Source organism: Staurois parvus, unplaced genomic scaffold, assembly GCF_062004578.1.
Source record: "Staurois parvus isolate SC_StPar_1 unplaced genomic scaffold, SC_StPar_1.0 ptg000129l, whole genome shotgun sequence".
NCBI classification, from domain to species: domain Eukaryota; kingdom Metazoa; phylum Chordata; class Amphibia; order Anura; family Ranidae; genus Staurois; species Staurois parvus.
In genome coordinates this window covers 1,318,576-1,390,664 of record NW_028317925.1, presented here as the reverse complement: position 1 = coordinate 1,390,664, position 72,089 = coordinate 1,318,576, and the positions used below count along the sequence as shown (strand labels likewise).

General features: G+C 40.7%; 2 pseudogenes; both read left to right on the top strand.

Annotated features, from left to right (window-relative positions):
* The first annotated feature begins 23,618 nt into the window (after window positions 1-23,618).
* LOC149466443 (U2 spliceosomal RNA) lies at window positions 23,619-23,768 on the top strand (annotated as a pseudogene).
* A 14,585-nt stretch (window positions 23,769-38,353) lies between these two features.
* Window positions 38,354-51,113, top strand: LOC149466442 (uncharacterized; annotated as a pseudogene).
* The last annotated feature ends 20,976 nt before the right edge of the window (window positions 51,114-72,089 follow it).

Below are 72,089 nucleotides of genomic sequence, written 5' to 3'. Positions count from 1 at the left end.
GTGTTAAAAATTATTTTAAAGTAAATTCACTACCATTCCAGAGTAAAAAAATATCATCTATATACCTCCTATAAAAAGTCAGTTCTGGCTAATCTCTGGATTAAATTATGTCCTCCTCCCAATAAGACATAAATAGGTTGGCCAGGCTGGGTGCGAACTTCGCACCCATAGCAACTCCCATAGTTTGCAAATAATAGATATTATTAAACCAAAAATAGTTGTGGGTCATTGCAAAGTTCAATAATTCTAAAATAAATTACTTTTGTCGTTGGGGAATGTCATCCGCCTTATCTAGATAAAATTTAACAGCTATCATATCATCATTATGTTTAATGTTACTGTACAAGGACAAAACGTCCGCTGTTACCAGAAAAGTAGATGTATCAGTAGTAGCATCCTTCAGGTCTGTTGATACCTGCTTGGTATCTTTCAAGTAGGCTGGGGTGGAGGTAACAATAAACTGGAGAAAGAAATCTATATATTCACCTATGTGTGAACAAAAAGAGCCAATTTCGCTGACAATTGGTCTACCAGGGAGGTGTACAGGATCTTTGTGGACCTTGGGCAGACAATATAACACTGGAAGCTTAGGGGCTGCTGGACAAAGGAAATCCCTTTCCTTATTATTAATAATGTCATTATCATATCCTCTCTTGATCAAACCCTTCAGATCGTTTTTATAAGGCAATAACGGGTTTTTTGACAATTGTTTGTAAGTGTTTTCATCGTCCAGAATATCTTGCACCTGTTTCATATAAGTATCTTTGTCAAGTACTAAAACCCCTCCCCCTTTGTCGGCAGGACATATTACCAAATCTTTGTTTTCAAGCAAAGTTTTAAAACCTTTGTTTAAATTGTGTTGCTTATGCCAATTTTTAAATTTAAGAGCATCCAGATCCTTAATCATCATATTTTTAAAAATATTGATATGCGAATGTGAGGGAGGATTAAAAAGGGAGGCATTCTTAAGATGTGAGGATTTTATTTCATTGAGACGGGTATTATCCCTAGTAATTGGGTTATTGATGAAATGTCTTTTAATAGCTAATTTCCTGGTAAATTTATGTACATCTATAAAAGTCTGAAATTTTTTTAATTTAGACTTGGGAGCATATTTGAGACCTTTGTTTAATAGGATAAGTTCTTTATCCGTCAATCTTGCCATTGTTATTTATGTTCTCCTTTTCTTGGGGTCTATTAGTTCTCTTTCCCCCTCATTTTCCTCTGGTCCTATGTTTCTTTTTTTGAGATTTGCCTCCTCCTAAAAAATGGTAATGTTGATTGTTACGGTCATCCTCATAGTTATTATAGTTATGGGATTGGTTAGTAGGATAATAATGATACGGTCTAGAATAGTTTACTTGTGGGCGAGGAGAGTAGTAAGAATCATTATTATAGTAAGGCTTATTCATCCCCCTATTATCAGGATTCTATCATGAAGAATGGTGTAGCTGACCATTGTTCCTTGACCCTTTCCACAAAGTAATTTGTGGCCTACCTTGTTCTGGGTATCCAGTGTAGTTGGGTCTTGGTCTATTAGGTCTGAAGAGTTGTTTATTATTGTTCTGTCGGTATACGGAATCTTGGGGGTGAATCCTCATGTCTCTTTCTCCAATATCTGAATCATTAAAATTATTAAAGACTTCATATCTATTCTTAATGGGAACATTAAATCTCATATTATCATTTCTAGGGGGAGTCTGCTAGTGTTTAATCGGTGTGTGATAACTTCTTTGGGGTATATTTCGAGGAGGCTGTGCGTTATGTTGGACCATATCAGACCTCTTAAGATTGTTAGTTACCCCCACAGACGGTTGATGGGAAGGATTAATATTAGAAGAGTTGGGTGGAGGGTTCTGTTTAGCAATCTGTCATTTAAAGACTGCATTGTTTTTGTAATCATTGAGATCACGAGAAAACTTCTTTCTCTTCTTAATTTTTTGCTCCTTATCCGTATTCTCCATATGGAGCTTAAGTTTGTCTGATTCAGACTTATATTCCTCCCTTCCCATGTATGGAACCAGTTTCTCCCTTGTTTTATTTATCTCAGTGTCAAGGTATATGAGTTTTTTCTAATAATCAAAAATTTCAATAAATCTAACCCCATATTATTAAAAAATGTATACCATTCGGTGTGACTACTGATATCACCCGTTTCCGGTGGGATATCGCATCTTAATAATCTAGGAACCATTACTTCCTTACCATATTTTTCTAGGAATGAGATATCCCAAAGGGTTCTAATCTCTGAAGTGGTATGATTGGATAAATGGATAAAGAGACCATGCAAATTATCCAACTCTTCCTCATAAGTAAAAACTTCCTCCGAAATAGTGGACCTTTTGGATCTCCTTTGCCCTCCTAAGGACTTACCCCCTTCCTGACCAGGCCATTTTTTTGCGTTACAGCACTGCGTTACTTTAACTGACAATTGTCATGCAATGCTGCACCAAATGAAATTCATGTCCTTTTTTTTCCCAGAAATGGAGCTTTCTTTTGGTGGTATTTGATCGCCTCTGCGTATTTTATTTTTGGCACTATAAAAAAAAGACCGACAATTTTGAGAAAAAAAAAACACAATATTTTTGACATTTTGCTATTAAACATGTCCAGTTAAAAAATTTTAAAAATCAAATTTTGTCATGAATTTAGGCCAAAATGTATTCTGCTACATGTCTTTACTAAAAAAAATCCAAATACATGTAAATGAATTGGTTTACGTGACAGTTATAGCGTTTACAAATGGCAGTATATATACTGGGATTTTTTTTTATCTTTTATTTTTACTAGTAATGGCGGCGCACAGCCATCCAAAGCAGTGTGCAGGAGCTGAGAGGGAGGAGAACTGTCGGAGATGTTCGGCAATCACCGGGCGCCAGTGAGTAATCACTGGGTGGGACCCAGTGATTGACAGCTGTGGTCGCAAATGGTGGCCCGGGTAGGTCGTGCGCCTGCCCCCTACCCGGAAATGCAAAATCACGTGTATATATATATATATATATATATATATATATATATATATATATGTGTGATTTTGCGCACCCGTGCCATCCTGTAGCAGTATTTCTGATATAGGGCGGTTGGGAAGCGGATACTTGTATCCAGTATATTTCATTTAAATTCTAGATCACTAATATCCACAGGATTTCAGAAGTTTACATATTTGTTTTTACGCCTTGCATTGTTTTCTTTTTTACCACTTTCTCCTAAATACAGACCACTGAGCTTATCTGAACTAAACATTGATCCTAGCAGAAGTAACAGGTAAACATACATTATCTCCTATGTACACAACAAATGGTAACGTGGACCTGTAATTCTGATGTTAGCGATAAGACACTATCAATAATCAATCCCTAAGTCCAAGGAAGTTGTCTACATTTTCACAGGGACCTTGGAAGTGAGAAGGACATATTTTAATATACACACTTTTACTAGGCAATGTCCTTTTTTAACAATATCAGCATAGCATATGTGCATTTGTCCCACATTTCAGTTATTTACTGAACAGCTTTTTTATGTGGTCTGGCCTAGCTTTAGCTAAGAAGATTAATTTACCCTTTGAGCACACCAATAAGCACATCTAAAGGTTTCTCTGTTTATACAGCAAGATGTCCAAAATCCTATGTAAATGTGAAGGAGCAAGCTAATTTGTGCAAAACAGCAGTCATTTACTTCACTGCAGTGTGTAAAGTCACCCAGGGACACTGCCTCATTTACTTCCAATCTGAATAAAACTGCTCACAGTGGGAGGGTATCATCAGCATCATTTATCTGTGATGTGCAATCTTTTCCATACACTACAACTCCCATGACATCTTGAGCTACTTAAGTGAATATAGAAGACAAAAGATGACACCAATGGCTCTATATGTAAAGCTTTCCTTGCACAGATGTCAGAAACAATCCTGCAAACTGAACTAAATGTCACTGTATTTTTTTGATCAGCAGCTCCATCTAGTGACAAAAATATAATATGTTTTCTCATTGAGGTATTTTAGAAAACTGTACTGCATCTTGGCCAATCGATGGAGCTGATGATACAGGAGTTAACTCCATCCTGCTGCCTCCCAGTCCTTTTACAGGTTCTAAATGCCAGGAGATGGAGGCAGGCATTCTGATCATGTGACTATTGTGATTGGCAGTCACAGCGTGCAAGTGTACAGTCCAAATCAGGGGCGGACTGACAACTCATGGGGCCCCCGGGCAATAGGGGATCATGGGGCCCCTGTGTCCTTGCCCAAACTCAAAAAAGCCTATGAAAAAGGTACCAGGGGCATCTCGTGGGGCCCCTTACTGACCCCGGGCCCTCGGGCAGTGCCCGAGTTTCCAAATGGTCAGTCAACCCCTGGTCCAAATGCACACGTTCCTGTGTTTTAAATGGCTGTGTGTATAAGTGGGTGCTGCAGCGACCGTCGGCTGGAACCAAACAGAATCAGCAAGGGAGAATGTCACCAGCACACCGTTGATCACCAATATGCGTTCAAAGGATTTAATAAACTCCTGATGAAGGGGTCCTGCGAGACTCCTAAATGTTGCCTTGCTGCAGGGGCAGACTGACTATTTGGGCATTGCCCAAGGGTCCGGGGTAGGATCCAAGTATGTGGTAGGATCCCGCACAGCATTTTTTAAAAAAAAGTTTGAATTCGCAAAAAAACGCTACTAAAATACCGCATGAGTAATTTTATCAAGTCGTGGTATTTTAGTAGTGAAAACCATATGTCAATGTTTCAGATGAATGTAAAAGAAAGAATTGCCGACAATTAAAAAAATTATTTTAAAAAAATGGCGTGGGGTCCCCCTCCTTCCATACCAAGCCCTTTGGGTCTGGTATGGATTTTGAAGAGAACCCCCACACCAAAATTACTAAAATCCATACCAGAACCTTATCTGAGCATGCAGCCCGGCAGGTCAGAAAAGGGGGGAGACGAGTGAGCATTCCTCCTCCTGAACCATACCAGGCCACATGCCCTCACCATGGGGGGATGCTTTGGGATGGGGGGCTCCCCCCAAAGCACCTTGTCACCATGCTAGAGGGGACAAGGGCCTCTTCCCCACAACCCTGGCCGGTGGTTGTGGGGGTCTGCGGGTGGGGGGCTTGTCAGAATCTGGAAGCCCCCTTTAGGAAAGGGGCCCCCAGATACCGCCCCCCCATGCGAATGAGTATGGGGTACATGGTACCGCTACCCATTCACCCATACCCCCCCAAAGCACCCCCCCCCATGTTGAGGGCATGTGGCTTTGTATGGTTCAGGAGGGGGGAACCCGCCACTTGCCCCCTCCCTTTCCTGACCTGCCGGACTGCATGCTTGGATAAGGATCTGGTAAGGATCTTGGGGGGGACCCCACACCATTTTTTTTTTTATTTTGGCATGGGGGTTCCCCTCAAAACCCATACCAGACCTGAAGGGCTTGGTATGAATGGAGGAGGGACCCCATGACATTGTTTTATTGGTATTTAAATTATTTTGAATGCCCTTTCTATGCAGCTGAGCTGCAATATGTAGGTGGGGTGTTGTGTGGGTGTGGCTTGAGAGTAGACAGAGACACAGGGGACCCCATTATCTCTTATTGCTCGGGGGCCCCATGAGTTGTCAGTCTGCCCCTGCCTTGTTGTAACTATGTGATCGGTCATTAAAACTTTTGGAACCATATTGGTGATCCTCGGTGTGCTGGTGACTTTGTCCCTGGCAGTCACAGTGGTCACATGATCAGGAAGCTCCCGAAGTATGCATCGGGAGCTTTCCGGTATTCACAGATTACTGTGCACAGAAGTGTTTACATTGGAATGCAATATGCATATACCCACGTCAAAGCCCACCCGCCAAAACACCACATATATGAGTACTTCCAGCGCGAAGTGGTTAATCTGTTCAAAAACATTGTGTGAAATTTAGTTCAGCTTGCAAGAATGTTTTATATATAGACCCCTAGGTGTAGCCAACTGATGATTGACAAGCTACAAGCTTATGAATCAACAGTGCCAAAACTGATAACCACACTCCCTGCTACATAACCAAGTCTAGCTACAGTTGTGTCCAAAATTATTCAACCCCCACTGAAATTGAGTGTTTTGGCCAGTTTGACATTGCTTTTGATCATTCAGTCATCTTGCTTACATTTACATTAAAGAGGCACTTGTAGGTCAGACAAATATAACATAACAGTTATAATGAAATAACCACAAATGTCTTTTCTGTGCTCACAGCATTATCAGTTTTATTCAACCCCCAAGTGACATTCAATCTTAGTACTTAGTACAGCATCCTTTTACAGTTATAACAGCTTTTAAACGTGAAGCATAGCTTGACACAAGTGTCTTGCAGCGATCTACGGGTATCTTCGCCCATTCTTCATGGGCAAAGGCCTCCAGTTCAGTCACATTCTTAGGCTTGCGCACTGCAACTGCTTTCTTTAAGTCCCACCAGAGGTTCTCAATCGGATTTAAGTCTGGTGACTGCGATGGCCACTCCAAAATGTTCCAGCCTTTCCTCTGCAACCATGCTCTAGTGGACTTGGAGGTATGCTTGGGATCATTGTCCTGTTGAAAGGTCCAACGTCTCCCAAGCCTCAGGTGTGTGACGGACTGCATCACGTTTCCATCCAATATCTCCTGGTACTGAAGAGAATTCATGGTACCTTGCACACGCTGAAGCTTCCCTGTACCTGCAGAAGCAAAACAGCCCCAAAGCATGATTGACCCTCCACCATGCTTCACAGTAGGCAAGGTGTTCTTTTCATCATAGGCCTTGTTCTTCCTCCTCCAAACATAGCGTTGATCCATGGGCCCAAACAGTTCTAATTTTGTTTCATCAGTCCACAGAACACTATCCCACAACTTTTGTGGTTTGTCCACATGGCTTTTGGCATACTGCAGTCGACTCTTCTTATTCTTTGGAGACAGCAAGGGGGTACGCCTGGGAGTTCTGGCACGGAGGCCTTCATTACGCAGTGTGCGTCTTATTGTCTGGGCTGAAACTTCTGTACCCACATCTGACAAATCTTTTCTCAGTTCCTCAGCAGTCACACGGGGACTTCTCTCCACTCTACGCTTCAGGTAGCGCACAGCAGTCGAAGTCAGCATCTTCTTTCTGCCACGACCAGGTAGCGTTTCAACAGTGCCCTTTGCCTTGAATTTGCGAATGATGCTTCCTAAGGTGTCTCTTGGTATGTTTAACATCTTTGCAATCTTCTTATAGCCATTGCCCTTCCTGTGAAGAGAAATCACCTCTTCTCTTGTCTTCCTGGACCATTCTCTTGCCTTCACCATGTTTGTAACCACACCAGTAAATGTCTAGAAGGAGCTGAGTATCACAGTCATTTTAAAGCTGCCTAATTGGTGCTTATTATGCTTGATTGCTGCTCGGTGACATCCACAGGTGTTTTCAATACCTGATGGAAAGCACCTGTATGAACCTCTGTTCTTCAGAGTGGTAGTCTTTAAGGGGTTGAATAATTGTGGCAATGAAGAAACCACATAAGAACCATTTACTACTGTATTACATAAACAATTGATGTCATTTTAGTTGCATTTGGGTAGTTACAACGTCCTTGTAGGATTTGATTCTGAATACAATTCCAAATGTACACTATAGTCCCTAAACCCCTTTACAGCATTGGGGGTTGAATAATTTTGGACACAACTGTATAGTACAAGCGGGTACAGTTGCCTCGTTGGTGGCAACTCTGCCTGAAATTTAGAAGCTGTGAGAAAAAGTTGTCATGCCCTAGAAAGTAGCAGAATGTAACCTTCACTGGCACAATTGACCAGTTATTTGGGGACAAAATCAACAGATGCACTTTTATTGTTTTGCCACATAACATATATTTCTTCCTGTGACCATAGGTCTACTATGAAAGAGTAGTAATCTGAGGACAAGCCCTAGTGTGCTGTAAAACTTCCTTAAATGAGTTTTTATCCTTGTGATTGTCCTGTGGATTAGTTTTAAAGAGCTGCCTAGACAGTTCTTAATAAAAAAAGTTCAATTGCTGGATAAATCAGATAGGCACTCTGCCAGTTGTATTCATTCTCTCTGTCACTTTGTGTGCTAACATCAGACTTTAACTTTTATTTTTGTACATATAGGTCAACAAGAACTTCCATGAAAATATATTTAAATGTTGGCATTTAGAAGATTAGAATTTTCCCTTTGAGATAACCCATGCTAATGATTTCAAAATGTGACTATGAGACTTGCATTTTTCCTGGCATACCATTTAAACATAGTTTGCCTGATAAGGCATGAACACAAAGAAATACTATTTGACTCTATGGATTGTAGTCTGAGAAGAGAAATACAACAATGGAATTCATACCATTAAGATGCAGCTCAAGCACAATGACCCCTCACGCTGGTTGTCTCATGCTGATAATAAATGTTAGCTTCTGAAGTGAGAATTGGGTTCTGCAGGCTTCCACAGGAATACCAATGTCCCAGGAATGATTCCCTAAAAGGGACAAGATGGGATAAAGATGGAATAAATAGCAAAATAATTATATCCCCCCCCCAGGGGTCAGCAGGGGGGACACAATCGTAGTGGTGCCACTTTCAGAAGATAATGAACCTAGTGATTCTTCTTTAACTAAGTAGTGTTTGGCAACAAGGCAGGAGAGGCAATTAGTTATTTCGAGCTTTGAAGGTAGACTTTTTGAAGGTACGTTTCTCTTTCATCTTTGATCTTTAAAATACATGCAAACCCTACTGCTAAACTCTCCCAGAAGCTTTAGTTTGGTAATGAAATTTCAAAAGTAATTTGTAATAGTTTTAAACCTGTAGCATCATCAAACTAGGGTGCTTTAATTGGTAATAACATGACATCATGTGTGTGACCCTGCCCCCTTTTGACATATCAACCGGGGCATGCTGGGTCGATGATGTCGCAAGGGATGGGGTTGCATAAGTGACATCACTGGGTGGCCCCGCCCGTACATATTTAAGAACTGTCAAGCCAACGGAGCAGTCAGATTGGGGGAACCAACATTGGGGCGGAGCCTTTTTTTTCTTTTTCTAGGTAGCAGCAGCAGCAGGCATCATGATTGATGTTGGATCTACTTCGGGGGACACTCTTTTATTTTTCTTCTTTTAATAAAGGACTTGTCAAATACTGTCTCCTCTGTTTGTTCACTCCGCTGACAGCTGATGACTAATAAGTTGCTAAGGACTCCGCGGCACCCCATTCCTTAACAACCCATGACAGTACTGACAGATATGTATTGACATACCAATGTGCTCCAAGATGGCGACCGGAGCTACACGATAGCTTAGAGATCCGTCGCCCCAGTGCCTAATCCGCTGCCATCCGGGCAGCAGCGGACTCTACAGGGGCCCCGGAGCACCTGCGGCCCCTGATGAGCACCCAGGGAGGGGTGCCGAGCAGTCTGGGCCCCCTCCGAAGCTTCCGGAAATCACGGCCTACTGTGGCCCAAGGGACATCAACCCTGCAACTCCCACCCATCCCTCTCCTCCTCAAGCCAACCCTCATCCTACAACCTGGAACCTTCACCTGGACCCTGAACCCTGCCAAGCAAGTCTTCGCAAGAGCATGCACATCCTCCCGCAAGAAACAGCCACACAACGCTCCTGATCCGACCACCCAGACACCACTCACGCGGACCCCAACCCAGCTTGACCCAAAGGACAAGAATCAGCCGCACAATGCTCCAGATCCGACCACCCAGAGACCACTCACGCCGAACCCAGCCCAGCTTAACCCAAAAGACTAGAACTCTAGCTGAAAGATACTACAACAAGAAACCCCACTGCACGCTAGACAATCTCCAATCAAGTGCCCCTGGAAACCATCTCTCCACACCCGATCCCCACTCCCTACACCCTTCACCCTTAAACTCTAGCTACCGGAAGACACAGCGACGAGATACGCCACTGCACGCTGGACTATCTGCAACCAAGCCTCCCACCATACCTATCCGCCACCCTGTGTACCTCCCTAAAATGCCTCTTCCACTCCTCCTCCTCATATTCCTCTCCTCCGTTCCCAAAATCTCTTCTCTATATCCCTCTGCTCCTCCCAAACAACTGTATATTGTGCCCTCACGGCTTCCTTCGCCCCTCTACGGCACCCAGCACCTCCTCCTAATACTCCACTCTCCCACTGACCTGAACACCTCCACTGGTAGACTTACACGCTCCTGCACATCCCGCTCCCATGCCACCTTTCTCACCCTTCTTCTCCTCCTAACCGCGGGGGACATCTCCCCGAATCCTGGCCCTCCACCACCTCGCTCACCCACACGGCACCCTCCCACTTCTACGTCCTGCCGCAACCCCCTCAACCTAGTTTCGTGTGCACTCCTGAACGCCCGATCGGTGTGCAACAAGCTCACCGCCATCCACGGCCTCTTTGTTTCCCGCTCCCTCAACCTCCTAGCGATCACGGAAACGTGGATCCAAGCCACTGACTCTACCTCCCCTGCAGCACTCTCCTGTGGAGGTCTCATCTGGACCCACTCACCCAGAACCAACGGTCGTAAAGGTGGTGGGGTTGGTTTGCTCCTGTCACCACAGAGCACCCTCCGAGTCTTCCCAAACCCGCCTCTCTATCCTTCTCCTCCTTCGAGGCCCACTACATCCGACTATTCTCCCCAACCCCCCTGAGGATTGCTGTAATCTACCGGCCTCCTGGGCCTGTATCTCGCTTCCTTGATGACTTTTCCGCCTGGCTACCCTTCTTTCTCTCCTCCGAGCTACCCACCATCATCCTTGGAGATTTCAACATCCCTATCAACATCAACAACCCGGCCACATCCCAACTCGTCCACCTAACCTCCTCTTTTGCACTCGCACAGTGCATACAATCCACCACCCACTCTGACGGGAACATCCTGGACCTTGTCTTCTCCCATCTCTGTGCTCCCCACAACCCCACAAACACCCCCTTCCCTCTCTCTGACCACAACCTTATTACCTTCTCTGTCTCCTCGTCCTTAAACGCCTACCCCTCCAAATGTCATACTATTACCAGCCGAAACCTCCGAAACCTAAACCCTGCCCGCTCCACTCTGCAGCTGATCAACATTACGACAGCATCCTTCCCCTGTCCTGCCCTGACCTGGCCACAACTGCCTATAACAACTCTCTTGACTCGCTAGTGCCTTTAACTACACAAAACATCAGACCCCAACCGCTCCAGCCCTATGTCAAGGTCCTACCTTTTCCCAGAGGTTATGTTACTCCATGTGCTAGCATCCATCTTGGATTTCTGCTGAGCATGATGGGAATCTTTTATGCCTTCAGGTCTCTGAGGTCCATCCCCCAGAGGGGTGTGGCTGAGTACATATAAGCCTGGGATCTGCACATGCTCTTTGCACTTGTGTCTTGTGTCTTTGTCTTGCTACAGCTCTGTGTATACGCTCGTGACTCTTCTGGTATTCTGACTCGGCTTGTGACTAAGACCATTCTCTGCGTTTCCCTTTGATCTGACCTTCTGTTGCTGAACCCGGCCCGTGACCTGTGATTCTCTGTCTACTGTTCTGTACTGTTTTGTCCCGTTGTTATTGACCCGGCTTGTCTGACTACGCTATTGTCATTCTCACCAACTACACGCCATTGGCGGCGGCCATTACCGCAGCTGGGGTGTCTCGGGGGCCGCGACCTGGTCCCTGGTTGCGTCAAGTCCATCCCCACCATCAGGGGCCCTGGTGAAGGGCAGCCTGGGACTTAGACTCCGCGCCCTGAGGGACTTCAGTCTGTTGGTGGTGGTTGTCGTCAGCCAGTGCGTTACCCTGCCACTAGGCCTACCTGTCCGTTCCACAGCCCTGCCCTGACACCCTAGCAGACTGATCACACCGAAACTCTCAAACGATGCAGTCGTGCACTGGAGCGACTATGGCGCAAAACCAGATCCCAACTAGCGTTCTCCCGCTATAAATCTGCCTTCCACATCTACACCTCCTCCCTCCATGCTGCCAAACAGGCCTACTTTGAGGAGGTCACCAAGGTCTTCTCTGAAGCCCGCCTCACCACCTGCCCCCTTGACCCTGTCCCCTCACAACTCCTACGACCTCCCTCCTCCTCCATCATACGCTCCCTCACCCACATCTTTAATCTCTCCCTCTCTTCCGGCGCATTCCCCTCCACTCTGCAGCGCGCGAACATCACTCCCATACTTAAAAAGCCCTCCCTGGACCCTACTGACCCGAACAACCGTAGACCCATCTCCCTGCTGCCATTTACATCCAAACTCCTCGAGCGCTTAGTCTACAATCGCCTAAGCTCCCACTTCAACAACAACAACCTCCTTGATCCCCTACAGTCCGGCTTCTGTCCCCTACACTCCACCGAAACTGCCTTACTCAAACTCTCCAACGACCTGCTAACCGCCAAAGCTAACGGCCACTATTCAGTGTTCCTTCTCCTTGACCTCTCCGCGGCTTTTGACACAGTCGACCACCCCCTCCTCCTCAAAAAACTACACTCCCTTGGCATCAGAGACTCTGCTCTCTCCTGGCTCTCGTTCTACCTATCACAACGCTCCTTCAGCGTTACCTATAATGCTACCACCTACCCCTCACTCCCCCTCTCTGTTGGGGTCCCTCAAGGCTCTGTCTTCGGGCCCCTTCTCTTCTCCATCTACACCTCCTCCCTTGGCCAACTCATACACTCTCACAGCTTCAACTACCACCTCTATGCCGACGACGCGCAAATCCATCTCTTGACCCTTTGCCTCACCCCTTCAGTCTCTGATCGAATCACAAGCCTACTGAACGACATATCAGATTGGATGTCGCTCCACTTCCTTAAACTGAACTTCTCTAAAACTGAGCTCCTAGTCTTCCCCCAGCCCGCACACCACCCCCTACTGACTTCTCCATCACGGCCAACAATGCCACCATCAGGCCCACCCCGCAGGCCAGAGTACTTGGTGTCATTCTTGACTCCAATCTATCCTTCCAGCCCCAAGTCCAATCACTAACAAACTCATGCAGACTCCACCTCCGCAACATTGCCAAAATACGCACGTTCCTAACCCCAGAAACCACTAAGTAGCTCATCCACTCCCTCATCATATCACGACTCGATTACTGCAACTCCCTACTCACTGACCTGCCTCGCCACAGTCGATCCTGAATACGGCAGCCAGACTCATCCACCTTACCAACCGCTCTGTTTCCGCCACCCCCCTCTGCCAATCCCTCCACTGGCTTCCGATTGCCCAAAGGATCAAATTCAAAATCCTAACACTGGCGTACAAACCTGTCCATCATACTGCCCCAAATTACATCACTGACCTAATACCCAAATACCACCCAAAATGCACTCTCCGCTCCTCACAAGACCTTCTTCGCTCTAGTTCCCTGGTCTCCTCCTCCCATGCCCACCTCCAGGACTTCTCCAGGGCATCACCCATCCTCTGGAACTCCCTACCCCAATCCATCAGACTGTCACCTACTCTCCTCTCATTTAGGCGCACCCTGAAAACCCATCTCTTCAGAGAAGCCTACCCCACCCCTGCTAATTGCCGACCTCCTCCACTCTTCCTACCACTCCATCCCCCACAGCTTTTCCTTCTGTACCACTATACCCTCGCTGCTAGATTGTAAGCTCCGAGGAGCAGGGCCCTCTAACCCCTCGTGTATCGCATTGTATTGTTATTGTACTGTCGCATATATTGTCTTCCATTGTAATGTACAGCGCTGAACGAACTATTGGCGCTTTATAAATACTGTATAATAATAATACCGCAAGCCTGGACCACTGCTTAATTACTGCATGCATTTAATTATTTATTTCCTTTTATGAATTGACTTTAAGGTCTTTTTATGCGGTATTTGGGGTGTTTTTTCTATTTTCGGTAAATACCTCATACTAGCAATAGTTAATTTACATTTTCAGTATCGCATGCGATATGTGGTCATGTGACTGACTTAACTCATGCGATAAGCTTTAGTGAATTGTGCTCAATGTCTCAATACTTTACCATAAAAGTTTAAAAAATGTGCAGAGCTCAAAAACTTTACAATAACATTTCCAGACCAACTCAAGTGTATGCAAATCAATATGTGATAATACACATAGATTAACATTAAATGAAGAACTTTCAGGGTCCATTTACATTTGTTTGATGTGCTGGTGCACACATGTTAAGCGGCACATTAATATATGTAGCATTAAGTCAGCCCATTGATACTAATGGACTTCCAATGCAAAACGTTCTGACTATTGGGCGTCAAATAATTTTTTTATGCAATGCACTATGGTGCGTTACCATGCATCGCAGTTCATTGCAATTTGCTTTTGATACTCTTGACCATCCCCTCCTCAAAAAACTCCACTCTCTTGGCCTCCGAGACTCTGCTCTCTCCTGGTTCTCCTCCTACCTATCACAGCGTTCCTCTCTGTCTGCTCCTCCCCACTTCCTCTTTCTGTAGGGGTCCCGCGACCCCTTCTCTTCTCCATCTACACCTCCTCCCTTGGTCACTTGATAAACTCCCATGACTTTAAGTACCACCTCTATCCTGAAGCCTGATATTCCCTGTGTCAGTCCACACATCTCTGGTCATATCCGGATTACTGACACATTGTATCCTCCAAAGGTTGACGCGTTTTGCTTGCTAGCTTCTTCAGGACCCAAAAATTGGAGGCGAAGAGATCAAACGCCTTAAATATCGACATAGACGGTGATGCGGGGCATCAACACCCACACTGGAAGTCAACAGAATGATCTCGAGTGAGCATCCTGATCCAACGCCCCTCCCAATGTGCCAAATCAAATGGTATCTTAATCAGGAGCCAAGTAAAGGATATGTTCATATGTAGATTAATCCATGCAGGGTATATTCCATAGATGCGTTCATAGATATAATCTAACACTCCTACCAATAAGGCAAGAGAAGGTGCAAATAAAGGTCCAATGTCCAGCTTCAATATTTTGTGAACCTGCTCCTTTAGGTGACTACATATATCAATACAAGATATCTTCTTTATCAGTGGCTCCTCTAGATCACTCCATGACATAATCCGCCCACTGTATGTGCTTTCTAATGGCGCAAGGTAAGTATTTAGAGAGGAGAGGGGAGGAACAGCTACTGGAAGGTTTATTTACCCTAATTCATAGAATGCATTAATTTAAAAACTTTTTGACTTTAGAACAATTTTAAATAATGTAAGGAGATATGCAGGTGAGACCACTAAGGGCTGATATCCTAAAAGTGGAGAGTGCAACTCTGCAAGGTAGCTAATCAGCTTCTAACTTCAGTTTGTTCAATTAAGCTTTGGCAATAAAACCTGGAAGCTGACTGGTTTCTTTGCAGAGCTGCACCAGATTTTGCACTCTCTAGTTTTATTAAATCAACCCCAGTAAGTCCAGCTGTCCACAAAGCACAGAGTGTTATGAAGCATATATGTCAACTTTGAAGCTGTGTGCTGCTGGGCTTAAACAAAAAAAGAGAAAAGGAATATAAGAAAAAACATAAAGATACAACTATCTCCTAGAATTTACTGTAGATAAGAGAGGAATATGACTTCATATTACAAGGCACAGACAAACATTAGCTGTCGTATGCACCTAAGAATTCTAGAGGTCTCCATTTTTTAATACAAACCTGCGATCTTCGGTCTGATATCACCAGTCTGATATGACTAAATAGATTGAATATTAATACATCACGCAATGAACAGTTTCAAATCTTAAAAGTGCAATGCCTGAAAAAGTACATTTCCAGTACAACGTAAAAAAAAAAAAAAACTAGCCCTAGTGACTATCATATGTACTAATGGTTAATAGATCATTTTCTCTCAATCTTTAAAACATATCTATATCTCAAACCAAAAATTTTATATTTTGCAGGTTACCCATCCTCAGATGTAGTAATTACATTAGGTGACTGGACTAAGTGTCTTTTCCACCTTTATTTTCACCTGATTATCCTGCAAATAATACATTTCCTGTCCTTGGGATGTTACACTTGCTCATTTTCACTGTATCTATGGGGGGAGCCATTGTTGTCACTGGCTAGAATTCAGCTATGTATACCTTCGTTCATCTCTATTACTTGTGGGGTGGGGAGTTTAGTAATATAAAGGAGGAATATAAATTGTATAAGGACCCACTCACACTTCCTGCACACTAAATCAGAGCAGTTTAGTGTGCAGGCAGCTGTCCATTCCTATGGTAGTGAGTTGGCGGTAGGGGACAGTGTGATACCACATCACACAGCTCCCTTTATTGTTTTTTTATTTATTTATTGTGTTGTGCTGCTGTACAGTGACATGTGATTCTGTCCTGTATGCTGATTGCATGTCTGCATGTTATTGCAGCTTACTGAATTGCAGCTCCGCACTGCATTGCAGTGCAAACAGGGCACAAGTAAAAAAGTGTTTTCTGTGTGTCCTAGCTGTGACTGGCATTCTTCCAGTGTGTGAACAGGCACTGATGGAAGTAACACCACCACTGCATTTCTGGTAAGATCAACAGGTATTTTCTGTACTTGCTGAAAATCTTCTGAAAAAGAAAAGGTGGGCATTACATTGCCGAACTGCCAAAACCATGTATCCTGATGTAGGTTTTCTATCTCATTCAGTTATTAAATGTTAGAATATAAATTTAACAATGCTGAGACAGTTTGTTTGAGAGGGTTCTGATATAGATACCTATTAAACTGAACTGGTATTTTTCATAAGACCTTATATACCCAATAGTTATCTGAACACAGATGATCTCAGCTAATTAATCAAAAAGTACTCGGCTCTCTTCCAGAAGTTACTGGGCTTTAGAGATGCATATCACTAAACACACCTATATAATATATGATATAATTAGCATTGAATGTAGAGATGGTTACCTGGCAATCTGACACCGATGAAAACTGCACAGAAATATATTTACAAGCAGGTTTTCATTTTTCTCATCCAAAGAAAAGGGTAAAAGCTTATCTAAACCCCTGTAATTTATTGCAGTTTACAATCCCTAATCCTAATCTAAACCAGAAAACACTATTTTTTTTATATTACAGCTTACTAATACTTAAAGTATTACTAAACACGCAACAGTAAAATCAGTCTGTATATGCAGTAAAGCATGCCTGATATACTCACTGTGGTATTTAAGGGGTTAATCCTCTGCATTGTGTAAAAATTATTTTTGATCCTGACTTCTCTGATCCTCCCCTTCTTTCAGTGTCCCCCTCTTATCTCTTGATAAGACATATCAAGTAGAGTCACTCTGCACATGCTCAGTGTGGTGTCTATTGCTAGAGATGGGTTTTTTTTTCTTGGGAGAGTACATGCAATCAGCACAGGGTCAATCAGCACTGTCCAGACAGGGGTTCTGCATCCTCCTAGAGCAGTAGGAAAACTCCTTCTACAAGCTTTAACCAGTGCTCTGCTGGACACTGATAGAAGTCACAAGACTGCTCCTAATGATGATGAGTAAAGGTAATTAGCAGTTTATATTTACTAAAATAATTGCACTTCCATGTTCTGTGTACTGTGTGAGATTAGAAACCGTGAATGCAGGGTCCTGAGTTTAGTAACACTTAAAATGTGGTTGCTGCATTAGTTTTTAAGGCTTTTTTTTATTTCTACCAGTTGACCTGGCCAATAAGTCTTTTGTATTCAACATTCTTTAACAGACCAAGCTGTTTAGCAAAAGTGGCAGTTAGAGCACTGAGTTTGAGAAACCATTTAACACTGACAGGCGTGCTTACAACAATCAGCTTTTATTCATTTATTATCCCAAAAGAAAAAAAAACCTGCTTAAAAGGGTTTTAGCTGGAATCCAGCTTTAATTTGTCAAGTTCATCTAAATCTATTAGTACATCTAACACTACCCTCTCAATTCTGCTGTCCAGTGGTGTTTCCAGCTGGCTGGATCACCAGTTGAAAATTAAGGGGGAAAAAAAGTCGAAAATAATAGCTAATGCAGCCACCACATTTGAGGATTTGTAAGCTGCAATGTATAATATTATTGTTTCTTTGGTTTAGATGCTCTTTTTATTATTATTATTATTATTATTACAATACAGGATTTATATAGTGCCAACAGTTTGCACAGCACTTAATGCAAAGGGAGACAATGCAATTAAAAACAAGAGGATTAAGAGGGCCCTGCTAATAAAAGCTTCCAATCTAATAGGCTGGGGGCAAGTGGTACAAAAGGTTATAACTGTGGGGGATGAACTGATGGAAGTGATAAATGTCTAGTTGGAGGTGTGATAGGCTTCCCTGAAGAAATGAGTTTTCCTAAAGGCAGCCAGAGTAGGTGATAGCTGGACAGATTGATGTGGAGTGTACAGATGTTGGGAGAGGCTCTGGCAAAGTCCTGAGGATGAGCATGGGAGGAGGTCTCCTCCTCCAAGGGAGCTGGAGAGCAGGAGGTCGTGGGAGAAGCAGAGAGGACAGTTTGGGTGATATTTCAAGACAAGTTTGGTGATGTAGCTCAGGGCAGAGTTGTGAATAGCTTTGTATTTTTTTGTTGTTAGTATTTTGAATTAAATTCACTGTTCAATCAGAAGCCAGTGAAGGGATTGGTAGAGAGGGGTGCCAGACACTGAGTGGTTGGTAAGGCAGATGATTCTGGCAGCAGCATTCATGATACACTAAAGAGGGTATAGCCTACGAAAGGTAGGTCTATGAGAAGGGAGTTGCAATAGTCAAGGCGAGAGATAACAAGGGAGTGAATGAGTAGCTTGGTGGTTTCATTAGTTAAACAGGGGTGAGTTTTAGAGATGTTATGGAGGTGTAGTCTACAATCTTTTGACAGCGATTGGATTTGGGGATGAAAGGATAGGTCAGAGTCTAGGATTACACCTAGCACCCTGGCATGAGGGGAGGGACTGATAGTTGCATTATTGATGGAATAGTCATACCAGAGGGCATGAACAGAGGGGAATATTGTCAGCTTGCTTTTAGAGAGATTTAGTTTAAGGAAGTGGTGCGACATCCATGCTGATAAGTCAGTTATTAAGTTAGTAATGCGTGAGGAGACTGAAGGAATGAGGTGAGGAGTAGGGAGATAGATTTGGATGTGATATTGGAAGTAGAGGTGGTATTTGAAGCCAGGGGAGGTTATCAGGTGACCAAGAGAGAAGTTGTAGATAGAGAAGAGAAGAGGTACAGCATTGGGGGACCCCTACAGAAACAGGTAGTGGAGAGGAGGAGACAGAGTTATAGGTAACACTGAAGGAGCACTGTGACAGGTAGGAAGAGAACCAGGAAAGAGCTGAATTTAGGAGACCAAGGCAGTGTAGTTTATTGAGAAAGAGCAGGTGGTCAACAGTATCAAAGGCTGCAGAGACGTCTAGTAGGAGGAGTATGGAGTAGTGGCAATTAGTTTCAATAGTTATTAAATCATTACGGCAGTGTCTGTTGAGTGCTACGAGTGAAAGCCAGACTGTAAGGGGTCAAGAAGGTTGTTTTCAGTGAGGTAGGAGCTAAGACAGTTGTAGACTAAGCGTTCTAAAAGTTTAGAGATGAATGGGAGCAAAGAGAGTTTTTTAGGTTGGTAGGGTCCATTGAGGGCTTTTTAAGTATGTGAGTGATCTGTGCATGCTTTAGAGGGAGGGGAAAGTGCCAGTAGATAGGGAGTGATTGAAGATGTGAGTGAGAGACCATAGGATAAAAGCAGAGGGTGTGTCAGGAATGGACTCAGCACTGGTGGTGGGACTCACCTGCCGTGTGGGCTGCAGTACCAGGGCTGACCAGCGGGTCCTCTCAGCAACCAGAAGCTCACTCCTGCAGTCAGCCATCAGCTGAAGCTGATTGCAGGAGGTGTATTTAAGTAGGACCAGGCCTGTGATCAGGGCCTTGGTGTATGTTTCCCATGAGCCCCTGTACCTGGTATCCTGTGTTCCTTCCTATCTGCCTAATTGCTGACTCTGCTTTGATCCTGACCTCTGCTGACCGTCTCCCGTTGTACCCCTGGCTTGCCTGACCATCCTTCTGCCTGATCCTCTGTACCGCGCTGCCCATGAGTTACTGAACCCGGCTTGTGACCCTGACTATTCTCTGCCTGCTCCTTTGGTACCTCGCTGCCCGCACGTTGCTGACCTGGCCTGCCTGACTACGCCTTACGCTACCCAGACGATCCATCCATCCTGCACGGATCCAGCCATCCCTGCTCACACCTTCTGCCTCTTCACATCAGGCTTTCCCGCGGTACATACCCTCGGCGGACCCCTCTACCACAGTTGGGTGCACTCAGGGGCCGCGACCTGGTCTCAGTCCTGCGCCAAGTCCATCCCCACCATCAGGGGCTCTGGTGAAAAGGCAGACTGGGGCTTAGACTCCACACCCTGGGGAATCGTGTTCTGTGGGTCACTAGAGATCCCGCCGGGCGGTGCCTAACGGTACCTTACGGCCCGCCTGACCATTCCACCTCTCCAGCCCTGACTACGCCTGTGTTCCTGAAGCCTGCTACTTCCCTGTGTCAGTCCACACACCTCTGGTCATACCCGGATCCCTAACAGGGTGACTGTAGTAGTTGTGAGGCAACAGGGGACAGTTGGTTAGGTGAACATCTGAGAAAAGTTTGGTAACCTCTTCAGTAGTAGTCAGTCCAAAAGAGGAAAGTGTTGACTGTGCTGTTAGACAAGGTATGTTAAATGGGGAAGATATCTGTATAGTGGATGTGTCCTCAAGTATTGTATCAATCTTGTCTTTGAAATGATTGGCAATCTCTTGAGCAGTGAGTGCGTTAGTGGGTAAAGTAGGTGGGGGAAAAAGGCAGCGAAGAGACGATGAGGACTGTATGACAAGGTATTAATAAGAGTGACAAAGTAGCTTAGTTTCGCAGCATGGATTCAGGAATTGTATTTTAGGAGAGCAGACTTAATAGGGTGAAGTCCTGCAGGGATTTGGTTTTACACCACAGTCTTTCAAGAGCATGACAATGTCTCCTGAGATTTCTGGCGTTGTCAGTTTGCCAAGGTTGTAACGGTCGGGGCCTGATTCTTCCCACAGTTAAAGGAGCGAGTGTGTCCAGTGAGGATGAGAGTGAACTGTTGTAGATAGAGGTGGTCAGGTTAGGACAGGAAAGAGATTTTGTCATAGATGTAGTCAGTAGCAGAATAGAGAAGAAAAGGGTTAAAGTGGCAACTGTTTCTACAAGTAATCGTTTGCTGCTTAGAGGGATAGGTGGTTGGAGACAAGGATACTGTGAAAGTGATGAGGTTGCGATCAGAGAGAGGAAAGGAGGTGTTGGTGTGGTTGCTAGGAGTGTAGAAATGGCAGAATACTAGGTCAAGGGTATTACCATTGGGGTGAGTTGAAGTGTGTGTCCATTGTCAAAAGATGTGTGTGTACATCAAAAGATGAGGTTAAGTTGAGAAGCTGAGCTGTAGCCAGGCTGTTAACATTAACAGGGATGTTAAAGTCACCAAGAATGATAGTGTGTATTTCAGAGGAGAGAAAGTAGGGTAGTCAGGCAGATAAATCATCAAAAAAGCGTTATAATGGCCCAGGGGGCCGACACCCTTTAATAACAATAGGCTTTCCTCAATGAGGTACATCAAATAGGCACATCATGTAGGTACCTTCTTTCCCAATATTTGTATTTTATCACTAAACACATTTGAAATTCTATTTTGGATATCATAAGTGATTATATAGCCAAACAGTCCCAGCCCATTTAGCTGTTAGGCCTCATAACAGTGGAATATTTTTATGATGTTATGATGGTCATAATTAAACATATTGGGGGGGGGGGTTACTAAAGCTGGAGTGTGCAAGATCTGGTACAGCTCTGCATAGAAACCAAACAACCCCCAGGGTTTATTGACAAAGCTCAACTGAACAAGCTGAAGTTAGAAGCCGATTGGCTCCCATGCACAGCTTTACCAGATTCAGAGTGCTCCAGTTTTAGTAAATCTCCCCCATTACATAAGATTATTGATAAATGTTAATAAAAATAATGTATTATATAGTTACCTAATTTTTCACTTTGGCATGTTGGTAATAATTGCAATGTCTTCACCATTAATATAAGTACTATTAATATTATAATTATTAACATTCTATATGCCTACAGTTTAGAGTATCTCAGCACAAATGCATTATGTGATATTTTGTAAGAAGTGGTAGAAATCTTTTGAAAGAATACTTCCAACACCTAGAAATCTACCCCAATAAAAGTAAAGCTGTACTTTAAGTTTAAACTATAAGGAAATAGTATTTGACAGCAGAAAGAAGATGGAGTAGAATAACATATAAAAGGAGTCTACCATTTTCAGGCATAAATGGAAAATCCCTTTTGTATTCCCCAGATCAACTACATGTTTCTAATTGACAAAGTTCCTTTGCTTGGAATCACAGCAAATCAGCTACTTTAACAGCACTGCTGAACAGCTCCAATGCTGCAACCATTGAAAAATATTGCGTTTCTGAGGTCAGCCCGAACTAAAGAAATATGTGTAGCTTCAATTGGTGGGAGCTTTGGAAATACTGCTATAAAATCTGATAAGAGAGATTTCTTTCAAATAGAAGTGGAGGAGCATGTCAGTATTACCTCTCTACAATCACTATCAATAGTCCATTTGTCAGGGTTAATACCTGAAATCTTTAGTGAGAAACTTGACAATGTAGAAGGATACATTAACCTAGAATCAGACAAGGGATGGTAACAACAAGTCTGTGGTATGTATAATGCACAAGCAGGAGTTAACCTAGATGTCATGCAAGTGGCAGTAAGACTACGGCAGTCCCTGGATAACATATATTAATGCAACTGCATAGCAAAATTGTGATTTTTGCATGTCAGAATGTTAACATTAATCCTTTGTCTGTTTTGTGACCAAAGCCATGGCTTTAATTTTGTGCGCACGTGTAACTAAATAGCGACTGTCTATTTTCTCAACTCTGCTGCAACTGAAAGCACTCATTTGGCAAAGTAATTAAAACATCAAACATCTGTCAAAGAATTAGTAGTGCTCAGGAACACTTTTCAAACACATGCAGATATGTTCATTTTCATAACAGCTAATTTATAAGGCAAAATGCGTACATAAACAAATTCCGTCACTAACTTAACTCCATTAAAAACAAAAGAAGCACAAACAATAAGACAGTATTAATATATTTCCCCCAGCATTTACAATTTGATGGGCAACAAGCTTAAACCAGATATCAAGCGGATGCCAGTAACTATTTATTTTTAAAATTAGTTATAGCTCAATATAATATGGTTTTCGATGCAGTTCTGTATCTGAAACCAGAATAAACATAGTCATAATGTGATCAATAAAACATTAGTTAATAAACTGTTCAACTGACAACCATAGTCAAGTAACACTAATTAACATAAATATTGTAGAGTACTCATAATTTATTTCTTCCACATTTCAGCTTGTAAAAAAAGGTTTAATGCAATCAACGTTATTGCAGTATCTATAGAAAAAACAATACTATTGAAAGCAATCACAATTCACCCTGGAGTGGCTTATATCATATCCAGCATGGGTGTCCCAGCCCAACAAGGAGAGAAAAATGTTTTTCTATTCGTGTCATGTTTCCTTTAGCGATAATAAAAAAAAAATCTTCAACAGCAATCTCCACCACTGAATTTTATTTCTCCCTCTTGTTCCTTCTCTGTTGGGTCCCTGTTCCTATTATATTGCTCTTCTCCTGTCTTCATACTTCTAATGCTGCTTCTGTAATATCCCATTCATCGCTTCTTGGCCTTTTGGCTAAGATCAAGAGTAGTATCTGTAATATCCCATTCTGCACTGTGCTGCACTTTAGGGTCTTATTTTTGCATCAAAATGATTTTACTTAACATGACTTTATTCATTTAACTAAGACAATATTATTATTTGCATCCAAACGTATATTAACAGGTAATAAATAGCTGAACTACCCTTTTCAGAAACAAATATTCCCATATATTACCTTGCTAAGGAGAAGCAGATAAATGATCTAGCTAGCTAACATTACTGGCAATTCAAATAACAGAAAATGACTGTTCACAGTGCATGCAAAGTTTTGAAGTGGGGATACAATTATGAATGAGCTCCAAATATTGAAAGACTGGAGAAAATAAAGTTTACTTTATTTTAAAAAGTTTTTTCTTAGTTTTTAACAGTATTTTAAAATAACACAAATCAAAAGTTTTGGTAATTTAAAGTGGTTATAAACCTGAAACATTTTTTAGTTAAAAAATGTCTAGGCATCAGTATCCCCCCCTCACCCCTTTTTTGCTTACCCGAGTCATCATTTGATCCAGTGCTGTGCTCGTTTGCAGGTCTTTCGCCCCCTCACTTCCTGATCTCATTGGCTTTGCTGAGGCAGCAGGAGCAATAGGCTCCTGCAGCTGTCAAACAAAGCCAGTGATGAAGGATTGGGGGTGTTGGTGCAGAGGCCTGTTGTCTATGTCAATAGATGCAGACTGCAAGGCTCGGGAGCAAGCCTGCATGAGTGCCCCCATAGAAAGTGGCTTTCTATGGGGGCACTCGCCAAAGGGAAGGAGCCAGAAGTGCTAGCAGGGGACCTGAGAAGAGGAGGTTCAGGACCACTCTGTGCAATTTTATTGCAAAGAGCAAGTAAGTATAAGTCCTCATGCACACTGGACGTTTTGATAACGCTGGTAACATTAGCTGTGTATAGTCACGTTAAAAAAAAAAAGAGTTTTTCAGCTTTATTTAGCGTTTTTGCATTAGCGTTTAGTGGAGCTTTGCAGCATTCAGCGTTTTTCTGCGTTTTCCTGCTTTTGCGTTTTTCACATTTTTTTGAGCAAAAAAAAAATTGGGGGGGGTAAAAAAAATCCAATAAGGTTAGTTTGCGGAGTTTTACCGCATTGTTCAGCGTTAGAGCATTTTTACAATTAAAAAACTCCTCTAGAAACCCACAAGTCCTGGATTTTTTTTCCAGCCAAAAAACGTTGATTACAGTCTATGTGTGCATGGACACATAGGATAACATGCTGGGGAGTTTACTGGCTGTAGAAAAAGTGTCAAAACCCAAAAACAGCCGCTGTAAAAACGTCCAGTGTGCATGAGGACTAAACCTGTCTGTTATTTTGTTTAAAACATAATTTTAAGAAGTCTTTTTATATAAAAGCTGAAAATATGCAAAACATGATTTCATCATTATCATGCTAATTTGCAATGAAATTAGGCTGTTTTGAGTTTCTGTAGTTTCTGTGCGTCTGTGTGTATGCCCAGGATCTGTAGAAGGATCCTGAGCAAACACATGGAATCGAGCACTACTTTAGGTTTAATCTTTTACATAGTGATCCTCTGGATCAACTGTGGGTATAGGATTATAACTTTTTTTTTTTTTTTTTATGGTTGAACTGGATAAACTTTTGTCTTTTTTCAGCCAGAATAACTATGTAACTATAGTCATAGCCAGTGTTTATTTTGAAAATCCAATCATGTGGAAAATGACTCCCCCCCTCATCTTCGTAACATGGGGGGACGAATTATGTAGTACACAGAGGACTAATAACACTGTTTGATATTTTAGTTGAGTGCACAGAAAATTACTAGTACTGGGAAGCTGCAATATACTTAGTTTCAGTTCTTGGGTTAAAGATCCTTAAGGATTATATGAAATGATATAGTACAGTGAAAAACATATACATTCTCAGGGAGTACACTGTACACACATTTACCCGTGGTTTTTTGTTTTGTTTTATTTTTCTGAAGGTTAACTATGCTAAACTAGGAATTCAAGTATTCCAACACTTTAGATATAAAAAATGTATGTACTTGCAGATGCTGTTTGTTGGAAGGCTTACAGAATCGATTCATATACAGATGTGTAGCACAGCCTGGGGTCTTTGAAAGTTGCACCTTGGTTGTTATCTGAGTGGAACAGAAAAAAACTAGCTCCATTTTTCACACAAAGATTCTAATAACCTGTCACCTTGAAAATAAAAAGACCCTGGACAGAGATGGAATGTAGAGATAGTACACAGTAGCCTTGCTCAGCGTAGATAGGCTGGCGATGCAGAATACTTGGATAGCTTGATCTTTAAAATGGTATATTTTGTTGCTATTCTTTGGAAAATAACAGTACATTATTACTGACTCTTTATCATCCTCCCAGCTGTGACAACTTTATTCCCCCCAAGACCAAAGCATGCACCATTATTACAATATAGCCTCTTGGCATGACAAATATTGTGGGAGCTTCTGTATGTGTGTGTGCTTGTCTTATTACTGAATACAGAATGAGGTTTACCGAATACAACAAATGAAGTGTCAACTTAAAGTCAAAGAAAGTCTGTACTTACCTTAAAGAGGAACTGAACTCTGGGAGCTGTGCCCAGAAAAGCAGGCAAAGGGCAAATGACTAATCCCCAGCTTTTCCATGTGGTCTCTTTTCCCAATTAGTGACTTTCTATAACTTTTTCTGTGCTGTGTCTCTGTAGAGGGGAGTGGGGGTGGCCATCTTGGCAGGGGCTCACAGTACAGTAGTTACTGTATTTGAAGTTATTTGTACATATCTGTAAGTAATTGATCTGGCATACATTTGGAAATTCATCAAACCTTAAAATAAGGTCATGTCAAATCTCCTGATATTATTAGTCACAGTGAGCAGTGACTTAGATCTCATACTGCAGATATACGGCTATGAGGCTGGGGACACATGGGAGACTAGGCCCAATCACATACTAGGAAGTAAAATGCTATTTTTTAAGAAGCATTTCTGGACAAAAGGTCAATGTTTCAGAGTACTACTTAGGCACAATTAACATTTTTAAATATTCCCTATAACATAGTAAATCTTCACTTTTGAGTGCAAGTACACTTTAAAGTGTTACTAAACTCAGGACCCTGCATTCATTATATCTGGTCCCCTACAGCGCACAGAACATGAAAATGAATATATTTGAATAAATATAAACAGCTAAATACCTTTTCTCATCAGCAGTATTTAGCAGTCTTGTGACTTCAATTAATGTCCAGTTGAGCACTGGTTAAAGCTCGTAGGAGGAGTTTAATTCTCCCGATTGACCTATGGCGCTGCATGACCCCTAACCCTCTGTCGGGACAGTGCTGAGTATAAGGTTCTCCTAGGTGGGGGGCAGGGGTGTTGTTGGTCAATGTCAGGCTCTCTCCGTGGGAGGAGGAAAGGGGGGGGGGTTCGTCGGTGTTCGTGGGGGCAGACGTTTTTTGTGTTGCCTAGGGCAGCACAAGACCTAAATACACCACTCACCCCAAGACGCTATCAACAGATGAATTAAGGACAGTAGAAGAAGGGGAGGATCAGAGAAGACAGGATCAAACAGCCTTTTTACACAATGCGGAGGATTAACCCCTTAGGTTCCACAGTGAATATAACAAGCATGCTTTACTGCAGAACTGATTTTACTGTTGTGGGTTTATTAACACTTTAAAGTTAGTAAGCTACCATCTTGATGCAGCATCAGCATGTATATACATAGCTTCAGCTTTCTTCCACGTCTCTCTGTGAGCTCTGAAACCTAGGTGGGGGAATGATACCAAGCTCTGTGACACCCCTTTCTGCCTACCATGACTCACTCTATGTCTCTAAATAGACAAGCTCATTGACTAAGAGGAGGGATTGGACCAGATCTCATCATTCCAAGCTAAGGTTGTATAATCCATCACAAGGCCCCCAGGGTGTACTGTTAAAAAGCTGAAGTTCCCTGTAGACACCTATAGGTAGCTGATCTGGCATCCGTATGGAAATTCACTAAATCGTAAAATAAGGTCACCTATGCTTTCAAGGGGATCTGTCACCTATAAAAGTAGAAAACTGCTAGCAGGCATAAAGTGATGGAGATGTCTGTACATACCTTCAGAAGCTTTCTTTGTCTTCTGCTATGCCCAAATACTGAACAGCTCTAAATGTTCCAAGAAGTAGAGTTTCTCTCTTCTTAACTGCTATTATTCTCTGTGGCAGTTTCCCATCTTCAACCCAGTGCATGCACTAGAATATCTATTCACAACTTATTTTTTTTCAACTGGGACTGAGTGTTTTGTGAATGGACTGGAGGAGAGGGGGCAGACACAACCACAGCACTGGGAACTAGGATACTTGCAGTGCTTGCATTCCAGTGGCCTGGACGTACAGCCGGAGCTGTACAAATCCAAGCATGTAAATGGGAAGATATGACAGATACAGAGTTTAACTGCTTTAACACTGGTGAGGTTAGTATGCCCAGAGTTGGGCTTTGAGTAGAAAGTAGGTTGTCTAAGTTTAGGTCTTTTTTTTTTTAAAGAATTAGCAAAAAGGACAGTACTTACATTCAATGAGATGCATCCTTTGTGTTGATGCTGGCTGCCCTGGTTGAAATTCGAAGACCTCTGCCACCCCTCCCGATACCCCACACCCTTAATCTTCCAGTGCTGTGGGGGGCTAATATGAGCACGGGACCAGTCAAGGGTGCTGGCTATGCCCCTCTTTCCAGCCCCTGCCTCTATTCATAGGAATTGTATTATAGCTTCTACAGATAAAAAGTGCTCTATAAATGAAGGAGGCAGACCTTTTAGTCATCCACCCATCCTCCATACATAGAGCTCTTTTCATTCATGGAACCTATAGTACAGCTTCTGTGAATGGTGGAGGGATATGGAAGGGCATGCATAGTCAAGTGCTAAGGACCTGTCCAGTGGCGTCACCTGGTGCAGTAAAAACATGGTGTTACCCCCCCAGGCTTGACATAGTATGTACCATATCAGTATTTGGGAAGGGAGGTGATGAATGGAATTTATCATGTTAGTATGCGGGGGGTGGGGGGGTTGATTGATGGAATGTACTATGTCAGTATGTTGGGGGTGGTTGATGAAATATACCTTGTCAGTTTGTAGGACGGTGCTCACTATGCGTACTTGGTTTGGAGAGCACTGCCAATTCATAGAGCACAAATGTGACAAACACAGTGCCCCCCATCATTTCTCTCAACTACATGGTGGCAGCGCCAAGGGCCTAGATTAAATCTATATGTTTCTTCCAGAGGATGAGAGTTTTTTTTAGATTGTGTATGAGGGAGAGATTTTGGATTTTTACCCTCGGTACCATGTCTCCCGAGGGACTTAACAAAGAACTAGAAATACATTAATATAACGCCACTATTATTTGAGTGTCATTTTTATGCTAATAATTTTGGCATAGACAAATGTAGTAGGATTTAGTATGACAACCTATCAGCCAAGGTCTAGGGACATACGTTACTATTACTATTATTAATCCTCATCATATGCAGTAATTTGGGATACACATACTACATCAGTAGAAGATATAATATATGATATATAATAAATAATATAGAATATAGTACTTTGTTGGGAAAATACCTTAGAGGTTATCTGTCAAATTAAAAATTGTAACGGGATAGTGCAAGCAGTCTATACGTAGTTTACAATTTATATCCTCTACTAGTTTTTTCCTGCAATAGACCTATATACACTATACTGCCAAAAGTATTGGGACACTCCTCCAAATCATTAGATTCATGTGTTCCAATCACCTCCATGGCCACAGGTGTATAAAATCAAGCACCAAGGCATGCAGACCGCCAAATGTCTGCAGAGTCAATAGCTAAAGACGTCCAAACTTCATGTGACCTTCAGATTAGCAAAAGAGCAGTGTGTAAAGAGCTTCATGGAGTAGGTTTCCATGGCCAAGCAGCTGCATCCAAGCCTTAAATCACCAAGTGCAATGCAATGCGTCGGATGCAGTGGTGTAAAGCACGCCGCCACTGGACTCTAGAGCAGTGGAGACATGTTCTCTAGAGGGATGAATCACACTTCTCTGTCTGGCAATCTGATGGATGTGTCTGGGTTTGGCGGTTGCCAGGAGCATGGTACTTGCCTGCCTGCATTGTGCCAAGTGTAAAGTTTGGTGGAGGGGGGATTATGGTGTGGGGTTGTTTTCAGGGGTTGGGCTTGGCCCCTTAGTTCCAGTGAAGGGAACTCTTAAGGCGTCAGCATACCAAGACATTTTGGACAATATCATGCTCCCAACTTTGTGGGAACAATTTGGGGATGGCCCCTTCCTGTTCCAACATCTTGAGTTATATTCCTGTTCCAACATCACTGCGCACCAGTGCACAAATCAAGGTCCATAAAGACATGGATGAGCGAGTTTGGGGTAGAGGAACTTGACTGGCCTGCACAGAGTCCTGACCTCAACCCGATAGAACACCTTTGGGATGAATTAAAATGGAGACAACGAGCCAGGCCTTCTCGTCTGACATCAGTGTCTGACCTCACAAATGCGCTTCTGGAAGAATGGTCAAACATTCCCATAGACACACTCCTAAACCTTGTGGACAGCCTTCCCAGAAGAGTTGAAGCTGTTATAGCTGCAAAGCATGGTCCAACTCAATATTGTACCCTACGGACTAAGACATTATTATTATATATTATTATTATACAGGATTTATATAGCACAAACAGTTTGCTCAGCGCTTTACAATATAACGGAAGACAATATAGCAACAATACAGTTCAATACAAGAGGGTTAGGAGGGCCCTGCTCCTCAGAGCTAACAGTCTAAGAGGACATTAGAATTAATATAAAGGCAGGCATCCCAATACTTTTGGCAATATAGTGTATATATATGTACTGTATATACCCAGTATGAGCTCCATATACTCTTGTGTACCAAACACTTTTTAATAACCTTTTTTTATAGAAGTTTCTTAATTTAGAGCATTTTATCCTGTGCTTATGATACAACATATATCTCCATTGTAATTGTTGTTTTTATTGTTATGTCAGTGGTTGCTACCGTCCCTTACCCATGGATTAACATAGGCTAACTGCCCTTGGTGTGGTCCCTTTAAGATCTGTAAAGGGAGCTGTTTTTAAGTTCTTATATAAAGCAGCATGTAATCTATGTGGGCGTGGCTTGATAAAGGAGGCCACAGTTTTGAAACGCATCGTCATAGCAACCTTGTCTGTCAGCTTCGCCTCCCCCAGTTCTCCCAGTGTCATCAAATCTTCCCATGGTGTGCAATGCTGGCAGGTCCGCGCGCATGCGCAATAGATTGGGCATGCTACAGCTTATCGATGGCGTCCTGTTGGAGCTGGGAATTTCAGCTTTCCTGTTATACACCCAGTGCTAAGATCTTACAGTGGCGATCCAGGAGCAGTGGCCGAGACCACTTTAATGTTGACACCATTTCTACTAAAAGTGAGTGGAATGATTGATGTTTTAATTCAGATTTTTAATAAACGGTATTACACTAGGGTTGTTGTGCACTCTCTTCTCTCCCCTGCTGTAAAGTATCATTAAGTGTTCTTGCATGGCAAGACCACTTACTGTTATCTCACATATATATTCTTATTATTATAGCCAAATTTACCACCCTAACTCCTCCCACAGTTTTTACACTACATAGACAGTAATATACCAAAACATGCGGATTGTTCCGATTGGTGTGCTATTACTTTGTGGAACATTTCGCAGAATGGTTCACGAAATATCGGCGTATTTGTGGTGAAATTGGTCCCATAGGAATGAATGGCGGAATGTTCAAAACTAGAGTGGGAGCTGACAAAAGCTAGAGTGTGAGCTGAAAAATCAGGGCATGATTTCTAAACTGCCATCACTCCCTCATTTTCAAGCCCACCTACACAAATCTTATATCAAAACGTTCAGCTATCCTTGCTGCCACTACAAATGTCCACGGTTAAGCCATAGTCTTGATAGTTTTCACAATATTACCATTTGTTTGCAACTCACACCTCCCATTGACATTCATTGAAACTTCACTCTAGCCACCTCAAATTTAAAGGGCAATTTCTAAACATTTTTAATATTTCAGAGACATACTATGCATCAAAATGTAGGTCTGGGTCTTGTGATTCTCACAATATAAAGTTCTTCAGTGTAGGATTTAAAATTTTTAAACTAAAACCGTTTGAAGATGGCAACCACCAGTGAAGTGAGCAAGTTGGAGCAGTTTGGTTTTAACCGCTCTTCTCTGCCCTTGCTGTAGAGTGAGTTGCCATAGGAACCCAGGTGTATGAGCAGGCAGCAGAGTGACAAGCCACTCCACCCAGTTACTCCGCCCATTCCAGTTGTAGACTACTGGTGGAGGCAAGAACACTTCACACAATTTCCCCAGAAATTGTAGCTTTTCTAGTTATTATTATTAGTAGTATAACATACCCAAAATGGCTATGGACAGTGCCTTTGACAGAAGCTTTACTTTTAACAAAAAACATTACGGGATCAATTTACTAAAATTGGAGAGTGCAAAATCTGGTGCAGATGTGCATAGAAAACAATCAGCTTCCAGGTTTTTTTGTCAAAGCTTAATTTAACAAGCAAAATTTAGAAGCTGATTTGCTGCACCAGATTTTGCAGTCTCTAGTTTTAGTAAATAAACCCCTATGCATTTTTAGTAGCAGACTATGTCCATCCTATGTTATATGATCAAAAACTGTAAATAGAAAAAAAATATTTTTTAACAGTGAGGGCTGATCGTGTTCACATGCATGTCACAATGATTCTAGACTTTCTTTATACATTGTGTTAAAAAAACTGAATGTCATCCATTTCTGTGTAAAGTGCTAAAACACATAGCGGCATTTCCCTGCACTCAAGAAGCCTGCCAGCACAAATAAGTCATTTAAAATACACACGAATAAAAAAAGTTGTTTCCCAATAGGCTGCATTTTGTAAATCCATTTGTGCTTGAACGTTCCACCACTACTTCACGTCCAGAGGGGATTGAGAGGAGTTTCTTGCCCATCTGCCGACAACATAGCGAATGTGTAAGGCCCAAGGCATTCAAGAAATTCTAATGAATAATTAGCTACATGCAATCTCTTCCCAGACCTTGAAAGATATAACAATGTACGGGACACTTTGCGTCTGTTAGTCAGCTGTAGAAAAAGTACACTTGATGCCCTGCCAGTTTAAATGAGCTCTTCCACTCAGCTGTGTAGAGATCTGCATAGCTGAGCCTCAAGGTGCAAAGAGAAAGCCAGCATATGCGGAGTGTAATTAACATTTTCCGCAGGATGGCAAATGCAGGGATGCACAAAATGCTCATTCATCCCCGTGTGTTTTCAGCATTATACATAACGGGCTGGGAATTGGTTAAAAAAGAACTCCAGGCAAATGTACAAATCTCCACTAGTCCATGCTTATAGTCACTGAAAAATGTCACAAATGTTTTCAACTGAGCTTCAACCATGTAGTCAGCCGTAATTTTTCTTTAGATTCAAATTCAGTGTTCTTCTGCACACTACCTGACATTTCAAATCAAGTTGAGTTGACAGTGGGAGTGTCTGCATGGGCTGCTTAAATGAGCGAAAAGGTGCCAAATAGAGGTGATTGGCATAGATTAAAACCTGCAGATTCTCCTTTCTGCAGTGAAAATGGTATTGCATTTCACAGTAAGGATCCCAACAAGTAAAAGACTTTCTGCGCTCTCCATAGGACTGAATCTCCATGTTTAAATCGAATGTCTGCAGTATACAGAGAAAAACAAACATTTTTGAGGAGCGGTACCTATTTTTTCAGATGTAGTATCAATACCTTGAGGTAAGCATATTCGTTTCAGGTCTGTGACTCAGAGAGTAATAAAGCAGAACACTAGCTAAACAAATAACAACACATTTTAGAGTAGTATTAAACCCAAAACTAAAAATGTACATAAATAAAATCTGATCATTGTAAGCACATGTGTCAGTGGTAAATAGTTTATCTCAATGCTGTAATTGCTACAATTGTAGGATAGCTTGCTCTTTTGAAAAACAACAGACTTACAGACCAGATCACCAGATGAAAATAAAGGAAATAAAGCATACAAAAGAAAACAAATGCAGCCAAGGATTGGTAAGCTGTGTTATAATAAATGTTTGCTTTTGGGTTCAATACCACTTTAATTTCAATTAAAATAATGTAATTTTAAAATAGATGACTAGTCCTTAACAGATAAAATAACAAAACCAGCTTTTGCCTCCACCTTTAACCCAGAGATTTCTCTGACAATACTTTTATCTGCCACTAGATGTCCTCAGTCTGGTGACTGGCATCATTCATCCTGCTTCCTCTGAGCTCAGGTTGTTCTGGACCACCTCAGCCTGTGAGTGGACAGTGAAAGGAGAAACAGTACAGAAACAACATAAAAATAGGGTGTGCAGCGCTATATAAATAAAACACACTGTCTAAAGTATGACGAAATATGACAGAAATGGAAAAATCCCATAAACTGGATGTTAAACAGTCCAAGGTAATATAATATCAGTCCAAAAAGGTATATTCCAGTGATGGAGTATAAACGACTTCAATCCAAATGGGTATATTCCAGCATCCTATCATGAAGGTGTAGAAAAATTGCCCACTCACCGGAAGTGCAATTTAATGTGCACATAGAAATTCCATGAAGCTGGAGGTCCCATGAAGGTATAGCCTGATGATAAAGGTGCCCTCTGGTGGTGGATAGGGTGACGGCTGCCAGAGAAGTTGATCTGGACCAATTTCCCAAATTGTCCTGCCTGGGTGGACTCCTAGAATGCTGGGCTGAGATGTGGAGGCTCAGTGCCAGGTAGTAGAGATGAGAATGCTCATAGTGTAGTATTGTAAAAAGTATTTATTGAGTATATATCATTGAGATAAAACAGTAAACGTACAGGGTTGGAGTACCTATACAGGTATAGTGTAAATGAGCTCTTAAATACACTGACCAGTGAATATAGATGATGGCCACCGGACCTCCTGATCCGGTGGCTTAACGTCAAGGCGTGCAGAGGCTCCTCCTAGACGCGCTTCGTGTAATAACACGTCTCCTGTAGGGGTGATGCCCCTACAGGAGACGTGTTATTACACGAAGCGCGTCTAGGAGGAGCCTCTGCACGCCTTGACGTTAAGCCACCGGATCAGGAGGTCCGGTGGCCATCATCTATATTCACTGGTCAGTGTATTTAAGAGCTCATTTACACTATACCTGTATAGGTACTCCAACCCTGTACGTTTACTGTTTTATCTCAATGATATATACTCAATAAATACTTTTTACAATACTACACTATGAGCATTCTCATCTCTACTACCTGGCACTGAGCCTCCACATCTCAGCCCAGCATTCTAGGAGTCCACCCAGGCAGGACAATTTGGGAAATTGGTCCAGATCAACTTCTCTGGCAGCCGTCACCCTATCCACCATCAGAGGGCACCTTTATCATCAGGCTATACCTTCATGGGACCTCCGGCTTCATGGAATTTCTATGTGCACATTAAATTGCACTTCCGGTGAGTGGGCAATTTTTCTACACCTTCATGATAGGATGCTGGAATATACCCATTTGGATTGAAGTCGTTTATACTCCATCACTGGAATATACCTTTTTGGACTGATATTATATTACCTTGGACTGTTTAACATCCAGTTTATGGGATTTTTCCATTTCTGTCATATTTCGTCATACTTTAGACAGTGTGTTTTATTTATATAGCGCTGCACACCCTATTTTTATGTCATATTCTTAGAAAGGCTTTGTGGTTCCTTTTTGTGCATCAGCAGCTTTTTATTGGTGCGCTCGCTAAACTCACACATTTATAGTACAGAAACAAGCTTATCTCTGTCACCCTGCTCAACAGCCTGCTATTAGCATGCTACTTGTAGCATATAAACTGTTTTTGGTTCCGTTTACTGCTTCTTTTTTAACACGGAAAATAGTAAAATTGAGGTACAGCAAAATTAACATTTATGGGGTCTCCATCTGAACATAATCAGTTCTTCCGTGAGCTATTTTTATGTGTGATGTATGCTTATAGAAATATAAATGGAATACCATTTGAAAATAGTCCTGAAAATCAAAGCTTTTAAACATATACAGAATCATTAAACATGCATTAGAAGCTAGGCGCAATGCAATGTGTATGAATAATTTCTCTTTATGTTAGTGTGCTATATGACGCTTAAAGCATGTTGAGATTTTAACACTGATTTCCTTCTACTATAGGAAGGGCATGAACCCAATTTGAAAGCTCAGATACAAATATACTGTGCCGAGTGCTGCCTGATTATATTTTCTAATTTCTCCTAATGTTGAGGAATTTGGTGACTACATTCACGCTGTTCTAGGCACATCCAATTCCCAGATGTCTGAAAACAGAAAACCTACTGGTACGTCTCGTACTCACAGTATCTTGAGGCACCATATCTCATATCATCTGTTCATTTTATTAATGTATGTCTTTGCCATGAGCGGCAAAATATATTTAGTGTTCAAGTGATCCTAAATTAGTCAAAACAGGGTCTTCAACAGCCAGCTGCTGTCCTACGCATTTACCCCAGCTATAATTTTCATTAGATATTGGCCTGCCTGCTCTAAAACACAAATGGTCCTGAAGGAATTCAAAAATAAAATGGACAATATTTATAATTTCAAAGACGGTTCAATGTTTTCAACAAAGTAGCTCAAGAAATAGCACCAAAAAGAAAAAGAAGGTATCCTACCAGGTAAAAAACAGATGAGAAATATATGTAAAACCGTATTATACTATCTCTATGGAGAAGAAGCCATCCACAAACACCTAAGAGTCAAAACAGTACTATAAAAATGGATTTGTAGCTATAAACCACTCCATGCATGTGGTATAAAATAATTCAAAAAGAGGGTGAACAAAATGCTAAAAAAAGATGCACAAACAATTCCTCCTGGCACAACAACAAAGCTCCATTTCAGAACTTTTTACTGTGTGACCCTGTCACCAGAATAAATACTATCCACAGAATTCAATAGCGCCCTAGCAACACTTTTCTGTCAGTATGGCCACTTTAAAGATCCTCTGCCAATTTCAACAATCCCTGCCACCTGTTTTGATAGTAAAGTAAAAAAAAATAACCTCTAGTTTGTCTATGACAAAGCTGGAGGTAATTAAAACCAATTGAAGCTGGTGTACAGGGACAGGCAGAGTGCCTGTCCCTGTAGGCTGTGTAGCAGAGTGGATTGTTTGCCAAAGATACCTCTTTCCCTCCCAACCTGTCACTGGCTGCCTCCTAGCACTCTGGCAATGACTGGCAATTGGGAATAGAATAGAAAAATGCTGACTGTTGGCCATGGAACTACCCACTGCCTGCTGTCAATCACAGGAGTGAACATGATCAGGAACTTGTGTCACTCAATTCCCATCAGGCCCCACCTACCCAGCTTCAAAACACCCCACCTGCTGCACTGTATGTGTGACAGCTGCAGCGACAGGGGAGAGCTTAACTGCACTCCATATGGACATGGTAATATGGTAAGTCCTGGACAGCAGCTCTCCACCAAAGATTTAACATATGTAATTGAATATGTTGAGGCTGAGGTGCATGTCATTAACAATGCTGTGATTGGGAGTAGCTCCAATGAACAAAGCCTCAACATATGTAGGCAAAGTGTGCTCACATTCCAAATGGGAACAGTCTAAGCATTTGTAAATTTTAGGGGCCATTTAGGGGAAAGATTTAACTCCCCATGGAGTAAGGGGAAACTCACAGTGGGTAATGATAGTCTTGTTTTGCTCCAATCAGGGTAGAGGTAAGAGTTTGGAACAGCTTACAGCAGTGTTTCTCAACTCCAGTCCTCATGGACCCCCAACGGGTCATGTTTTCAGGATTTCCCTCAGATGAAACAGCTGTGGTAATTACTAAAGCAGTGAAACTGATCAAATCACCTGTGCAAAATAATGGAAATCCTGAAAACATGACCTGTTGGGGGTCCATGAGGACTGGAGTTGAGAAACACTGGCTTACAGGTAGCATCTGTTTGGGGTGAGGCAAAAGAGGAAAGAGAAATGTCAATCTTTCCTCTGCGCTAAGGAGATGCATCATCAGCATCATATAGAGCAGTGTTTCTCAACCTTTTTTAAGTCAAGGCACCCTTTAAAATGCTCCACAATCTTGAGGCACCCATTACAAAATGTAAAAAACTAAACTAACAGTTTTACAATATGCAGCAACATCTGCACATGTGGGACACCCAATGCTAGAGGTGACATATTCAGCTAGTGCAACCCCAGTGCTGCCGGAAAGGGGCAGGGGAGGGGCAAGCAAGGATGCTGTGCTGGTGCCCGATGTCCTTCTTATCAACTGATGACATCATTGGTTGTTATGTCGCTGGCGGCTAGAGGCAAGCAAGGATGCTGTGCTGGTTCCCGAAGCCTTCTTATCAACTGATGACATCATTGGTTGTTATGTCGCTGGCGGCTAGAAAGTTGTAATGGTGCACAATGAAAACCTGTGGCTTTGTGTAACGAACAGGCAGGCTTGTTTACAAATTTTAGGCATTTTGCCAAAGCACTCATGTATAACCCTGAAGGACCCCAGGGTGCCTGGGCACCCTGGTTGAAAAAGGCTGATGCAGAGACATATTGCTTCCTCTCTCTGCCGTGTTCTCCCAGCAGCCTGACATCTTATTCCCTACCTAAGGTCATAGTCATAAAAGGGCACACTTTAATGCCATCTCAGAACTGTGTGATAGAAATGCAGAGTTGGTCTTGTCATGATGGAGCTGTGTTTGAGAAACTGAAAGAGCAAAAGATCCGCTACAGGTGAGTGCCACATCTGCATAACCTCTCCACAGACACGCAGGTCAGATCCATGATCACAGATGCAATGAAAAAACAGAATGGTTGGCTGCACAAACAGCAATGTGGTGGATGAAATCCTTTTTTGGAATCCTTTATATGCAATATGATAAAAACATGACAGCTCCAAGACAGGACAGAGGAGCAGTAGACGCATTGCACACGAACACATGCTTAGTCATTGCAAATGACTATGCATGTGTTCCTGTGAAACGGGTCTACTGCTCCTCTGTCCTGTCTTGGAGCTGTCATGTTTTTATCATATTGCATGCATGTAAAGGATTCCAATAAAGGATTTCATCCGCCACATTGCTGTTTGTGCGGCCAACCATTCTGTTTTTTTCATTGCTGTTAAGAGAACCAGTGATGGACTGTCTCACGCCAAAATTGTGGATTCTCATCAGTGCTAGGACAAGCTTGTCCAGTGGCCAGGGCAAAGATGGTCAGTGGTGCCACTCAAAGGAAAAATGCTCCTGCTTGAGTTGTGTCACCAAAAGGAAAAATAATGCTGCTGTATCAGTGTCAGGAAAAAAATTTGCTGCTGTGTCAAAGGTGTCAGTTTGAAGAGTACTAATTTGGTGTCTGTATCAGTGGGATGAAGCATGGAGCTGGGAGGCTGGAGGATTTTTGGAGCTTTTTGGGGCTTTGAGGGTATTTGGGAGCCATACCCTGCTCCCCCCATCCTCTGTGTACTCACAAATAGAAACGACCAGTCGACACACATCCACCACCTCCTGCGCTTAAGGACTAAAACACTGAAACACTGACACATAGTGGCAGAATGCCTCCTATGAATTAGTAACACATATAAAACACATAACAGTGAGGCTGCCAATTGTCATTGGAATACTGAAAACAGATCATTCCTGCAAACTATTTAGGTCCTCTTTTGCAGACCTTTAAGCTCTGAGGAAGAAGGGATCCCCCTTTGATACGCGTCAGCTTGACCAAGAGTTTATCTCCCTTCCGGATGGAACTTGCACGTGTCTTCTAACCCTGTGTTGGTTTTGGATGTTATATGCCTTTTTTACTGCTACTCTTGTGAGTATAATTTATCAATAAATACAGTCAGGTCCATAAATATTGGGACATCGACACAATTCTAACATTTTTGGCTCTGTACACCACCACAATGGATTTGAAATGAAATGAACAAGATGTGCTTTAACTGCAGACTGTCAGCTTTAATTTGAGGGTATTTACATCCAAATCAGGTGAACGGTGTAGGAATTACAACAGTTTGCATATGTGCCTCCCACTTGTTAAGGGACCAAAAGTAATGGGACCTGATTGTATATGAACTGTATACTGAGGTAATGCGCAAGGTTGGTGAGCTCTTTTCTTTTGTTCTCTACTGTACTCACAAATAGTTCAGACTTCCTTCTCAGCATGACATGTCATATGTCATATAATGAGGGAAGACAGTTGGAAGGTCAGTTGATTCTCGCTCCCCAGCGCATGCCCATACTGAAAGTCTGTTCTCAACAGATGCCCCATCTCCCTGCTATCTTCCACCCAGGCTGCTACTGGAGAGAGGAGAGTGCAGACTTCTCCTTCCAACAGCTATCATGGCGCATTCTTTGCCCGACAGCTGGAGAACAGAGCATCAACAAGTTCACAGCATGTCCTCGAATAAAAACACTGTACCCAGGGCAGTTGACCTTCCTGCACCCCCTCATCCTGGTCCAGATGCTGATCCAGAGAAGGGGCTAGAAATGAAGTAGCAATAATTGTGTATCTGGTTTTGATCTTTGCTAAAGCAAGCAAAAGATTTGTTGGATGAAGTGGTATAGAGTGAACCATGAGCGTGTATACAGACATTATGGTTAAGAGAAATTCTAGTACATAGACACGCATCTAGTTATGCCCTATTGGCATGAATAGTAACCAGGATCCAACTACCACCACCCTATCACATAAACATGCCTCAGGGTGTGATTGGGAGCAACTCTCCTGCACACAGCCTCAGCAGGTGTACACAAACAGAAGCTCAGGTGGTGATAGGGGGCAGCTTTCCTGAACAAAGCCTTAGCTTATGATGGTAAATAGCACCCCTAGCACCCCTGCAGCCTCAACAATGTTAATTACATGTGATGTATGGGTTAGAGGGAGGAGCTGCAGACCACACACAAAAGTGTAACATTTCTAAGATCTCGTTTTTTATGACTGTTTTCCAGTTCTCAGTGTAATAAAAAGTCATTATTCAGGCATATGAAGAAACCCACAGAGCTCTAAGATATAAAATAGAAGCACTGCTCACAGATGTATTATAAGGGTTTAAAAAAAAGACTGATATGGACTAAAATTAAATTGCACTCACAGACTGACAAGATTGGAACTTTGTTGGCTAGGAAACTTTCCTCTGCATCAATCACAAAGATAAGAAAAGTTGATGGATCAACTGCTCGAAATCCTAAAGTGGTCCTCACGGATTTTTAGAAATTCTTCTCAAAGTTGTAAACCCATAAGTTTCTTCAAGGAGAAAGTGGACTCCTTTTTTAATGACCATCCAATCCCTACGCTTTCTCTAGAACACAGGAATCAATTAGAAAAAAAAACTATTTAGAACAAAGAGGTGACTATAGTTAGTAAACAGTTCAAAGCCTCTAAGGGCTCGTTCACACTTGGCTGTTTTACCAGCGCTTGCCAAACGCCCCTATAGCGTTTGGCAAGCGTTGGTCCGGCATTTGCGGAGCGTTTTTTAACACTCGGCAAACGTTCCACAAACGCCGCATGCACGGTTTAGTGGCAGTTGCTAGGCGTTTGCCGAACATTGAAAACGCCCCACAAACGCCTATACGCAGTTTGAATGGTGTTACCACTCCGCAAATGCCCCGCAACCGCGTCGAACCGCACCGCAAACGCCGGCCGGGCGTTTGCAGAGCGGCACCATATACTAGAATAGGAGGCTTCAACGCCTCCTGACTCGACCGGAGGCGTCCGTTTTGCCGTGGCACGACGCGACGCAAACGCTCCCGTTAGAACAGCACCATGTGCTGTAATGTGCAGAATTGGCAGAGGCGTTAGGGAAGCGGTAAAAACGCTTCCCAAATGCCTCTCTGCCACCTGCACACAATGCTAGTGTGAACGTAGCCTTAAGCTCCTGGGCCTGACAGGTGTATTGCCTTATACTGCAAAAAGTTTCTATAACTACTGCTTCCACATTTTATGGAATTCATTAGCACCGAGAGGTGGGTCTCCTAGGATACTGAGTTGATTCGATTCTACGTTACTATGATACAAAACAAAAAACCACAGAAAGATAACAGCAAAGTAGCTAATTATACACCATTATCTTTAATTAAAGCTGAACTGATCTGAAATATTTTTTATTTTCGAACACAATTGATTTTTCCAAGTGTGTCCCACAATTCAATACTTTGAAGCCTATTAAACATATTGATCAAAATATTACATTTCTTGATAAGTAGACATATTTTAAATTAAAATGAGAATTCATATAAAATATCTAAAAATAAGTCTTTCAGTAAAGTCTAAAGCTGGGTATAAATGCATTTTTTATGTCTTTGTGTTCAAACTGTTAGTTGAAAGAAAAAAACTCAGATTCCCACATCTGCACAAGCAATGTGGATGCAAGGATTTCCTCTGCAGCTTTATTGTAATCTGACAGTGGGGATTCGGGGATTTGCAAATTCGGGTATACCCGAGTCAAAATTTAGAGATCAGTGGTGCACCCATTGGCTGATCAAATTATGTTTTTTCAGCATGACTATTCAACAGAAGCCAGTCTAAAGACCTGCTTCTGTTAAAGAGGCAGGGGTACACACAGATATTGACGGTTCTTGCTGAACTGGCCATACGTCGGTATGTATGTACCCAGCTTATGTCTTTCAGAGAGGTCATCAAATGTAGAAAGTCTACTAACTACAAAATATCTCTCTGACTGGCTGTGAATTCAGCATCATGTGCCATAGAATCTGTAGTCATCAGAACACAGAAAATATGAAAGTAGAACTAAACCCTCCTATCCTTTATAGGCAAGGAGGCTGCCATATTGACCTCTGATTTGTTGGTGCCATGGTACTGCACGTGATCAGCTATGACACCAGCCGTTTGATGACTTGACAGTTCGGTTGAGGGCTAACAAACAAACTAGTAGCTGTAACAGTTATAATTCAAGGCATTACTTTAATTTAACTGTTTTGGGAAACAGTTGAATTGGTGGGTTTAGTTCTACTTGAAAGCCATTGATGAAGAGTGTCAGCAGCACACCTTGATATCAAATACACTCTATTAAAGAAAAATCCAAAATTTTGAGTAGCAACTGGAACAGTAATAGAACGTAGTTCTTACAATGGGTACACTGCTACAACTCTCAATTCTCCCTTTTTTTTGAGAGATCCCCAATATTCCTTTGCAATATGCAGACAAGAGGGAAATATTAAAAAAATGCCTTTTAGGATAGAGCAAAACATATGAAATAACATTTCAAAGACAAATGTAAAGCTTCAGCTGAACGTTCAGCATCTGCAGTTAAAGACTTGACAGGTTGACATTATAAGTTGATTTTAGAAGACATGTTTCTTGTGATTGATCCCTCTCTAGTGGTGAGTGGGTGAACATCCCTGGTTCGTGTAGAGTGCAGTAATGGAGAATAAAGAAACATAACTAGAACCTGTAGAAAACTGGAGATTATTGTATAGATTGGCCAAGATTTTATCGAATTTTCAAGTTGCTAGCTGTGTATCTCAACAGCAGGCACATATTTATATGCTGCAATGTCATACTATTAAATATATCTTTTTAAAACATTCATTTTACTTGAAATCAAGACAACGCGCTAAACTTATTATTATCCATCGCTCAAGTATCTTTATGTGTATTTAATTCTTGCAAAAATGTATTGCTAAATCCATCTTACTCATGATCTTGCTTGATACCAACAGTAATCAAAGTACTTTAGTACATCATTAATCACTGAATGTCTCATTTCAGCCTGAGATATGAGATTTGTCACTTTGTATTAAACTGCAACATTTTCTTTTATCTAGTTCTAGGTCAATATATTTTTTCAAACACCCTAACAATAAATACCAACTTTTAAACTTTCCCTTTCTTCCTTATATTACTTACTGGCTATGAAGTACTTTACAGAAGATATTGTAAAACAATTTTCATAATGGTGGTGAAATTACAAAGTAAGAAAACACAACTATGATCAATAGATAGACAGGGCCAGCAATTGGTGGGTAGAGTTGGCCCTGCTATACAGGACCTGGACTTCAGCAGTCCAGCAGGGGGAACAAGGGCAGAGAGACAACTTTTTATTTTCCATGAGGTGCAGGCAATTACCACAGGTCATGACTCCCAGCAGTTATAGTAAGGCTTCATGCACACAGCTGTACAGTGTACCGAGCCTGCATAATGCCTCCCCAGGGACCTACTGTCACCACATACAGACAATAATTTAGATTATTGGAAAAAAGGTGACTGTCAGCATGTAGTGGGAGAGGCATTGATATTTATTATTATTTTTATTATTTATTACAGGTATTACGTAGTTTGTTACATCTATATTGTAGATTCACATCAGTCCCTGACCTCAAGGAGCTTGTAATCTAAGGTTCCTAACTTACATTCATACATACATATACTAGGGTCAATTTAGACAGGAGCCAATTAACCTACTGGCATGTCTTTGGAGTGTGGAAGAAAACAGAAGTACTCAGTGGAAACCCATGCAGGCACAGGGAGAACATGCAAACTCCAGGCAGGTAGTGCCATGGTCAGGATTCAAATCAATGTCACTAGTGCTTCCAAACAGAAATACTAACCATTTTTCACATCGCAGATCGGATGGACAGATTGTTAGGTGGGGCTGGGGAAGACTCAGTTATCATGGTACATATTGGTACCATGACAAAATTAGAGGAAAGTTAGAGGAAGATAGAGTATCCTAAAAAGTTATTCCAGAGACTTAGAGGCTATATTAAAAAAAGTATTTTCAGAAATACTGCCTGTATTTTCAGCCACTTCGGAGAGGCAGCAGGAGCTTAGGGAATTTAAGTGGCTGAGGAACTGGTGCAGGAAAGAGGGGTTTGGGTTCATGGAGTACTTAACTGACTTTCTGGCCAGTTACTGGCTCTAAAGCAGGGACGGGTTGCACTTATAATGCAAGGATGCAGCTATGTTTAGAGAGAAGATGGCCAAAAAGTTGGTGGTGGGAGGAGGGATCAGAGGAAGCTATAGCCAGCAGTGAGCAAAGGTTATAGGGTACTACTAGCTAAACCCAAGGTACATAGGTTGGCAGAACCCAATTGCAGTCTCAGAAGAAACAAGATCTACCAATTACAAACACAGATCTGATTGCAGATGTGGAAATCAGGGACAACTTAGGAAACAGAGTAATCACATTCATTTATACAGTATTATAGGAAAAGAAGGCATGAGAATAGTGCAAGAACACATACTTTCATAACAGCCAACTTTTCTAAACTAAGATCGAATTAACACTGAACATTGAGGAAAAATGGGAGATCCTAAAGAGCATATTAAATAATGGAATTCCAATGGGCAACACATATAAAAGAAAGAGTCAAGGTTAAACCTTGGTGGCTAAACGTTAGCATAAAAAGGCATATGTAAAAAATATAAAGCCAAGGCGTCATTGTTGGGATTCCAACACTACAAGGAATGAAACCAGAAATGTAAGAGTGCAATCAGGGTAGCTAAAATAGACCACGAGAGACACAGAGGAGAGTAATGAAAATACTTTAACTCTATTAATATTAATTAAAACTGGTTACAAATGAGGAGCTGAAGGCAACTGTTCTAAATGCATTTTTATCCTCAGTTTTTAAAGAGGAAAAGGAGAGCTATAGTAAACAAGACTGCAATACTGGCATATTCAAGGGTTTGGATATCTTTTTATATCCTTTTCCATCTTTTTAAAGTTCTATTACCTTGTTATGCAGGTCTTTTGACGGTTCTTTTCTGCTCCCTGTGTTTCAGTATCTAGCCTGCTCAATGCATCAATGTGAGAGCTAACAAACTCATTGACTATTCTTACATAAACATCACTGTAATAGCAATTTCAAAAGCCACAGATGTTTGAAATTAACCTTTAAGTGCCACTGTGTGATTTGCCTTGTGTCTGTACTATGGCCAAACATTCCAGGGTATGTAAACTTTTGAGCCATTTGGGTGATTACTGTTATTATTATGAAAAGGAGCCAAACAACTATGTGATAATAAATGGCTTCATATGATCAGTATCCTTGAATAAAAGACAGTTTTTTTGGTATGATCAGCCAATTTTCAATATCAATGCCAAAATTTCAAACTTTCTGCCAGGGTATGAAAACTTTGAGCACAACTGTACATTACATACACCTGATCCATGTGCTATGTATATTACATACTTCTGATCCCTGCACTATATATACACATGACACCTGCACTATGTACATTATACATTATACAATTGACCTTAGCACTCTGTTTTACCTACTCCTGACCACTGCATTCTGTATATTACATGCTCTGACCCCTGTAATTTGTATATTACTTACTCTTCACAACTGTACTCTACATGTTATATACTCCTGGCACTTGCACTCTGTATATAGGATCAGTTTTCGCCCCCCATTAGAACAATTCTCCCACAATTCACTGTAGATAAATAAATAGATAGATAGATAGATAGATAGATAGATAGATACTTTAGATAGAGTTCCCAGTGATCAGAGAAGAAAAAAAATCTGGTACTGTATATGCTTCAGTAACCTACATAGGGTTGCAACAAAAGCAACTTGGATTTCTTTTTATCAGTACTGGGATTGTCTTTGAGACAGAGACAGGAGGTATGAGAACATCTAGTGGTTTTGCAATGAGGACCATCACACATTGTCACACATTGTTACAGCCTGGGTCACTTGGTCAGTGTTCTTTCCATACATCCAAAAACAAATATTACTGGCAATTTACAGTGGGGATCGAAAGTTTGGGCACCCCAGCTAAAAATTTGTATTAATGTGCAAAAAGAAGCCAAGGAAAGATGGAAAAAATCTCCAAAAGGCATCAAATTACAGATTAGACATTCTTATAATATGTCAACAAAAGTTAGATTTTATTTCCATCATTTACACTTTCAAAATAACAGAAAACAAAAAAATGATGTCTGCAAAATTTGGGCACCCTGCAGAATTTATAGCATGCACTGCCCCCTTTGCCAAGCTGAGACCTGCCAGTGTCATGGATTGTTCTCAATCATCGTCTGGGAAGACCAGGTGATGTCAATCTCAAAGGTTTTAAATGCCCAGACTCATCTGACCTTGCCCCAACAATCAGCACCATGGGTTCTTCTAAGCAGTTGTCTAGAAAACTGAAACTGAAAATAGTTGACGCTCACAAAGCTGGAGAAGGCTATAAGAAGATAGCAAAGCGTTTTCAGATGTCAATATCCTCTGTCCGGAATGTAATTAAGAAATGGCAGTCATCAGGAACAGTGGAAGTTAAAGCAAGATCTGGAAGACCAAGAAAAAAATCAGACAGAACAGCTCGCAGGATTGTGAGAAAAACAATTCAAAACCCACGTTTGACTGCACGATCCCTCCAGAAAGATCTGGCAGACACTGGAGTTGTGGTACACTATTCCACTATAAAGAGATACTTGTACAAATATGGTCTTCATGGAAGAGTCATCAGAAGAAAACCTCTTCTACGTCCTCACCACAAAAATCACCATTTGAACTTTGCAAATGAACATATAGACAAGCCTGATGCATTTTGGAAACAAGTTCTGTGGACCGATGAGGTTAAAATTGAACTTTTTGGCCGGAATGAGCAAAGGTACGTTTGGAGAAGAAGGGGCACAGAATTTAATGAAAAGAACCTCTGTCCAACTGTTAAGCATGGGGTTGGATCAATCATGCTTTGGGGTTGTGTTGCAGCCAGTGGCACAGGGAACATCTCACGAGTAGAAGGAAAAATGGATACAATAACATTTCAGCAAATTTTGGATGGTAACTTGATGCCATCTGTGAAAAAGCTGAAGTTAAAGAGAGGATGGCTTCTACAAATGGCTAATGATCCTAAACACACCTCGAACTCCACGGGGGATTACATCAAGAGGCGTAAACTGAAGGTTTTGCCATGGCCTTCACAATCTCCTGACCTCAACATAATTGAAAATCTATGGATAGACCTTAAAAGAGCAGTGCGTGACAGACAGCCCAGAAATCTCAAAGAACTGGAAGACTTTTGTAAGGAAGAATGGGCAAAGATACCTCAAACAAGAATTGAAAGACTCTTGGCTGGCTACAAAAAGCGTTTACAAGCTGTGAAACTTGCCAAAGGGGGCAGTACAAGATATTAACTCTGCAGGGTGCCCAAACTTTTGCAGACACCATTTTTTTGTTTTCTGTTATTTTGAAAGTATAAATGATGGAAATAAAATCTAACTTTTGTTGACATATTATAAGAATGTCTAATCTGTAATTTGATGCCTTTTGGAGATTTTTCCATCTTTCCTTGGCTTCTTTATGCACATTAATACAAATTTTTAGCTGGGGTGCCCAAACTTTCGATCCCCACTGTAAGTAAACCCATCAAAGACCTGGGAATTCAAAGTGTGCATGCATCAATAAAGAAAAACAATGCAGAGTTTACCCTCAATGAAAACTGCATGCCAAATTGGTCAATAGAGGATATAGGCAGTGAAATTTGAGACTAGTCCTGAACCTTGGACTTGAAAGTTCAGCTTGGACCTGTCTCCTAAGTTGAACTTCAAGCAAACAGCTAAATACACAGGTGAAATACATATAAAGAAGCTATTTTACCCTAAATTAAATGCTCCTTGAGGGCACTGATACAAATGTACAATATATGTAAAGCATTGTGTAAATTGTTGCCACTGTATGTATAAATACCTGTAATAATAATAATTGTTCTTGTGTGGGTTTCCTTTGGGTGCTCCAGTTTCCTCCCACACTACAAAGACATTCTGGTAGGTTAACTGGTTCCTGTTAAATTTGCCCTAGTTTATCCATATTTGCATGTGAGGCATAGATTTTAGATTGCACAGTTAGAAAAAATAAATTTGACTGCATCCAGGAACGAGGTATTGCAGCTATCTGTACACAAACATGGGTAATCGCAGTGCACAATTTCACCTGTGGATAGCAGTAGCAAGTAATGAAAGAAAAACAACAGGAAAAAATCTGACTCACAAAGGATACCTGGGGATGACCTAGGAAGTTGCAGGAAGAGTACAAAGAGAGGGAGGAGTGTGATACCTCTCATATAAGACAATGATATCTCTCATGAGGCCATTTTAATCTTGGTGCATGAAAGCCTTGAGATATGGGACCCTGAATGTCTAGGATACTTGGACAGAGTCATGAAGAGACTGACATTGGAGGAAGTGTACCAATTTCTGACTCCAAACTGGGGAAATACTGTATGTCTGCAAGTGAACAGGAGAACAGAGGTGAGTGAATAGCTCTTGGGTGGGGTGCGGGGGTACACATACATGGAAGCAGTTGCCCACAGCAACCATATCTGAAAAATAGCAAATGCATTTTCCTAAGGTAATTGTTTGCTATTAGACATGTGCACGTTGGATATTTTTGCTTTGTTTTGGATGCAGTCGGTCACTAAAGAATTTCATTTTATCACATTTCATTTAGTTTTTGAGATTCCTTTTGTTATATTTGGCATTCGTTTCATATATTCATTGGTCCTCGTGGATTAGAAAAGTTTTGCAGTTTTTTCAAAACATTCCTATATATTTCGGGTGGATTGAATATTCATATATCAGAATTATTCAGAAGGATTCAATATTTTCAGATGCAACGATATAAATTATGCAAAGTTTGGCTGCACCAAATTTTTCAAACCCAATTACTGCATTAGACTGTGGAACTGAACTGACTGACTGACAATCACAAATTCAATGTCAATCACAAATTTACTCAAATCTGAGTTATCAAACAAATTCAAAAATGTAATTCATTTCGCCATGGGCCCAAACTACGCTCAACTCGTGACATCATCCAAATAAAACAAATGCATTATTTAATTTCATTATAACTTTTTTCAAATTTGCTTACATTTGTTACTATGTCCATTCAGAGATTTGTATACATGCAAATCTCCAAAAATCTAATTTTTGGATGAAAATAAATTCATCACTAAATGAAACACAGATGTCTATTTGTTATGGTCAAGTTAATAATCCATTCATCAAGCTTCTCATATCTATATTTGCCAATGGAATATATTTCAGGAAAGGAGATTTCTACAAGATGGAGGTCCCTGCGTGACCTCTACAAGAAGGAACTCCATAAAGAGAGGTCTGCAGAGAGCAGTGGAGAACCTGCAACATGGTGCAGACCTAACTCCATGCAGAGGCCTTGTTATTTTTTGAGGGACACCACAGAGATGTGACCGTAAGCTTTTGTTCTGTTTTTACAGCCAAGAAAATGCAGATATTTTAACTACCTTATTATTTGCCCTGTCTCTGGATAATACAATATTGCCCACTGCTATCCTCACTAACATTCACTAGTCCAGCATGGCATTCCTATAATCACTTCATATCCTGAAGCCTTCTGACCTATTTTTTGAATGTTTAATCAGCTCTTGCTAAGGGGCAATCCTATACTTTACGCTAGAGCAGGCTTCTAATTTAAATAAAAGGGAAATACTGAAACAACTATATGCTTTGTACATAAATTATCCAAGAATCCTGATCCTCAAAATTGTATTTATCAATTATGTTTATCTAGAAACATCTCAAGCATTCCTGCAAGACCAAGGTGTGCAAGTGTGTCATCAGACAAAGGAGTCGAAGGTGAAACAAACCATGCAAAAAATGCAGAGAAAGTTGTTCCTGAGGAAAAGCAACCATCTACTCAAGCACATGTGGTATGTTTATTTCAAAATGTCCCAATTGTCATATCACAATCCGCCTTTTGCAAAGCACCCTTTTTAATTGAAGATACCTTCAAAAATGGCAGCTAGTGTGTGGGTGCAATGACATATTCGTAGAAGAGCAGAATCTATATTCTCTTTCTGTTTACAAGCAAATATGGATAAGAGAATCCCGCCAAGTTTCACCACCCACCGGACATGCTGTTCCTAGCTAGAGCCCCCTTTTTAAAGAGTATTTTGATCGTCTCCCTGAAGAACTAAAAAACATTTCAAAAGCTGCTGATGAATTCCTCAATATCTCAGACCTTGATGTGATGTTTTGCAGCATGTTGCTGTCTGTAATCAGGGAGGTCCCTCCTGATAAGCATACAGAAGTCAAAGGAGATATACAGTACATTCATATATTATGTACAACGTTTCCATTTGCAAAGAACAATGTCCATTTCCTAGGTTTCAGCTCTGTGGATTGGGTTTTTTTTACACCTAATGGCACTTTTACTAAATCACTGCCCAGCCATCATTACCATGACACTACCCCTGCCATGAGACAGCCTTTCTGAGGACCCCCACTGATATACACACCTTATCAGGGTTATTAAAAAATGTATGTGCAGTCAAACACACATCATCCAGCCTCATCGTTATCTTCCCAATCTGATTCACCCATAGATGTTTGCAGGGAACCAAGCCATTTTTCCCTATATTCCTCTTTTCCTGTTTATGAAAATTTGCACATTTTAAGTTTACTGCTCCAAATGTGATTTAAATACCTATTTTATTTTGTTATTGGGGTTTACTCAGGCAAATAACTTTGCTGTAATAAGGTAAATCCTACTTCTTGCTGACTGTTCTTTATGCTCTCCCCACTAGACAGGCATTCATCATGGGACAGGTTATCTGCTTCAATTTTACAATTTCAACCTCCCCTTTGTGTACTCTGCTCCAGTCACAAGCCACCTGGTCAGCACTCAGCCTGCAAAACATAAATGGGTCAGAGTAGGATGAATGACAGTATACTATTCGCAAAACATGTTGAATTCAGCCAAACCAATTCCTGTAAATTTGTGAATGGCGTAGAGCAGGGGTCTCCAAACTTTCTAAACAAAGGGCCAGTGTACTGCCCTAAAGACTTTAGGGGGGCTGGACTGTGGCCATTGGGAGTAGAAAAGGTCCCGACATCAGTGGGAATAAACCATGCCCCTTCTTTGCTGTCAATGGGAGGAATGGTACCCCATTGTTGGTGTCATTGTGAGAAACTCGCTCATTGTTGGTGTCATTAGGAGGAATTGTGCCCCATCATCAGTATCATTGTGAGAAACTGTGGCCCATTGTTGGTATCATTGGGAAGAATTGTGCCCCTTCACTGGTGTCAGTGGAGGGAATTATGCCCCATTGTTAGTATCAGTGGATGAAATATTGCCCCAAGGGCGGGATAAGAGCAAGCAAAGGCACAGGCAATTTAATGAAACATCATCAATAGAGCCATAATAGCACTCAGCAGGATGTTGGACACCCCTTGAAATGTGATTGTGAAGTTTAGACCCAAGGGGGTTTTAAAAAATGTTTTTCTCTACCAATACATGTGGCCACTGTAAGCACAGTATGAAGCATCCACTACATGCAGTAGACAGATCTGTGTCTCTAGGCACTTCCCATCCACTGCCTGGATAAAGTAAAGTTGTAATGGTCTCTGATAATTTTATCATTGATTCCAAGGTGGGCAGCTGATGTCACAATCTGCAATTCAGAAAAAGCCTTGCGAGCATACTGTACATGTTTTCAAGTGTATAGTGATTATCTACAAATTATTCTGTAAGAAAATAGGTTGTTCCTGTAGTTGACAAAACACAAAGCTGTTTACTGCACTCACAGTGCCCATCTGTATTAATAAAAGTTAAAAAAAATCTATGGCTACATCACATGACAGTGGAATACTTGAACTGTTTGTGATTTCTGCAACTGATTATTGTGACTCATGTTTTCACCTGCAATACTGAGTCAAATGTGTTGTACTTGAAACCAAAAAGATTTTTCAACATTCCAAATAATTGTTTTTCACATGCAAACATGTATGTTCAAGATTTTATTATTTCCAAGACCTAAGGTCTTTCTTTGTTTAGAAAGGTTGTTACTGGTTTACAAAAAGTTTTACAAAAAGCAAACATAAAAATAAAACCAAAAAAATTGGACAAAGGCCTAAACCTTTTTATGTCTTTTTGACATACCATTTTTTGATAACATTTTATCAAAAATGTTAAAACTAAAAATTGATTGCTATCAATGTTAGCAATGTAGCAACATTTTTTGAAATGTTAAAACAGTGGAAAGATCAATTTTACAACATCCTACAAAGATAAAGGTTTTATAAAATTATTTTGCAAGGGAAAGAGTCCTTCAGTAGTAAGAAAGTAGTCCGCAAAAGGTTTACGTATTTGGAAGGCATGATTACTGGGATGAGTGCCAGTCTGATGACCTATGGGTTCATTTGCCATCTGTTCTAGAGATTCAGTGGATTCATTCTCCTTAACCTTCGTAGCGGTAATCTCCAGTGTGGCTTTGGGTTAATTTACAGTACCAAAAGCGGTAACCCCGAGCCACACTGGGGATTACACTGTAGTCCTTGTCCTGTGATCTCCCGATCCTTACCTTGTCCTGCGATCCCCCGATGTCCTCCCACTATGTCCTCCGGCCAATGCCGGCATCCGTCTTCCGGGTTCCCTTCCCTGCAAGCATCAGGATGCAGAGGGTGGAACTGGCGGGAGATTCAAAAAAGTAAAAACATGATATACACACAATACATTGTAACCTGTTAGGATTACATTACTGTATCAAACCATTTCACCCAAATTTTGTCCCTAGTGCTTTAACCGTTTCAATACCGGGCAATTTTACACCTTCCTGCCCAGGCCATTTTTCAGGTTTCAGCGCTCTCACACTTTGAATGACAATTGCGCGGTCATACAACACTGTACCCAAACTAAAATTTTATCATTTTCTTCACACAACTAGAGCTTTCTCTTGGTGGTATTTAATCACCGCTGGGGTTTTTATTTTTTGCTAAATTAACAAAAAAAGACCAAAAATTTTGAAAAAAAAACACATTTTTCTTTGTTTCTGTTATAAAAGTTTACAAATAAATAATTGTTCTTCATAAATTTAGGCCGAGATGTATTCTGCTACATGTCTTTGGTGAAAATAACCCAAATTAGGATGTATTATTTAGTTTGTAGGAAAGTTATAGAGTTCACAAACTATGGTATAGATCTGAATATTGATCAATCCTGAAGTACTGACAGCCAATCTAATTTCTTGAGGTCTAAGAATGTCAGAACAGTACAGATATCCCCAAATGACCCCTTTTTGCAGAGTAGACAGTCCGACGTACTTCATAAGAGGCATGGCGAGTTTTTTGAAGTTGTATTTTTTTTGTCATACTTTTTCGGAAAATGAAAAAATAAAAAAAAATAATTTTCACTATTTATTTTTTTACATACTGTCACCAGTGCAGTACAGCGTCATCATATAACTGGCATGGCGGTGAACAGGGACACGGACTGGTGACAGTATGAAAAAAAAATATATTTTTTTTTTATTTTTTTTTTTATTAAATTTTTTATTACATTTTATTTTATTTTTTTTAAGATTTTTTTTTCATATTTTACTATGACCAAAGTAGTACAATGTTACCATAGTAACGGCCAGTGACAGATCGCACTGCTGCGCCGCTCTGCATTAGCGCAAACTGCGCATGTGCGGGAGCACGCCAAATGGCGTGCACCCGGAGAGCAGAGACACATTTGAAGCCGCCAAACGGCCATTGGCCGGGCGGCTAATGGTTAATCAGTGCCCTGCCTGCACTTTTACAGTTATTTCTGCCTGGAAACTTGAGAACGTCTATGGCATCCAAAAAGTGTCCCTTTAGGTCAAAAGCGGTTTTAGACCAGCTAGAAAACAGCGATAGTGAATTAGAATCACTTGTAGAATTTAGTTATAGTGATTCGTGGGGAAATGTGTAAACGGACACTGAAAGTGGCAACAGCAACGATTCTGCGACTGAGCTCAGTGATGTGCAAACTTGGTGCTCTATTTCAAATTTCAGTGTTTTTGATTTGTTTACATTATTGAATTAAATTTATTATATTATTATTTTTTATAATTATTTATTATATTATAATTTATGATTTCGTGTTTCAAACTTTATCATACCCGGGATGTTTACTAGACTCTTGTTTGGACAGATTTAAGTGAGTTATTCCTAAGAATTACAGGCCTACAATATAAAACAACAAATTTCCTTGCAAAACATTGTACCGCTTTGACATTAAAAAATATTGACATAATTAAACCGCCAGGGAGGTTAATCTTCAAAGTTATATAGAGCACAGCATGATAAAACTATGTTGACTGCGTGCTCAACCTCCAGGTGCATCGAAGATAATAAAACATACCATTTTGCTGTACAGATTCCAAAAGCACACTCCACCATTCTGCATGCTCTACTCAGTCGATAATTAAAAATATGTTTACTGGAATCAGAGCCATGCCTCATTTGGGGCTTGAGGAGGTGGGTGGACAAAGCAAATGCCTCATTTGCTACATCCACTAGAGGTAGATCAGGCCCAGGAACACCAGGCAGAGAAATTGATTGTGGCACAGCAAATTCCCCATATTGGAAAAACTGACCCATCACAGAAATAGGGAAATATCTTAAATCTCTGAAACTTCCATAGGCCTCGAAATCCACCGCTATAAATTTTATATTGGCGTCACTGAATCCCAGCAGAACTATAGAGAATAATTTTTTGTAGCTGAAGAAGCGGGAACCAGAACTAGGTGTCTTGATCAGATGGAAATGTTTCCTATCTAATGTACCAATGCAATCTGGGAAGTTGTTTTTCCTCCAAAACTCATTAGCTATTTCTTCCTAAAAACTGGATGTTGGTTCTAGTATTACTGAGTTTTTCAGTTCTTCCCACAGGATGAGACAAGTTTCATGCACTGTTGAGAATCCCATTGAAAAATGATGGTGTAAGGAGGTGAAACTGGCAACAGTGGCAAGGTACCTGCAATAAAAAAATATACATAATATATGCTAATGTTATGCATTCGGCTCAGACACCCTCTTACAAGACCTAATAACTGATCGAATGTTGCCACCGACATCCTGGTAAAATTGTAGAACTTGTCTGGATGAGCACGCATTTCCCCAAAAATGAGAGCAAAGTAGCAAATAGATATATATTAAAGTAAACCTGTCACTAACCTGGGAAATTACAACTGAGCATAAAAAATGCATAAACATCTCCAGCAAACTTTTAGCTTTGTCCCAGCATCTCCTACCATCTAAGCCTTCTTACTGGGCAACCTGCATGGTCAATATGAAGACTCAGAAAGTGGTGGATGTGGTCATGCTCTACTTTTACAGGAACAACTTTGTTTATCAATGCAACCGCATATATTTTCTGAATCTACTGATTATTTTCATATGCATTTCACCTCAGTTAGCCCTTGCTTTCGCATTCTTTTATCATATTTTCAGTTTGAATTGTGCTGCTGGGTTGCCAGCTGTGCATTAAGTCACAGATCCATGAAATTGTACAATAATAGATCTAGCTTATAAAGTCTGTAAAATAGAAATATTAATCCTTGAAAAATGATCAGACAAAATGACCATAATATTCTTTGCAGGTCACTCCCTTATAATGCTTTATTTATTTATTTATGTATTTATTTGTTTTTGAGAGGGGGGGCTATCTATTGTAGAAACATCCTATGGGAATAATGGGGAGATCGTAGATTTAATCTTCTCGCTTATCATGCTCAGTCTCAGGGGCCAATGAGTGCAACTTTTGCTGGGACAAGGGTTATTGTTTTATTTATATGAACATGCTTTGATTTTGCTAACAGCGTTTGGTATCATAGGCTATTTCCTGGATTATACACTGCTTCTCATGAGCCAAAGAGAACAATTGTTGATTGACCCAGTAACAATTTAGGGTATTAACAGATAATGAGCAGTAGTGAAAGCTAGCCTGTAATTGCTTTTTTTCATTGTTCACCAATTTTCCTGCTCAATATGTTTTTACTATAGCTTTCTCTGAAGCTCATTTGGCTGCCTGGTAAATGATTAGAATACAGGGCATTACTGCGTGACAAACCTTATGGGAGTGAGAGTCACTCCTGATTCAGTGTTATTTCAGGTTCATGAAACCAGTTTAATTTACGCCATGCTTGAGCAGCCTATACTTTTAAAGGCAGAGTAACAGCAATATGGATTTTGTATCCTGTTTTTATTTTTTCCCAATATATATGTACATCTATTTTTTGGCCTGGTATGAAGAAACATTTCTCTACTAAGGGGTATTTTCCTGACCAGGCCATTTTTTGCTATTTGGCACTGCGCTATTTCAACTGGTAATTGCGTGGTCATGCAATGCTGTACCCAAACAAAATGTATGCCTTATTTTTCACACAAATAAATCTTTCTTTTGGTAGTATTTGATCACCACTCTTTTTTTACAAACATTTTGAAAAAAAAACAACAATATTTTCTACTTTCTGTTATAAAAAATATCCAATAAACTCAAATTTAGTCATAAATTTAGGCCAAAATGGATTCTGCTACATGTCTTAAAATAAAACAAATCCCAATATGTGTATATTAATTGTGTGAAAGTTCTAGTGTCTATAAACTATGGTATATATATATATATATATATATATATATATATATATATATATATATAGATAATGGAATTCAAGCAGCCTTTACTTTCTGACTGCCTTTCACATTTCTTGAGGTGCTAAAATACCAGGGCAGTACAACTCCCCCACCCAAATGATCCCTTTTTGGAAAGTAGATACCCCAAGGAATTTGCTAAGAGGTATGCTGAATCTATGGAAGATTTTATTGCTTGCCACAATTTTTTAGAAAATGATAAAAATGTTTTTGGTTTTTTTTACACCATGTTGTCACTTAAAAGAGAAAAGTCTTGTCAATAGAATGTGTCCAAAATCTTCACCTAGCTCAATCAAGTTCCAAATGAATTGCTGTACAATCGTGGATAGCATATGCAAATGTTTCCTGTTAGAAGTTTGGTGGTCTAAGGAAATTAAGTAAAGGTTTCTGTATGCAATGTCTTTTGGAAGATTTTATTCAGTGTGGGCTTCTACCCACTCACCATTTCTGAAGATACCACGGCTTAAGGAAAATGTCCCAGAACAGACTTTTGAAGAATCTGTGTCCAGTGAGAAGTGCCAGAACCATACACCTGGTAATGCTGAGGTTCCACTGTGTTTGTCACGGTGAATATGCAAGTGACCCTGGGCAGTCACTCAACCAGCATGAGGGCTGATAATGGATGGTTTGCCTGCAGTTATATACAGTGAGGAACAGAAGTATTTGAACACCCTGCGATTTTGCAAGTTCTCCCACTTAGAAATCATGGAGGGGTCTGAAATTCACATTGTAGGTGCATTCTCACTCTGAGAGATAGAATTTTAAAAAGAAATTCAGGAAATCACATTGTATGATTTTTAAAGACTTTGTCTTGCACTGCTGAACATAAGTATTTGAACATCTAAGAAACAGCAAGCATTCTGGCTCTCAAAGACCTGTTACTGTGCCTTTAAAAAGTCCACCTCTACTCCACTCAATCTAAATTAGTAGCACCTGTCTGAGCTCTTTAAAGACACCTGTCCACCCCACAGTCAGTCAGACGCCAACTACTACCATGGGCAAGACCAAAGAGCTGTCACCAGTGACAAAATTGTGGACCTCCACAAGGCTGGAAAGGGCTATATTAAGGAGAGGATGAATGGGGCCATTTATTGTGAGATTTTGAGCAACAACCTCCTTCCCTCAGTCAGAGCATTGAAGATGGGCCGTGGCTGGGTCTTCCAACATGACAACGACCCGAAGCACACAGCCAGGATAACCAAGGAGTGGCTCCGTAAGAAGCATATCAAGGTTCTGGAGTGGCCTAGCAAGTCTCCAGACCTAAATCCAATAGAACATCTTTGGAGGGAGCTAAAACTCTGTGTTGCTCAGCGAAAGCCCCGAAACCTGACAGATCTAGAGGAGATCTGTGTGGAAGAGTGGGCCAAAATCCCTGTTGCAGTGTGTGCAAACCTGGTCAAGAACTACAGGAAAAGTTTGACCTCTGTAATTGCAAACAAAGGCTTCTGTACCAAATATTAACACTGATTTTCTCAGGTGTTCAAATACTTATATTCAGCAGTGCAAGACAAATAAATTCTTTAAAAATCATACAATGTGATTTCCTGAATTTTTTTTTAAATTCTGTCTCTCAGATTGGGAATGCACCTACAATGTGAATTTCAGACCCCTCCATGGTTTCTAAATGGGAGAACTTGCAAAATCGCAGGGTGTTCAAATACTTATGTTCCTCACTGTATTTGTAGGTGGATCTGTCTAGTTTTTAATACTTAACTTTTTAATATTTACATCAATAAAATAGACATGGGAAATATACTCTATCTCCCCAGATGTTTTAAAATGTTGTATATTGTGTGGCTTTCTTCTGGGGCACCTCAAAAGTCCATAATGGGCTTTTAGGATTAGGATCTCTGGTACTATTAGGACGTGTTGTCCTTGTTAATTGGCCCAATCTGCCCAGTTTTATCTTAGTTGGTTATTTTTGATTCAGGTCCTGGCCAACTTGTTTACCATACCTTTTCAGGGAGTTGCAGATAATGCAGCCAAGGGTTCAAGATCTTTTTAAACTTAGTCTGTTTATATTTAAGAAGGCTAGCTATTTTTTCATGTAGCATAACCAAAAAAAATTTATTTTCCATCACGGCTAGGTTGACAACAGCAGTCTTCCATGCACTTGCAATAGTCATTTTAGCCCCTAGAAAAATATTGAATATGAGGGATTGTGTGAGCCTCGGGATGCCGTCTGAAGGTTTGCTCAAAAGTGCAATTTTAGTGGTTTTAGAGACCTTCATGTTCAGAACTGTGTGGATCAAAGTGGAAACCCTGATCCAAAATCTACAAAATCGTCTAACTTTGAGGCAGGTCCAGCAAACATGAAACAGCAAATGAAAAAAGGAAAAAGCGCCACTTACAAAAACACCAAAGTGTCAGCAGCATATCCCACCCAAAATAAATTTTGGCAACAATAATCCTAATTAAAAGGTATGCGCTAATAACAAACTTATACAAAGGTGTATATCATCATCCAACTATGAATTGGAGTCTTTAGTATCAAGAGGTTTAAACATAGATATTTATTATCTGCTTTAAATATTGATATACATATAGTGTTTGTTATATATAATGTATTTTAATTTGGTTTATATTTTTTATAAATGTCTGTAATTTGATTTGATTTTGAGAAGAGTTGTGCTTTAAGTTCTGTGCATGGCCCTTTAAGGGTTTTCTGTGGTTTGAAGAGCCATGCACAGGATAGTATATATTGCTTTTCTGCATATATTTATGTTTTTATATATATTTTTTTTGTGGGTATTTTTGAAGGAGAGCGGTATTGCGCTGATTCAAACCTGCAGGGTATATATATTTAGCGTTTTTTATGTAGTAGAGTGTATATGTATAATTAAATTGGGAAACACCTGTTCAAGCCGCTGTGATTTAGGAGACTAGGAACACAGTGATTGGCTGGGTGTTAAAATTATGTAGATGAAGGGTGGTATTTATGAGAGCTGTCTGACGTTCCCATTTGTACCGCTCCTTGATGACGTTGGTGTGACGAAACCGGTTGGGCGTGGCCTACTAGATGTGGACGTTAGAGAGCCTTGCTGTTCTGTGCTGTATGGGAGAGATCCGCGGTGAGCGGTAATTGTATCTCACCTTTTTTTGCGATTGAAGCTGGTGTCTGTTGGACACCTTGTTTGTGAGTTTCCTTATACCTTTTTTATTAAAGAGATAAATGAAAAAAAACATATTGCACCATTATGTTCTCTTTTTTTGTCCCTGAGTGAACTGTATGCTCTCATGGAGGTATGAGAAAGAGTGGAGAAGTTCATCATAAGAGCTTGGGCTGCAAAGTGGTTTGGCTGTGATTATTATCTGGAAGTATCTGAAACATCACCATATCTATTTGGACATCGGGTTCATTGCTCCCAGAGCGCAAGCGCTGTTGCTGGTTTATAATCTGTCCAGCCATTAGCTCTGGTGAGTTCATTTAATCTCCTTTGGTGGTGGATTTTTCACAATTGGTTCAAGTCACTGAAGATATATATATTTTTTTTTTGGACACTAATATATATTTTTTTGGACACTAATTTATGTTTGGTCACTATAATTATTTATTTAAAACACGAAATGTTTTTTTTTTTGTATGATGATATACACCTTTGTATAAGTTTGTTATTAGCGCATACCTTTTAATTAGGATTAGAAACATGAAACAGCCCCTGAAACATGAAGGGGATGTATCAGGATACATCTTGGCAATCCTAGCGGGAACTAAGTACAATTGGGATAATATTATAGTTTTCTTCAACCAGAGTCAATTTAAATAAACCAGAATATATTCTAGCTCTCCAATTGGATCAATTCTCAGGCGGGATCTCCTCCTCCACATGAACGTTCTATGCCCTCTGGTAGGACAATTTGTCTTGTAAAGCGAAAAAAAAAACAGATATAGTATTGAGATGCCTCCCTATGAACCAGAGTCCCAGATACATCGGTTTTCATCCTAGTATTAATTTCTTTGGTAGACTGCTTTAGATCCCAAGTGTCTGGCTGAGATACTCTGGGAAGCGAATTACCTTGTGGTGTAAGAAATGGCCTATACAGTATAGACCTTTATTCATCCACCAAGAGAATTGGTGCGGGGTGGAGCTGGGGAAGAAGGCTGGATCATTAAAGAGAGGTGGCACGAGTATGTACACTAACTTTAGGGGAAACAGTTCACAAGCCTTGTCCTATAATTTATGGGACAAGGTAGGACACAAAATGGCCTTGCACTGTTTAAATAGTATTTGCATAAGGAGGTTGAGTGAAAGGGGGTGGCTAGCCTAAGATTCCAGCTTGATCCATTCAGGTCTAAATTATTAGAGTAAATTTTGATTAGGTGGTTTTATGGTGACATTGTTTGCCTTGCGTAGCCTATGGTATAGTAAGTCTTCACATTCCTATGTCAGAAGTTTCAGTTTTTGTTCAAACTTGAGGCTTGGTAGTGTGCAGGCTAATGCATGGCCTCTGTCTGTATCTCTAAGAACTGATGTTTCTTGTGAAGAAACCACATACCCTAATCTTTTAGTCTAGCACTGGTGCATGTGGCAGATAAATAGTAATTAGATCTGACACAGACACAAACAGGCAGAACAATTAACAGAAATATCCTGGCAGGGGAATTCCTCCATCCATCTTGTTTACATAGATGGAGAAATATGTTTGTTTTTTTTCCGTCAGCCATGAGTCATCTCTGGTCAGCTTTAGTTGTTATGTTAGAGTCATGTATCTGAGCTAGGCCACCAATACAGATTAGGTGTGTGAGTACCTAAAAAAGCTAGGACTAATGCTGTCCACTACACACCAGCTTTTTTGATTATCCAGTATATGAAATCTTGTAAACACAAAGTCTTGTTAACTGCTGGTGGACACCATCTTGCTACACCCAGTGTTCTACAATACACCCATAACATGTGGTGAAAACTGCTTGGATATATCATCCTTACTGTGAGTGTGCACTTGGCAGTTTTATATATTTTAAGATAGTAATTAATTGAGTTACACTATGGAAGCTTTTCTTGCTTGATATTTCATGGTCTTGGTATAACATATATGAGCTGTATTGCGGTGGTCTGCCGTTAGAGGGAGAGCCATTACTATAAGGAAGTTACCATTTGAGGTTATGTGGAGCCACTGGTGCCTGCTATATGTAATGCTGAATGGTATGGAGATATCTGCTGTTTAGGATCCAGGTGATCCATAAAGCGTTGTGGCCCTTAAGGGTCGTGGTAAGGAGGTGAGGAGGCATTTCAGCCATTTAAGGATATTTATCCACCTGCGTGTGACACAAGCACTACAAGCACCAGTTGCTGAAGATTGAAGCACTTGTATTTGCATTCTTTTGCACATTACCTTTTGCACTTTTTTGGACTTTATCAATTTATCTTTAAGTGTTTTTTATTCATAATTTATCATTGTGTTTCAATAGTTTTCTGTTACATGCAATTGTTATTTATTGGGTATTTTAGCACCAGTCACTTTTTTGATTATAGGTCACCCCATTTATTTGGGACTCACTGGGGTTTATTTACTAAAGCTGGAGAGTGCAAAATCAGACTCACTTCTGCATAGAAACCAATCAGCTTCCAGGTTTCATTGCCAAAGCTTCATTGAACAAGCTGAGGTTAGAAGCTGATTGGTTTCTATGCAGAAGGGAGTCTGATTTTGGACTCTCCAGCTTTAGTAAATAAACCCCACTGTGTCACTTTATTCATTTATCCCTATTGGGATTGGGTGTTTTTTGCCACTTTTTTGAGGTCCAGGTTGGGGACCAGGTATATGCACAATATCACTCGTTTCACAGTCATAGATCCTTGCAGGATCCATCACATATTTATGTTTAGTAATGTTTTCATCATTATATTTATTCACTTTATAATAATTTATTTTGTGTAGTGCTACACCAACATTATTTATTTATCTATAACAGAACTACTGCTACAGGGCGGCAGGACTGCGCAAAATTGTGTGTGTGTATATATATTTTTATATATATATATATATATATATATATATATATATATATATATACACACATATATACACACACACACACACGATTTTGTATTTCTGTTCTGACATTGGCAGCTTCAGCTGTCGATCACTGGGTTCCGGCCGGTGATTCCAACCAGCGCCTGGCAATCACCGAGTATCACTAATGGGGGAGAGGTCTGTATATAAACAGTGCAGATCTCTCTTGTCAGCTCCAGCACGCTGCTTTGTATTGCTCTGCATACCAGAGCAATACAAAGCAGCGTGCTTACACAGTAAAGCACAGCACACTGTAAAGCACACACAGCACACAGTTAACCCTTTGATCACCCCAGATCACCCCAGATGTTCGCTTTCCTTTCCTGACCAGTGTCATTAGTACAGTGTAAGAGCTTTTTATTAGCAATGATCACTGTATTAGTGTCACTGGGGATGTCAGTGACAGTTAGTTCCCCCAGTGTCAGAATGCCCACCGCAGTTCCGCTATAAGTCGCTGTTCGCCACCATTACAAGTATAAGTAAAAAAAAATTCCAGTATATATGCCGCTATTTGTAAACGCTATAACTTTCACGTAAGCCAATTCATTTACACGTATTGGGATTTTATTTAGCAAAGACATGTAGCAGAATACATTTTGGCCTACATTTATGACGAAATTTGGTATTTAAATTCTTTTTTACTCTATATGTTTTATAGCAATAAGTAAAAAATATTGTTTTTCTTCAAATTTGTCAGTCTTTTTTTTGTTTATAGCACAAAAAATAAAAACCGCACAGGTGGTCAAATACAGCCAAAAGGAAGCTCCGTTTGTGGGGGGAAAAGAGCATAAATTTCATTTGGGTGCAGGGCTGCATGACCGCGCAGTTGTCAGTTAAAGTAACGCAGCGCCATATCGCAAAAAATGTCCTGGGTAGGAAGGGGGGGGGGTAAATCCTCTGGAGGGCAAGTGGTTAACTTGATTTAATTTTTTTTTGTTTTTGGCACTGATATAATACAGTAGAATGATATTTTGTCATCATAATACATGCAACACAATACAATCATTTATCCTTTCATTAAAAAGTTAAATGCTACCACCTTGTGGCTGGAAAAGCATTACCACAGTTATACTGTACATTTACAATGAGAGGATGAGGATTATATTAATAATAGAAAAAGGTGTATATTTGAGATACAAATGCAGCATCATACCTTATCATGATATACTCATTAAAATCATATATGAAGGCTTTTAAGCCTCATATATATTTATGCCCAGTAGAAGGTGGTGGAGACTTAACTGTAGACATGTTGGCATATATAACAGGTCAGTGAACTGGATAACAGATGTAAATCAATATATTTAGGCAATGAAAATTACAATAATTGCCACTCTATACAGACACAGCTGTAATCTCTACATACTATTAGCCATAATTGTATAGAACAGAATGAGGAAGAAGATTACATCTGTTAGTAAAGCCCATTTGGGAGTGATAATTTTAGTTATGTAAGACATGCTGTGGAGTCACAGTCCCACTTTTATATTCACATCCAAGCTAATGTATAAAAATGTAAGGAGGAAAGAATGGTTTACATTCCGTCTTTGGAAAAGCTTTAAGTTAAACAATTCCAGGTGTGGATATTTTATACATTTACATTGGTCCAGCATATACCATATCTGTCTGATGCCCATGAAAGGTGGGAATCACTGAAGCAGACACCACTGCTCAAATGACCTCCACGCACTTTTGGGTCCACTGCTAAGAGGCTGACTTGCTGCAATGCAAACACAGGAGGTCAGCTGCTTGGCATTGCAGCCATTCAGAGAACGCTTTGCATTTTCTGAATAAATGCAAAGTGTTCTCTGATTGGTCGAGGTGGAGAGGCGGCGCAGTGACTTCTGCTGAAGAGGAGTCTGTATGACGCTGGATATCGCTTTGACAGGAAGTACATCAGTGGTGATAGGCTGAATCCTAAACTGCAAATTGTTAACAGACAAGAGGCATTAAAGGAGAAACACTTGCAGCAAAGTGCTTAGAAGGGTAGGCTGGCTTTAAACATACAATATACTTTCTTGATAAATATAAAATTCTTATATTGCCAATTTTGATTCTGCTTCGACTTTCTCTATTTTTTCACCTGGTGATCTGGCCAGTAACACACCTCCTGTATTAGTGTGAATCAGGGGCGGATTGACAACTCATGGAGCCCCCGGGCAATAGGGGATCATGGGGCCCCTGTGTCCTTGCCCAAACTCAAAAAAGCCTATGAAAAAGGTACCAGGGGAATCTCATGGGGCCCCCTACTGACCCCGGGCCCTTGGGCAGTGCCCAAGTTTCCAAATGGTCAGTCCACCCCTGGTGAGAATACACTCTGGATGAAGTAGCACAGAGGGCACATTTGGACAGCAGCATTGTCAGTCAGGGAAGTGTTAGATATATTAGAAGATTTAACTACGCTAACAAATGTCATTTATTACAGGTACTTATTAGTGGTGCACCAAAATGAAAATTCAAAATGCACTTGGCTGAAAACCAAAATGCGCAGTTTTTATAAATAAATATATATTTTTTGCAAAAAAATACACTGATTAAAAAAAACAAAAAAAACAATATATACCCCAATTTTTTTTGTAAAATATGAAAGAGGATGTTACAGCAAGTAAATACCCAACATGTCACGCTTTAAAATTGCGCACGCTCGTGGAATGGCGTGAAACTGCGGTACTTAAAAATCTCCATGGGTGATGCTTTCAAAATGTCCACAGGTTAGCAGAAAGTAAAGTTAAAGAGGAGGTCTAGTGTTAGAATTATTGCTCTTGCTCTGACGTTCGTGGCGATAACTCATGTGTGTGGTTTGAACATCGTTTACATATGTGGGCATGGCCTATATATGCGTTCACCACTATGTGTGAGCACGGGGGGGACAGGGGGGCAATTTAATCTTTTTTAAAAAAAAATTTTATGCACTGTCCCGTTAAAAAAATGTAATCACTTTTATTCCTATCACAATGCATGCATGCACTAATAATTAGTGACAGGTCCTCTTTATGGAGAGATATGGGGTCAATAAGACCCCACATCTCTCCTCTACAATTTAAAGCGTTAGATTAAAAAAAAAAAGCATTGATCTAGTGCCTTTAAAAAAAAAATGGCCGCAACAGGAAGTGACATCGCTCCGGTCCTCCGAGGGCATAGAGATGAGTGGCGGCCATATTTCTTTCACTAATTTCTATGTCCAGTGCCGGAATCTATGTTTTCTCAGGTAAGGCTGAGAACTACCAGGTGGCGGCAGCAGCAGGGTTTTTTCGCCACCTGTATTGGTGCTTTTTTTCATTTTGGTCAATGGCCAAAAGGGGTGTTTTTGGCCAAAACATTTCAGCCACTGAAATTTTGGGGCATCCCTAGTACTTGTATAGCTCTGTCAATTTAAACAGCGCTTTTACATACTGTATGTATTTTGTACATTCTCATCAGTTTCTAACCCTCAAGGAGCATAATCTAAGGTCCCTAACTCACATTCATACATACATATACTACAGCCAATTTAGACAACAGCCAATTAACCTACCAGCATGTCTTTGGAGTGTGGGAGGAAACCAGAGTACACAAGAGAAAACCCAAGGAGGCACAGGGAGAATGTTCAAACTCCAGGCAAGTGGTGCCGTTGTTGGGATTTGAACTGACGCCCCTAGTGCTGGCGAGCAGAAGTGCTAACTATTTAGCCACTGTGTTCACACTTCAAAAGCAGTTACAGCAACAGTTTTTTCCCTTTTGGGATAAAGGTTTTACATAAATAAATAAAAATGATCTTTGTAAGCACTCCTGTCAGTAGTAAATGGTTTGTCTCATCCCTGTAACTGATACATTGTTCTCTTGAAAAACAGCAGACGTATTGGCCAGGTCACCAAGTGGAAAAACAGGAAAGAAAGCCTAAACAAGAAAATTAAGGCAACCATCTCATCAAAGAATTGGTAAGCTGCAATATAATAAATGTTTGATTTTGGATTTAATACTGCTTTAAGTGTATATGTCTTTCAACCATATATTTTCTGGAGCATATATAAATAGATGAGACAAAAGAAAGAGGAGTTTAACCGGAAATAGGAAAAGTGAGAGAATGGGGAGACACAGCAGGTGGCATTAATTGAATTGTAAAAACAGTAGCTGTGGGAGAAAGCCCTCTACGGCTGTCACTAGTAGCCCCCCGTGATGTCACGTCACCACCTTTCTGCTGCAGTGACACCAGGTCAGAGGAAGGAACCAGAGAGAGATTCAGGGGAACCCAGGAAGTGTCCCCGATGTGTTGCTTCGTAGGGTTCTCAAGAGAATGAGAACTCCTGTTCAAAGTAATGTTCAGTGGCTTAGACACTAGGAATGGTAAGTATCTTTAAAAGTAACAAAGTTTTTAAGTTTTTTTTTTTTTTTCATTTTTAAGGGTTTATTGAAAGATTTAGAAGCAGGTCGATGTCTAGTGGCATGCAGAAGAAACAAAGAAAGTGACAGGAGAGTAATTCAGCTGACAGAATCAGTTGTGACAAGGAAGAAGGGCATATGAGCAGGGCAAAGATTACAGCAGTCAGTGTACCAAGAGATGAAGGAAATGTAAGGAGGTGCCAGACTGATTGGTTCTAAAGCGGAATGTTAGCCATAACAACTAGATAAAAAATAATGTTCGTTAGCGAGAAACACACATTCCACATTATTAATGATGTTACCAAATTAATGTGTGCTGTAAATTGCCTCCAGCATTATTCCCGTTTCTTCTTGCTAAAGGCTGCCATTTTGCTGAAGCCCAAAGCCCCTAAGCAGCAGTAAATATTTAAGCTATCTGCAGATCGACATCTGGTGGTTCTTATTTTCAGTACAGTGCCAAAAAATGGGGAGCAACTGAGCATGTGCAGAGCAGGGTGAGGCAGTGTATTACTGGATTTTAAACAGTATAGACACATGTTTTTTACATTTTACATAGATATACTTGCAAAAGGGGCCATCCTGAAGTGATCCAGCAGGACTTAATTTTCTGACTAATGTTCCACTTTAAGTTGCATTCCATGGACTATAGAGATCCAGTGTGCATAAACTAGACATTTGGACATTATTTATTTATTTCAGGTACTTGTATAGCACTGTCAATTTACGCAGCGCTTTACATATATGTATTGTACATTCACATCAGTCCCTAACCCTCAAGGGGTGTACAATCTAAGGTCCCTAACTCACATTCATACATACACATACTAGGACCAATTTAGACAGGATCCAATTCACCTATCAGCATGTCTTTGGAGTATGGGAGGAAACCGGAGTACCCGGAGGAAACCCACGCAGGCACAGGGAGAACATGCAAACTCCAGGTAGGCGGTGCCATGGTTGGGATTTGAACCAACGACCCAAGTACTGCCAGGCGGAAGTGCTAACCATTTAGCCACTGTGCTGCCCTGACATTAAAGAAAATTATTTTGAAATTATATTGTTTATTTGAAAATTAAAGAAGGGAGATATATGCTGAGCATTCATAACTAATATTCTAGTTATTCTCATTTATTTATTTTTTGCTTTTCTCTGTCAGCTGATTTTGCCATGATCTGGATGGCCTATGACAAATGCAAAAGGGTGTACAGCAAGTCGACAGTTCCAGTTTTTGGTGAGCCTGCACTGACACATTCAATGAGATCCTCCACTAGGTGGTACTGTTGACCTTCCAAGCTATGTATCATTCATATAATTTGTGTTCTTTGTAAATTACATTACATGCATATAAAAAGATGTCTTATATTTCAGAATTGTGTGGAATGTGAACATATGCCACAGAAAAATGATAGTAAGACTACCTGCATATACATGTACACTTGAGAATATAGTATAAGAATACCCTTAATCCTTCAATATTGTAGACAGAAATTCAATTCATGAACAACAATCTATTTTTCTCTGTTGCTTACCAACTGCATAGTTGCAAATATATGAGAAAAAAAAATCCTGTGCCACTATGCTGCTGATGCAATGCACTTCATTTTACAGCTGATTTTTAAATACTTACCTTTAAAAATGTTACTGTAATAAATCAAGATATGAGTCAGATGTAACAGCTGAATGTAACATTCCTAAAAAATAAAACTGATCAGTAAATAAAAATATGGACAATTCTAGGCACAGCTATTTTCAAGGGCAGAGCTATGAAACTTGGGATTGTCCCTTGAAATCAAGGCTAAATAGCAAGTATGCTTATGTAGGATGACACATTTTTCACAAATCTGAATAATATTCTAAGATGCATGATTTACATCAAAGCATTGCAGATTTACATTTGACAATCAATTACTAGGGCACATGTCAGTATTACCAATAATTCTGAGTAAAACAAAACTACATAATCCTTGCAACAAATAAAAAATGGAGCTGCTAGATGTCTGGTGGCTCTCCAGTTGAAACAAAAAGGATCCCCCAACGTAGGTGGCGCTATATGCCAGAATTAGGGATGTAGAGCTAGAGGAGATGCTCACTGCTTTTCTTTTTCTGTAATGTTCACAAAATTCAATAAGAATGTTAATTATAAAAAAAAAATTAAAATAGAGCTTTAAGTTTGCATGTCTGCAGGAATACGTTTCTAGCATAATATAAATCAACAGCATCATTTTTCAAATTCTATTATTAACCGCTTGCCCTCCAAAGGATTTACCCCCCCCCCCCTCCCCTTCCTGACCAGGCCATTTTTTGCTATACGGAGCTGTGTTACTTTAACTGACAATTGTGCGGTCGTGCAATGCTGCACCCAAATGAAATTTATGTCCTTTTTTCCCAGAAATGGAGATTTCTTTCGAGGGTATTTGATCGCATCTGCAGTTTTTATTTTTTGTGCTATAATATAATAAAAAAATACCAACAATTTTGAAAAAGAAAAAAACAATATTTTGGACTTTTTGTTATAAATCATGTCCAGTAAAAAAAATTTAAAAATCAAATTTTGTCATAAATTTAGGCCAAAATGTATTCTGCTACGTCTTTGCTAAAAAAAAATCCCAATATGTGTAAATTAATTGGTTTACATGAACGTAATAGTGTCTACAAATGGCAGTATATATACTGGAATTTTTTTTTTTAATACTAGTAACGATGGCAATCAGTGACTTATAGCGGGATTGCGGGGCTGCGGGACTGCATTCTGACACTGGGGGGGAACTGACTAAATGCCACTGACATCCCCCGTGACACTAATACAGTGATCAGTGCTTATAAAAAGCACTGACACTGTACTAATGACACTGGGCAGGAAGGGGTTAATATCTGGGGTGATCAAAGGGTTAACTGTGTGCTGTTTTACTATTTTGTCTGTGTGTGCTTTACTACATAAGAAAGCTGCTTTGTATTGCTGTGCTATAGATGGATGATCACAGAGCCTTGTTCTAAACAGGGAGGGAAGGAGTCTGGACTCAGCACTGAAAAAGCCTTGATGCCAGGATACATCGTGGGACACAGATGTCACACAACGTCTGAAAATCAGGACTGTCCCAGCAAATCCGGGACTGTTGGTAACTATACACTCCTGCCTTGTAATACTAGGATCTTCATTCAAATCTTTGTCTGCATTGAGTTTGCATGTTGTCCCTGTATGGGTTTCCTTTAGGTAGATCAGTTTCCTCCCACACTCCAAAAGCATGCTGGCAGGTTATTGGCTAAAATTGACTATAGTATGTGTGAGTCTTTATATTTGCATGTGAGATTGTATGCTCCTTGAGGTCATGGACTTATGTAAATGTACAAAATGTAAAGTGCTGTGGAAATTGTTCTCTTCTTGGTTGAATGATCTTAATAAATACAAAACAGTAGAGCGTAACAAAAAACAATATCATATATATTATATATTTCATATATATATATCATTCACATTTCATTTCTCAATTTTTTCATGCAGTTTATGCCTTTATGCCTGTGTCTACAATTCATTCTTCTCTCAATATCTCCCTTTGTTGCCATCCATTCTAATGCACTGAAAGCTGAGAGAGTAAGTAATGACAAGTGATGAGCCTGAATGAAAGAGCACAACCCTGGCATCCCTATAGTTAAGCATATTCCTCCCTGCTAGCTACAATTTAGCTGGTTTGTGCTGATCAGTTGCACAACCAGTTCCAGAATCAGGTCTAATAGAAAGTAATCAAGCAATTGATAGGCAGACTGAATAGCTGAAGTCATTCAAAGGCCAACTCCCTCCCTACAACATGCATATCTAAGGGGTTGTTCAGGGATGTGTTCTTTCACTTTTGCAATCAACAGAAAGGTTGATTGCTGGTTTATGCAGATCATTTGCACAATCTAACTGGTTTGTGCTGATTAATTGCACAACCTGTTCCAGAAGCAGGTCTAATAGAAGGTAATCAGGCAATTGATAGACTGATTAAAAGTCATTCAAAGGCCAACTCCCTCCCTAGAACATGCACGTCTAACGGGTTGTCCAGTGATGTGTTCTTTCACTTTTGCAATCAACAGAAAGGGGATGTATAACCCCCTTTGCTGGCTGTTATTAAAAGCATAAAAGACTAATCTAGCACCCTTTTCGCATGTGGGTGAAGGAGCAGACTCACCTGCAGCAGGGAGAAGGCTAGAATTTTCATCAGGGTGGATCCCTGGCCACAATGGAGAGTTTCACACAAGGAAGGGTGCCAGTCATCTTAGTATTTTATATTTTTATTGCTCCAGCTCACAGGGAGAGAGGGTTACGTCTCCAGCAGCAACCAAGCTTCCAGACTCCATATTGCAAAGTAGTGCCGGGAATCTCTGAGAGCAGACATACCAGCCTCCTTCAAGCAGAAACTCATCAAGCTAAAGGGAGGCCAGGACTCTTAGGGCGGCAACCGATCTCCCACCAGCAGATATCTGGAGGTTCTTCTATCACAGGAGCACAACCCCTTAGTACATTCTGTGCTAGGCTCTATAGGACTTGGTACTACACAGCACAACACTCTGCACACATCCTACCCAGGCCGCTACCTGGGGCAGAGAGATTACACCAGGCAACTCCCTGAGCTTTTATAACCTCTCCCAG